The sequence below is a fragment of the Bubalus kerabau genome, unplaced genomic scaffold (genome assembly GCF_029407905.1).
Source record: "Bubalus kerabau isolate K-KA32 ecotype Philippines breed swamp buffalo unplaced genomic scaffold, PCC_UOA_SB_1v2 scaffold_51, whole genome shotgun sequence".
In the NCBI taxonomy this organism is placed as follows: Eukaryota; Metazoa; Chordata; class Mammalia; order Artiodactyla; family Bovidae; genus Bubalus; species Bubalus kerabau.
Window position 1 is genome coordinate 540,191 of NW_026577905.1, and position 72,089 is coordinate 612,279.

Below are 72,089 nucleotides of genomic sequence, written 5' to 3' on the forward strand. Positions count from 1 at the left end.
GCATCGTCCGGAAAAACCCGCAGGTTCCACATACAGCTCAACAAGTGGCTTGTCACCCCTGAAGAACTCGAGAGGCAAGTGGGGTTTCATTCCTCTACACAAGACGAGGCCTGACTCTCCTGTCCCAACTCTGCAGGGACTTTGCGATGCGAATCAGACCAGCGCCAGTGAAGTCACGAGAAGAACGCTGAGGTTCCTGCCTCCACTCGAGATTAGGACCTCTTCCATTGCACGAAAACCAGTGGAGTCCCGAGAGACGCGTCCCAGCTCCACAGTATCCCTGACTTCTCAGAGGCACCCTGAGAAGCTCCCTGAGGTCACCAGCACAATTCGAGTGAACCCAGGGTTTACTGCCGCCACCATAGAAAGAACTCAAGAGTCTTTCTTCAACGCATTTTGAGGCCTGATTCCCCTACCATGACTCGAGGGCAATGACGCGCTCCCTCTGCTACACTCATGAAGCCCTGACTTCCCTGGCGCCACACGAGAGGCTCCCTGAGCTCCCCGTCATACCTCGTGAGAAACCCCACACTGGCGCCGCAGATAGAGAAAACCCACGAGACGCCCCCGTTTTCGCGACATGACGGCCTTCTTTTCTAGCATGGCCTGGAGATCAATCCCGAGTCCTCTCTCCAAACTCCACAGTAGGCTTGACTCCCTTTTGGTCACTCAGTGGACTCCAAGACATACCCGTCGCGAGTCGAGAGGAGAGTGGAGTCTTTTCCTTCCCCACAAGGCGAGGCCTGACTCCTCGGGTGAGTCTGATATGCGAACCGGAGATCCCTGTCGCGCCTGGAGAGAAACATTAGGTCCTGGACACAAGCCTAGATGAGGTCTCTTTTTTCCTGCAGTGACTCGAGAGCAATCCCCAACTCTCCCTTGCAACTCAAATGGAAGACTGGACTTCCCTGGGCCAACAGAAGAGGAAGCCTGAATTTCCTGTTGTAACTCAAGAATCCCGCCACAACTCGAGAAAAACCACATCGTTCCCTATTCATCGCAAGATGCGGCCATTGCCGCTACAGCGTCTCAAAAGAAGTCTTACGTTCCATCTTGAAGTGCGATACGGTACTTGGCACCTTTGATGCGACCCCAAAAGTTCCCCAACACACTGGTCTCACTGGAGGGGAACACCGAGGTTCCCGGCATCACCTCATCTGTGCCCCTTCTCCCCTCCTGATCGAGACAGGAGGGTCGATTCCCCTGCTTTGTCTGCAAGGGGTTCCGACCTTCCCAGCGCACCTCAGGATGAGGCCGGTCTCACGAGGAAATTCGAGACGAACCACGTGGGTGGTGCCACATGCCGAACGCCCCCGATGCCCCGGTCCGCTCTTGAGAAGGCCCTGAGGCCCGGACCCCTCTTCGAAGGCAACCCTGTGGGTGAAGGCACAACACGAAGGGGTTCTGACGTCCCCATGCATAGTATGGAAAAACACGCACATTCCAAACACAGATTGACAAGTGTCCTGTCATTCCTTGAAGAACTAGAGAGGCATGCGGAGTTCCGTTCCTCCACACAAGAGAAGGCCTGACTCTCCTTTCCCAACTCTGCAGGGACCGTGCGATCGGAGTCAGAAATGTAGATGAAACCTGACGTTCCTGCATCAACTCGAAATGAGGCACTGTTCCATTGTGCCATACCCAGTGGAGTTCCGAGAGGCCCCTCCCAAATCCACAGTATCCCTGATTCTCAGAGGCACCCTCAGAAGTTCTCTGCGGTCACTGGCACAAGTCGAGTGAACCCAGGGTTTCCTGCTGCATTCTGAGCAAGACCTCGAGAGACCTTCTTTACCGCATCTTGAGGCCCGATACCCTACCATGACTGGAGAGCAATGACGCATTCCCCTCGCCACACCCATTGAAACCTAACTTCCCTGGCGCCACACGAGAGGCTCCCTGCGCTCCCCGTCCTACCTCATGAAAACCCCACACTGGCACCGCCGCTCGAGAAAACTCACGAGACGCCCCCATCATCGTAAGATGAGGGCCTTCTTTTCATACATGACCTAGAGAGCAATCCCGAGTCCACTCTCCAAACTCCACTGGAGGCCTGACTCCCTTTAGGCCACTCAGTAGCCTCCAAGAGATACACGTCGCTACTCTAGAGGAGAGCGGAGTCCGTTGCTTCCCCTCGAGCAGAGGCCTGACTACTTGGGTGAGTCTGGAATGGGATCCCGAGATCCGTGTCGCCCCTGTAGAGGAAAACTCGGTCCTGGACACAAGCCTAAATGAGGTCTTTTTTGTCCTGCATTGACTCAAGTGCAATCCCCAGCTCTCCCTCCCAACTCGAATGGATGATTGGACTTCCCTGGGCCAACACAAGAGGAAGCCTGTATTCCCCGTTTTAATTCGAGAATCCCGCGGCAACTGGAGAAAAACAACGTGGCTCCTCCGTCATCAAAATATGAGGCCCCTGTCAGCTATAGCGTCTCCAGGGAAGTCCCATGTTCCGTCTTGAAGTGTGAAACGGTAGTTGGCACCCTTGATGCGACCCCCAAATTTCCCTGACACCCCGGTCTCACTCGAGGAGAACATGGAGGTTCCCAGCACCGCTTCAGCTGAGCCTCTTCTCCCCTCCTGATGGCGACAGGAGGGTCGATTCCCCTGCTTTGTCTGGAAGGGGTTCCCAGACTTCCCGGCGAACCTCAGGATGAGGCCAGTATCACGAGGGAAGTCGAGACGTAGCCTCGTGGGTTGTGCCACTTGCCGAAAGACCCCGATTTCCTGGTCCGCTATTGATAAGATCCCGATGCCTGGTCACCTCTTCGAAGGTAACCCTGTGGATGAAGGCACAACACGAAGGGGCACTGACACCCCTCTGCATCGTCCCCCAAAACCTCAGGTTCCACATACAACTCGACAGGTGGCCTGTCATCCCATGAACAACTCGAGAGGCAAGCAGAGTTCCATTACTCCACACAAGACGAGGTCTGACTCTCCTGTCCCAACTCTGCAGGGACCCTGCTATCCGAGTCAGAAATGGAGAGGAACCCTGACGTTACTGCCTCAATCCGAGATTAGGTCCTCTTCAATTGCACCAGTCCCTGTGAAGTCCCGAGAAGCCCCTCTCAACTCCACAGTATCCCTGACTTCTCAGAGGAACCCCGCTAAGCTCCCTGAGGTCATGGGCACAAGTCGAGGGAACCCAGGGTTTCCTGCCACACCCCGAGAAAGACCTCGAGAGTTCTTCTTCGAAGCGTCTTGAGGCTTGATTCCCCTACCATGACTCGAGAGCAATGAGGCGCTCCCCCACGCCACGTCCATGGAGACCTGACTTCCGTGGCACCACAGGAGTCTCCCTGAGCTCCCCGTCCTATCTCGTGAGAAACCCCAACCAGGCACTGCACCTTGAGAAAACCCACGAGACGCCCCCGTCATCGCGAGATGAGGGCCTTCTTTTCCTGCATGGCCTAGAGAGCAATCCCGAGTCCTCTCTCCAAACTCCACAGGAGGCTTAACTCCATTTAGGTCACTCTTGGGCTCCAAGGGATACCCGTCGCGACTCGAGAGGAGAGCGGAGTCCATTCATTCCCTTCGAGACGAGGCCTGACTCCCCGGGTGAGTCTGGAATGCAACCCCGAGATCCCTGTCGCCCCTGGAGAGAAAAACTCGGTCCTGGACACAAACCTAGATGAGCTCTATTTTGCCCTTCAGTGACTCGAGAGCAATCTCCAGCTCTCACTTGCAACTCGAATGGAAGATTGGACTTCCCTGGGCCAACACAAGAAGAAACCTGTATTCCCCATCGTAACTCAAGAATCCTGCCGCAACTCGAGAAAAAACACGTGGGTCCCCCGTCAGCGCTAGATGAGGCCCTTGCCCACTACAGCGTCTAAAGAGAAGTCCCAGGTTCCATCTTGAAGTGCGAAACGGTACTTGGCACCCTTGATGCAACTCGAAAAGTTACCCGTCTTTCACTCAAGGAGAGCACCGAGGTTCCCGGCACTACTTCATCTGAGCCCTTTCTCTCCTCCTGATCCCGAAAGGAGGGTCGATTCCCCTGCTTTGTTTGGAAAGGGTTCCCGGACTTTCCTGCGCGCCTCAGGATGAGGCCGGTCTCACGAGGAAATTCGAGACGTAGCCTCGTGGGTGGTGCAACATGCTGAAAGAACCCAATTTCCCGGTCCGCACTTGAGGAGAACCCGATGCCCGGACACCTCTTCGAAGGCAACCCTGTGGATGAAGGCACAACAGGAAGGAGCACTGACGCCCCCGTGCATCTCCGAAAAACCCGCAGGTTCCACACACATCACGAAAAGTGGTGTCATCCTTGAACAACTTGAGATGTAAGCGGAGTTCCATTCCTCCGCAGAACACGAGACCTGACACTCCTGAGCAAACTCAACAGGGACCCTGCGATCTGAGTCAGATCCGGCCTCCAGGAAGTCAGGAGCAGAACCCTGAGGTTCCTGCCTCAACTCGAGATGAGGCCCACTTCCATTGCACCAAACCCAGAGGAGTCCCGAGAGGCCTCTCCCAAATCCACAGTATCCCTGACTTCTCAGAGGCACCCTGAGACGCTCCCTGAGGTCACCGGCACAAGTCAAGGGAACCCAGGGTTTCCTGCCGCAACCCTAGAAAGACATCGAGAGTTCTTTTTCTACCCGTCATGAGGCCCGATTCCCCTACCCTGACTTGAGAGCAATGACGCGCTCCCCCTTGCCCCGCCAATGGAGACCTGACTTCCCTGTTGCCACACGAGAGGCTACCTGAACTCCCCGTCGTACCTCGTGAGAAACCCCACACTGGCGCCGCAGCTCTAGAAAACACACGAGACGCCCCCGTCATCTCGAGATGTGGGCCTTCTTTTCCTGCATGGCCTGGAGAGCAATCCCGAGTCCTCTCTCCAAACTGAAGAGGAGGGTTGACTCCCTTTAGACCACTCAGTGGGCTCCAAGAGATACGCGTCGCTACTCGAGAGGAGAGCCGAGTCCTTTGCTTCCCCTCGAGACGAGGCCTCACTCCCTGGGTGAGTCTGTAATGCAAACCCGAGATCCCTGTCGCCCTTGGAGAGGATCATTGGGTCCTGAACACAAGGCTAGATGAGGTCGCTTTTGCCCTGCAGTAACTCGAGAGCACTCCCCAGCTTTCCCTTGCAACCCGAATGGAATATTGGACCTCCCTGGGCCAACACAAGAGGAAGCCTGAATTCCCAGTAGTAATTCGAGAATTCCACCTCAACTTGAGAAAAACCACGTGGTTTCCCCTTCATTGCAAGATGAGGCCCTTGCCCGCTCCAGCGTCTCAAGAGTAGTCCCACGTTCTGTCTTCAAGTGCAAAATGATATTTGGCACCCTTAATGCTACCCCAAAAGTTCCCCGACATATGGGTCGCACTCGAGGGGAACACCGAGGTTCCTGGCACCACTTCATCTGAGCCCCTTCTCCCCTCCTGATCGCGAAAGGAGGGTCGATTCCCCTGCTTTGTCTGCAAGGGGTTCCTGACCTTCTCCATGCACCTCAGATGAGGCTGTCTCACGAGGAAACTCGAGACGTAGCCTCGATGGTGGTGCCACATGCCGAAAGACCGCGATTTCCCGATCCGCTCTTGATAAGAACGCGATGCCCAGACACCTATTCGAAGATAGTGTGGATGAAGGCACAACACGAAGGGGCACTGACACCCCCGTGCATCGTCCGGAAAAGACCGCAGGTTACTCATACAGCTCAACAAGTTCCTGTCACCCAGTGAACAACTCGAGAGGCAAGCGGAGGTCCATTCCTGCACACAAGACAAGGCCTGACTCACCTCTCCCAAATATGCAGGGGGCTGCGATCGGAATCAGAAATGGAGAGGAACCCTGAGGTTCCTGCCTCCCCTCGAGATGAGGCCCCCTTCCATTTCACCAAACCCAGTGGAGTCCCGAGAGGTCTTTCCCAACTCCACAGTATCCCTGACTTCTCAGAGGCACCCGGAGAATCTCCCTGAGGTCACCGGCACAAGTCGAGGGAACTCAGGTATTCTTGCCAAGACCCGAGAGAGATCTTGAGAGTCCTTCTTCAACGCGTCTAGAGGCCTGATTCCCCTACCATGACTCGAGAGCAATGACGCGCTCCCCCTTGCCACACGCATCGAGACCTAACTTCCCTGGCGCCACACAAGAGGCTCCCTGAGCTCCCCGTCGTACCTCCTGAGAAACCAACACAGGCGCTGCAGCTCGGTAAAACCACTGAGACCCCCCCCCCCCGTCATCGTGAGATGAGGGCCTTCTTTTCCTGCATGTCCTGGAGTGCAATCCCGAGTCCTCTCTCCAAACTCCAGAGGAGGCTTGACTCCCTTTAGTCCACTCAGTGGGCTCCAAGAAATACCCGTCGCGACTCGAGAAGAGAGATAAGTCCTTTGTTTCCCCTCGAGACGACGCCTGACTCCTGGGTGAGTCTGGAATGCAACCCCAAGATCCCAGTCACCCCTTGAGAGGAACATTAGGTCCTAGACACAAGCCTGGATGAGGTTTCTTTTGCCCTGCAGTGACTCGAGCGCAACCCCCAGCTCTCCCTCGCAACTCGAATGGAAGATTGGGCTTCCCCGGGCCAACACAAGAGGAAGCCAGAAATCCCCTTCGTAACTCGAGAATCCCGCCGAAACTCGAGAAAAACCACGTGTTTCCAACGTCATCCCAAGATGAGGCCCTTGCTGCTATGGCCTCTCAAGAAAAGAACCACGTTCCGTCTTGAAGTGCGAAACGGTACTTTGCACCCTTGATGCGACACCAAATGTTCCTGGACACGCCGGTCTCACTCGACAGGAACACCGAGGTTCCCGCACCACTTCATCTGAGCACCTTCTCCCCTCCTGTTCGAGACAGGAGGGTCTATTCCCCTGCTTTGTTTGGAAGGGGTTCCCCACATTCCCAGTGCAGCTCAGGATGAGGCCGGTCTCACGAGGAAATTCGAGACATAGCATCGGGGGTGGTGTCACATGCCGAAATACCCCGATTTCCCGGCCCACTCTTGAGAAGAACCCGATGCCCGGACACCTCTTCGAAGGCAACCCTGTGGACGAAGGCACAAAACGAAGGGTCACTGACACTCCCGTGCATCATTCGGTAAAAGCCTCAGGTTCCACACACAGCTCGACAAGAGGCCTGTCATCCCATGAACAACTCGAGAGGCAAGCAGAGTTCCATTCCTCCACTCAAGACGAGGCCTGACTCTCCGGTCCCAACTCTGAAGGGACCCTGCGATCAGAGTCCGAAATGGAGAGGAACCCTGAGGTTCCTGACTCCACTCGAGATGAGGCCCTCTTCCATTACACCAAAAACAGTGGAGGCCCGAGAGGCCCCTCCCAAATCCACAGTATCGCGACTTCTCAGAGGCACCCTTAGAAGCTCCCTGAGGTCACCGGCACAAGTCGAGGGAACACAGGGTTTCCTGACGCAACCCGAGAAAGACCTCAAAAATCCTCCTTCACGCGTCTTGAATCCCGATTCCCCTACCATGACTCGAGAGCAATGACGCGTTCCCCCTCGAAACTCGCATGGAGACTTGACTTCCCTGGCGCCACACGAGAGGCTCACTGAGCTCCCCGTCATACCTCGTGAGAAATCCCACACTGGCTCCCCAGCTCGAGAAAGCCCACGAGACGCCTCCGTCATCGCGAGATGAAGGCCTTCTTTTCCTGCATGGCCTGGAGAGCAATCTCGAGGCCTCTCTTCAAACTCCACAGGAGGCCTGACTCCCTTTAGGCCACTCTGTGGGCTCTAAGAGATACCCATTGGGACTCGAGAGGAGAGCGGAATTCTTTGCTTCCCCTATATACCAGGCCTGACTCCTCAGGTGAGTCTGGAATGCAACCCCGAGATCCCTGTCGCCCCTGGAGAGGAACATTAGGTCCTAGACACAAGCATAGATGAGGTCTCATTTGCCCTGAAGTGACTCGAGAGCAATCCCCTGATGTCCCTCGCACCTCGAATGGAAGAATGGACTTCCCTGGGACAACACAAGAGGAAACCTGAATTCCCCATCGTAATTCGAAAATCCCGCCGCAACTCGAGGAAAACCACGTGGTTCCCCCGTCATCGCAAGATGAGGCCCTTGCCAGCTACAGCGTCTCAGGAGAAGCCCCACGTTCCATCTTGAAGTTTAAAACGATAATTGGCAACCTTGATGTTACCACAAAAGTTCCCCGACACCCTGGTCTCACTCGAGGGGAACACCAAGGTTCGGTGCACCGCTTGTTCTGAGCCCCTTATCCCCTCCTGATCGCGATGGGAGGGTCGATTACCCTGCTTTGTCTGGAAGGGGTTCCGGACCTTCCCGGCGCACCTCAGGATGAGGCCGGTCTCACGAGGAAATTCGAGACGTAGCCTTGTGGTTGGTGCCACACACCGAAAGACCCCGATTTCCCTGTCTGCTCTTGATAAGAACCCAATGCTAGGACACCTCTTCGAAGGCAATCCTGTGGACGAAGGCACAAAACGAAGGGGTCTGACACCCTCCTGCATCGTTGGAAAAGCCCGCAAGTTCCACATACAGATCGACAAGTGGCCTGTCACCCCGTGAACAACTCGAGAGGCAAGAGGAGTTAAATTCCTCCACACAAGACAAGGCCTGACTCTCCTGTCCCAACTCTGCATGGACACTGAGATCCGATTCAGAAATGGAGAGGAACCATGAGGTTCCTGCCTCAACTCGAGATAAGGCCCTCTTCTACTGCACCAAACCCAGTGGAGTTCGGAGCGGCCCCTCCCAACTGCACAGTATCCCTGACTTCTCAGAGGCACCCTGAGAAGCTCCCTGAGGTCACGGGCATAAGTCGAGGGAACCCAGGGTTTCCTGCCGTAACCTGAGAAAAATCTCGAGAGTCCTTCTTCACGCGTCTTGAGGCCCGATTCCCCTACCATGACTGGAGAAAAATGACGCGCTCCCCCTCGCCACGCGCATGAAGATCTGACTTCCCCGGCACCACATGAGAGTCTCCCTGAGCTCCCCATCGTACCTTGTGAGAAACCCCACACTGGCGCCGCAGCTCGAGAAAACCCACGAGACGCCCCTGTCATGGTGAAATGAGGGCCTTCTTTCCTGCATGACCTGAAGAGCAATCCCGAATCCTCTCTCCAAACTCCAAAGGAGGCTTGACTCCCTTTAGGTCACTCAGTGGGCTCCAAGAGATACGCGTCGATACTCAGGAGGAGAGCGGTGTCCTTTGCTTCCCCTCGAGATGAGGCCTGACTACGAGGGTGAGTCTGGAATGCAACCCTGGATCCCTGTCGCCCCTGGAGAGGAACCTTAGGTCCTGGACAAAAGCCTAGAGGAGGTCTCTTTGGCCCTGCAGTGACTCACGCACAACCCCTAGCTTTCCCTTGCAACTCGAATGGAAGATTGGCCTTTCTGAGCCAACAAAAGAGGAAGCCTGAATTTCCAGTTGTAATTTGAGAAACCCGCCGCAACTCGAGAAAAATCACGTGGTTCCCTGTATTGCAAGATGAGGCCCTTGCCCCCTACAGCGTCTCAAGAGAAGTCTCACATTCCGTCTTGAAGTGCAAAACAGTACTTGGCACCCTTGATGCGACCCCAAAAGTTCCCCTATATACCGATCTCACTAGAGGGGACACTGAAGTTCCCGGCACCACTTCATCTGAGGCCTTTCTCCTCTCATGATCACGATAGGAGGGTCGATTCCACTGCTTTGTCTCGAAGGGGTTCCCGACCTTCCCAGCGCACCTCAGGATGAGGCCGGTCTCACGAGGAAATTCGAGACGTAGCCTCGAGGGCCATACTACATGCCGAAAGACCCCGATTCCATGGTCCACTTTTGATCAAAACCAGACTCCTGGACACCTCTTCGAAGGCAAGCCTGTGGATGAAGGCACAACACGTAGGGGCACTGACACCCCGTGCATCTTCCGGAAAAACCCGCAGGTTCTCACACAGCTCCACAAGTGGTCTGTCACCTCGTGAACAACTCGAGAAGCAAGCGGAGTTCCATTCCTCCACACAAGACGATGCCTGACTCTCCTGTCACAACTCTAGGGACCTTGCGCACCGAGTCAGAAATGGAGAGGAAGCCTGAGGTTCCTGCCTCCACTCAAGACGAGGCCTTTTCCATTGCCGCAAAACCAGAGGAGTCCCGAGAGGCCCGTCCCAAATCCACAGTATGCCTGACTTCTCAGAGGCACCCTGAGAAGCTCCCTAAGGTCACCGGCAGAAGTCGACGGAACCCATGGTTTCCTGCCCCAACCTGAGAAAGACCTTGAGAGTCCTGCTTTAACGTATCTTGAGGCCCGATTCCCGTACCATATCTCGAGAGCAATGACGCGCTCCCCCTTGCCATGCGCATGGAGACCTGACTTCCCTGGCGCCACACGAAAGGCTCTCTGAGCTTCCCGTCGCACCTCGTCAGAAACCGCACACTGGCACCACAGCTCGAGAAAACCAACAAGACGCCCCTGTCATCGCGAGATGAGGATCTTCTTTTCCTGCATGGCCTGGAGAGCAATCCCGAGTCCTCTCTCCAAACTCCACAGGGGGCTTGACTCCCTTTAGGCCACTCAGTGGGCTCCAAGAGACACCTGTGGCGACTCGAGAGGAGAGCGGGGTCCTTTGCTTCCCCTCGAGTCGAGCTCTGACTCCCAGGATGCGTCTGGAATGCAAACCCGAGATCGCTGTCGGCCCTGGAGAGGAATATTAGGTCCTGGACACAAGCCTAGATGAGGTCTCTTTTGCCCTGCAGTGACTCAAGAGCAAACCCCAGCTCTCCCTCGAAACTCGAATGGAAGATTGGACTTCCCTGGGCCAACACAAGAGGAAGCCTGAATTCCCCGTCGTAACTCGAGAATCCCGCCGCACCTTGAGAAAAACCACGTGATTCCCCCGTCATCCCAAGATGAGGCCCTTGCCCTCTACAGCGTGTCAAGTGAAGCCCCAAGTCCGTATTGAAGTTCAAAACGGTACTTGGCACCCTTGAAGCGACCCCAAAAGTTTCCCGACACACCGGTTCCACTCGAGGGGAACACCGAGGTTCCCGGCACGACTTCAACTGAGCCCTTTCACTCCTCCTGATCGCGACAAGATGGTCGATTCCCCTGCTTTGTCTGGAAGGGGTTCCCGATCTTCATGGCGCACCTCAGGATGACACCAGTCTAACGAAGAAATTCGAGACGTAGCCTCATGGATGGTGCCACGTTCTGAAAGACCCCGATTTCCTGCTCCGCTATTGATAAGAACCCGATGTCCAGACACCTCTTTGAAGGCAACCCTGTGGATGAAGGCACAACACGAAGGGGCACTGACCCCCTCATGCATCTTACGGAAAAAACCGAAGGTTCCACTCACAGCTCAACAAATGGTCTGTTATCCTGTGAACAACTCGAGAGGCAAGTGGAGTTCCATTCGTCCACACAAGACGAGGCCTGACTCTCCTGTCCCAATTCTTCAGGGACCCTGTGGTCGGAGTTTAAAATGGAGAGGAACCCTTAGGTTCCTGCCTCAACTCGAGATGAGAACCTTTGCCATTGCACCAAACCCAGTGGAGTTCCGAGAGCCCCTCCCAAGTCCACAGTATGCCTGACTTCTCAGAGGCACCCTGAGAAGCTCCCTAGGTCACCGGTACAAGTCGAGGGAACCCAGGGTTTCCTGCCACAACCTGAGAAAGACCTTGAGACTCCTTCTTCAACGCGTCTTGAGTCCCGATTTCCCTACCATGACTCGAGAGCATTTATGGGCTCCCCCTCATCACACGCATAGACACCTGACTTTCCTGGCGCCACATGAGAGGCTCCCTGAGATCCCTGTTGTACCTCGTGAGAAAATTCATACTTGCGCCCCAACTCGAGAAAACCCACAAGACGCCCCCGTCATTGCGAGCTGAGGGCCTTCTCTTCCTGTATGGCCTGGAGAGCAATCCCGAGTCCTCTCTCCAACTCCACAGGAGGCTTGACTCCCTGGAGGCCACTCAGTGGGCTCCAAGAGATACCTATCGTGACCCAGGAGGATATCAGAATTATTTGCTTCCCCTCGAGCCGAGGCCTGACTCACTGGGTGAGTCTGGAATGCATCCCCGTGATCCCTATCGCCCCTGGAGAGGAACATTAGGTCCTGGACACAAGCCTAGATGAGGTCTATTTTGACCTGCCGTGACTTGAGAGCAATTCCCACCCAGCTCTCTCTGGCAACTCGAATGGAAGAATGGACTTCCCTGGGCCAACAGAAGAGGAAGCCTGAATTCCCCGTCGTAAGTCAACAATCCCATCGCAACTCGAAAAAAACCACGTGGTTTCCCCTTCATCACAAGATGAGGCCCTTGCCCACCACAGCGTCTCAAGAGAAGTCCCACGTTTCGTCTTGAAGTTTGAAACAGTATTTGGCAAGCTTTGTGAGACCCCAAAAGTTCCCTGACATACCAGTCTCACTCAAGGGGAACACCGAGGTTCCCGGCACCACTTCATCTGAGCCCCTTCACCCCTCCTGATCGCGACACTAGGGTCGATTAACCTGCTTTGTCTGGAAGGCTTTCCCGACCTTCCAGGGGCACCTCAGCATGAGGCCTGTCTCACGAGGAAATTCGAGATGTAGCCTCGTGTGTGGTGCCGCATTCCAAAAGACCCCGATTTCCTGGTCCGCTCTTGATAAGAACCCGATGCCCGCACACCACTTCGAAGGCAACCCTGTGGATGAAAGCACATCACGAAGGGGCACTGACACCGCCGTGCATTGTCTGGAAAAAACCGCAGGTTCCACACACAGCTCGACAAGTGGCCTGTCACTCCTTGAACAACTTGAGAGGTAAGCGGAGTTCCATTCCTCCACACAAGACGAGGCCTGACTCTCCTGTCCCAACTCTGCAAGGACCCTGCGATCTGAGTCCGAAATGGAGAGGAACCCTGAGGTTCCTTCCTGATCTCAAGATTAGGCCCTCTTCCATTGCAGCAAACCCAGTGGAGTCCCGAGAGGCCTCTCCCAGCTCCATAGTATCCCTGACTTCTCAGAGGCACCCTGAGAAGCTACCTGAGGTCACAGGCACAAGTCGAGGGAACCCAGGGTTTCCTGCCGCAACCCGAGAAAGACCTCGAGCGTCCTTTTTCATTGTGTTGAGCCCTGATTCCTCTACCATGACTCGAGAGCAATGACGTGCGCCCCCTCGCCACTCGTATGGAGACTTGACTTCCCTGACACCACACGAGAGGCTCCCTGAGCTCCCGGTCGTACCTTGTGAGAAACCCCACACTGGCACCGCAGCTCCAGAAAAACCACGAGACTCCCCCGACATCGCGAGATGAGGGCCTTCTTTTCCTGCATGGCCTGGAGAGCAATCCCGCGTGCTCTCTCCAAACTCCACAAGAGAGGAGCCAAGATTGCTGAGGAGTAGGACGGGGAGAACTCTTTTCCCCCCCAAACAATTTCATCAAAAGAGCATTTAAACGTCGAGTAAATTCCACAATACAACTTATGAATGCTGCCAGAGGACATCAGGCACCCAGAAAAGCAACCCAACTCTTGGAAAGTAGGTAGGAAAAAGTATAAAAGACAAAAAAAGAGACAAAAGAGGGAGGGAGGGATTTCTGTCCCGGGAAGATAGTCTTAAAAAGAGAAAAGTTTCCAAACACCAGGAAAGCTTTTCACTGCCAAATCTTTGCCAAGCTTTGGAAGCACAAAGGGCAACATAAGGGGGATAGAAATAAATAAACAATTAAAACTCGCAGATTGCAAGCCCTACGGTAACTCCCCCAGCCGCGAAGCAGTGCAGACGCCTGCTCACACCATTAGCAAGCAGGGGCTGGGCAGGGAGGCGCGGCGCGGGCTGCATCGCTTAGAGTAAGAATCTGGCCTGAATACCATAGGCGCTATCTGAACGAAATAACTTGGGCTAGCAAACCAGACTCTGGGATATCTACCACGCAAAAAGCCAGCCCTAACCTAAGACACCGCCAGGCCCGCGCACGGTACAAAGGACTGAACAGAGATAGCCGGCTGCAGACCTTCCCCCTCCGGTGACAGGCAGCCAGAGCCGGAAGGGGGCAATTGCAGCCCCAGAGAGACATTATCTATAAAACTGTAAGCAGGCTTCTTTGCTAACTAAAACTTCTTGGGGATCTGGACGGTCAACATCTGCCTGAGAAAGTGCGCCTGTTTTACACCCAGATAACCGAGTGGCGGGGAGGCGATAAGTCACAACATTGGCGCTCGCCAAACACCTCATCACCTGAGCTGCTCGGACCTGGGAAGAGCACAAAACGCAGGCCGAACTGAGTCTGTGCCTCTGAGGACTACCCGAGTACCTGAACCTGAGCGGCTTGGACCTGGGAGGTGCATGCAGCCCAGGGCCAGCCTCGGATTGTTCCCGGTGGAACAACCTAGAGCCCGAGCAGTGTGGGCAGGAAGGCTACACGCGCTGTGAGCGGGGGCAGACCCAGTGTGGCTGAGGCACTGCGAACGCACGCCAGTGTTATTTGTTTGCAGCATCACTCCCTCCCTCCCTCCCCACAGCGCAACTGAACAAGTGAGCCTAAAAAAAAAAAGTGTCCTCCACCGTCCCCTTTGTGTCAGGGCGTAAACCAGACACTGAAGAGACCAGCAAACAAAAGAAGCTATAACAGAGGGAAACACCTTGGAAGCTACAGGCAATAGATTAAAACCCTGTGGTTATTAGGACTACATAGGAAGGCGCCTATAGATCTTGAGAAATATAAGTCGGACCAAGGAACTAGCCAAAAATGAACCGAACCCACGATACTCACCACAAAACCAGAGAAAGTCCTATATATATTTTTATGATCATTCTTTCTTTTTTTTAATTTTTTTAATTTTAAGTCCTCTATTGTTCATTTAATTTTCACTTTTATAACCTATTACTTTCCAAAAAAAAGACCCTATTTTTTTCTTCTTCAGCAAACTTCATATATATATATTTATATATATATATAATAATTTTTTGACCTTGTTTTTTTGTTTTGTTTTTTTTTCTTCTTTTCTTTAACATTGTATTTTTGAAATTCCAAACTGTACTCTAGATTTTTAATTTATGCTTTTTGATATTTGATATCAATTTTGTACCTGTAGTTTCTTTATAATTTTTGCGACATTGCTTGTTTTTGTTTGTTTGTTTTCTCTTTAGTTTTCTTCTTCCTTTTTTTTAACATTGTATTTTTGAAATTCCAAACTCTACTCTAGATTTTTAATTTTTGCTTTTTGGTATTAGTTATCAATTTTGTACCTGTATTTTCTTGATAATTTTTGCGACCATGTTTGTTTTTCTTTGTTCGTTTTTTCTCTCTTTCTTTTCCTTCTTCTTTTCTTTAACATCGTATTTTTGAAATTCCAAACTCTACTCTAGATTTTTAATTTTTGCTTTTATGTATTTGTTACCAATTTTGTACCTTTAAGAACCCAATCTTCAGTACCCATTTTTCACTAGGGAGCGAGATTACTGGCTTGACTGCTCTCTCTCCCTTTGGACTCTCCTTTTTCTCCACCAGGTCGCCTGTGTCTCCTCCCTAACCCCTCTCTACTCTACCCAACTCTGTGAATTTCTGTGTATTCCAGACGGTGGAGAACACTTAGGGAACTGATTACTGGCTGGATCTGTCTCCCTCCTTTTCATTCCCCCCTTTTATCCTTCTGGCCACCTCTGTCTCCTTCCTCCTTCTTCTCATCTCTGTATAACTCTGTGAACATCTCTGAGCGGTCCAGTTGTGGAGTGCACATAAGGAAGTGACGACTGGCCAGCCCACTCTCTCCACTATTGATTCCACCTGATCTCATTTGGGTCACCTCTAACTCCCTCCTCCCTCTTCTCTTCTCCATGTAACGCTGTGAACCTTTCTGAGTGACCCTCACAGTAGAGAAACTTTTCTTCTTTAACGTAGATGTTTTATCAATGGTGCTGTATAGAAGGAGAAGTTTTGAAACTACTGTAAAAGTAAGACAGTTAACTGGAAGCAGGAGGCTTAAGTCCAAACCCTGCCTCCAGGGAACTCCTGACTCCAAGGAACATTAATTGACAGGAGCTCATCAAATGCCTCCATACCTACACTGAAATCAAGCACCACACAAGGGCCAACAAGTTCCAGGGCAAGACATACCAAGCAAATTCTGCAGCAACAAAGGAACGCAGCCCTGAGCTTCAAGATACAGGCTGCCCAAAGTCACCCCAAAACCACAAACATCTCATAACTCATTACTGGACACTTCATTGCACTCCAGAGAGAAGAAATACAGCTCCACCCACCAGAACATGGACACAAGCTTCCCTAACCAGGAAACCTTGACAAGAAACCTGTACAAACCCACACACAACGAGGAAATGCCAGAGTAAAGAACTCCACAAACTGCCAGAATACAGAAAGGACACCCCAAACTCAGCAATTTAAACAAGATGAGACAGAGGAATACCCAGCAGATAAAGGAACAGGATAAATGCCCACCAAACCAAACAAAAGAGGAAGAGATAGGGAATCTACTTGATAAAGAATTCCGAGTAAGGATAGTGAAATGGATCTAAAATCTTGAAATTAAAATGGAATCACAGATAAATAGCCTGGAGACAAGGATTGAGAAGATGCAAGAATGGTTTAACAAGGACCTAGAAGAAATAAAAAAAGAGTCAATATATAATGAATAATGAAATAAATGAAACTAAAAACACTCTGGAGGCAACAAATAGTAGAATAACAGAGGCAGAAGATAGGATTAGTGAATTCGAAGATAGAATGGTAGAAATAAATGAATCAGAGAGGATAAATGAAAAACGAATTAAAAGAAATGAGCACAATCTCAGAGACCTCCAGGACAATATTAAACGCTACAACATTCGAATCATAGGGGTCCCAGAAGAAGAAGACAAAAAGAAAGACCGTGAGAAAATACTTGAGGAGATAATAGTTGAAAACTTCCCTAAAATGGGGAAGGAAATAATCACTCAAGTCCAAGAAACCCAGACAGTCCCAAACAGGATAAAGCCAAGGCGAAACCCCCCAAGACACATATTAATCACATTAATAAAAATCAAACACAAAGAACAAATATGAAAAGCAGCAAGGGAAAAACAACAAATAACACACAAGGGAATTGCCATAAGGATAACAGCTGATCTTTCAATAGAAACTCTTCAAGCAAGGAGGGAATGGCAAGACACACTTAAAATGATGAAAGAAAATAACCTACAGCCCAGATTATTGTACCCAGCAAGGATCTCATTCAAGTATGAAGGAGAAATCAAAAGCTTTTCAGACAAGCAAAAGCTGAGAGAATTCTGCACCACCAAACCAGCTCTCTAACAAATACTAAACAGGAAACACAAAAACGGTGTATAAATTCGAACCCCAAACAATAAAGTAAATGGCAATGGGATCATACTTATCAGTAATTACCTTAAACGTAAATGGGTTGAATGCTCCAACCAAAAGACAAAGACTGGCTGAATGGATACAAAAACAAGACCCCTACATATGTTGTCTACAAGAGACCCACCTCAAAACAGGGGATACATACAGACTGAAAGTGAAGGGCTGGAAAAAGATTTTCCATGCAAATAGGGACCAAAAGAAAGCAGGAGTAGCGATACTCATGTCAGATAAAATAGACTTTAAAACAAAGGCTGTGAAAAGAGACAAAGAAGGTCACTACATAATGATCAAAGGATCAATCCAAGAAGAAGACATAACAATTATAAATATATATGCACCCAACATGGGAGCACCACAGTATGTAAGACAAATGCTAACAAGTATGAAAGGAGAAATTAACACTAACACAATAATAGTTGGAGATTTTAATACCCCACTCACACCTATGGATAGATCAACTAAACAGAAATTTAACAAGGAAACACAAACTTTAAATGATACAATAGACCAGTTAGACCTAATTGATATCTATAGGACAATTCATCCCAAAACAATGAATTTCAACTTTTTCTAAAGTGCACATGGAACCTTCTCCAGGATAGATCACATCCTGGGCCATAAAGCTAGCATTGGTAAATTCAAAAAAATAGAAATCATTCCAAGCATCTTTTCTGACCACAATGCAGTAAGATTAGATCTCAATTACAGGAGAAAAACTATTAAAAATTCCAACATATGGAGGCTGAACAACACGCTGCTGAATAACCAACAAATCACAGAAGAAATCAAAAAAGAAATCAAAATTTGCATAGAAACGGATGAAAATGAAAACACAACAACCCAAAACTTGTGGGACACGGTAAAAGCAGTCCTAAGGGGAAAGTTCATAGCAATACAGGCACACCTCAAGAAACAAGAAAAAGGTCAAATAAATAAACTAACTCTACACCTAAAGCAACTAGAAAAGGAAGAAATGAAGAACCCCAGGGTTAGTAGAAGGAAAGAAATCTTAAAAATTAGAGCAGAAATAAATGCAAAAGAAACAAAAGAGACCATAGCAAAAATCAACAAAACCAAAAGCTGGTTCTTTGAAACGATAAATAAAATTGACAAACCATTAGCCAGACTCATCAAGAAACAAAGGGAGAAAAATCAAATCAATAAAATTAGAAATGAAAATGGAGAGATCACAACAGAAAACACAGAAATACAAAGGATCATAAGAGACTACTATCAACAATTATATGCCAATAAAATGGACAACGTGGAAGAAATGGACAAATTCTTAGAAAAGTACAACTTTCCAAAACTGGACCAGGGAAGAAATAGAAAATCTTAACAGACCCATCACAAGCACGGAAATTGAAACTGTAACCAAAAATCTTCCAGCCAACAAAAGCCCAGGTCCAGACGGCTTCACAGCTGAATTCTACGAAAAATTTAGAGAAGAGCTAACACCTATCCTGCTCAAATTCTTCCAGAAAATTGCAGAGGAAGGTAAACTTCCAAACTCATTCTATGAGGCCACCATCAGCCTAATACCAAAACCTGACAAAGATCCCACAAAAAAAGAAAACTACAGGCCAATATCACTGATGACATAGATGCAAAAATCCTTAACAAAATTCTAGCAATCAGAATCCAACAACACATTAAAAAGATCATACACCATGACCAAGTGGGCTTTATCCCAGGGATGCAAGGATTCTTCAATATCCGCAAATCAATCAATGTAATACACCACCTTAACAAATTGAAAAATAAAAACCATATGATTTTCTCAATAGATGCAGAGAAAGCCTTTGACAAAATTCAACATCCATTTATGATAAAAAAATCTCCAGAAAGCAGGAATAGAAGGAATATACCTCAACATAATAAAAGCTATATATGACAAACCCACAGCAAACATTATCCTCAATGGTGAAAAATTGAAAGCATTTCCTCTAAAGTCAGGAACAAGACAAGGGTGCCCACTTTCACCATTACTATTCAACATAGCTTTGGAAGTTTTGGCCACAGCAATCAGAGCAGAAAAAGAAACAAAAGGAATCCAAATTGGAAAAGAAGAAGTAAAACTCTCACTGTTTGCAGATGACATGATCCTCTACATAGAAAACCCTAAAGACTCCAGCAGAAAATTACTAGAACTAGCCAATGACTATAGTAAAGTTGCAGGATATAAAATCAACACACAGAAATCCCTTGAATTCCTATACACTAATAATGAGAAAACAGAAAGAGAAATTAAGGAAACAATTTCATTCACCATTGCAACGGAAAGAATAAAATACTTAGGAATATACCTACCTAAAGAAACTAAAGACCTATATATAGAAAACTATAAAACACTGGTGAAAGAAATCAAAGAGGACACTAATAGGTGGAGAAATATACCATGTTCATGGATTGGAAGAATCAATATAGTGAAAATGAGTATACTACCCAAGGCAATTTATAGATTCAATGCAATCCCTATCAAGCTACCAACAGTATTCTTCACAGAGCTAGAACAAATAATTTCACAATTTGTATGGAAATACAAAAAACCTCGAATAGCCAAAGCGATCTTGAGAAAGAAGAATGGAACTGGAGGAATCAACCTACCTGATTTCAGGCTCCGCTACAAAGCCACAGTTATCAAGACAGTATGGTACTGGCACAAAGACAGAAATATAGATTAGTGGAACAAAATAGAAAGCCCAGAGATAAATCCACACACATATGGACACCTTATCTTTGACAAAGGAGGCAAAAATATACAATGGATTAAAGACAATCTCTTTAACAAGTGGTGCTGGGAAATCTGGTCAACCACTTGTAAAAGAATGAAACTAGAACACTTTCTAACACAATACACAAAAATAAACTCAAAATGGATTAAAGATCTAAACGTAAGACCAGAAACTATAAAACTCCTAGAGGAGAACATAGGCAAAACACTCTCTGAAATACATCACAGCAGGATCCTCTATGACCCACCTCCCAGAATATTGGAAATAAAAACAAAAATAAACAAATGGGGCCTAATTAACCTTAAAAGCTTCAGCACATCAAAGCAAACTATTAGCAAGGTGAAAAGACAGCCTTCGGACTGGGAGAAAATAATAGGAAATGAAGCAACTGACAAACAACTAATCTCAAAAATATACAAGCAACACCTACAGCTCAACTCCAGAAAAATAAATGACCCAATCAAAAAATGGGCCAAAGAACTAAATAGACATTTCTCCAAAGAAGACATACAGATGGCTAACAAACACATGAAAAGATGCTCAAAATCACTCATTATCATAGAAATGCAAATCAAAACCACTATGAGGTACCATTTCACGCCAGTCAGAATGGCTGCAATCCAAAAGTCTACAAATAATAAATGCTGGAGAGGGTGTGGAGAAAAGGGAACCCTCTTACACTGTTGGTGGGAATGCAAACTAGTACAGCCACTATGGAGAACAGTGTGGAGATTCCTTAAACAACTGGAAATAGAACTGCCTTATGATCCAGCAATCCCACTGCTGGGCATGCACACTGAGGAAACCAGAAGGGAAAGAGACACGTGTACCCCAATGTTCATCGCAGCACTGTTTCTAATAGCCAGGACATGGAAGCAACCTAGATGTCCATCAGCAGATGAATGGATAAGAAAGCTGTGGTACATATACACAATGGAGTATTACTCCGCCATTAAAAAGAATAGAATGAATCAGTTCTAATGAGGTGGATGAAACTGCAGCCTATTATACAGAGTGAAGTAAGCCAGAAAGAAAAACACCAATACAGTATACTAACGCATATATATGGAACTTTGAAAGACGGTAACAATAACCCTGAGTACGAGACAGCAAAAGAGACACTGATGTATAGAAGAGTCTTATGGACTCTGTGGGAGAGGGAGAAGGTGGGAAGATTTGGGAGAATGGCATTGAAATATGTAAAATATCATGTATGAAAAGAGTTGCCAGTCCAGGTTTGATGCATGACACTGGATGCTTGGGGCTAGTGCACTGGGACGACCCAGAGGGATGCTATGGGGGGGAGGAGGGAGGAGGGTTCAGGATGGGGAGCACATGTATACCTGAGGCGGATTCATTTTGATATTTGGAAAAGCTAATACAATTATGTAAAGTTTAAAAATAAAATAAAATTAAAAAAAAAATCCACAGGAGGCTTGACTCCCTTTAGGCCACTCAGTGGTCTCCAAGAAATACCCGTCGGGACTCGAGAGCAGAGCAGAGTCCTTTCCTTCCTCTCGAGATGAGGCCTGACTCCTCGGGTGCGTCTAAAATGCAACCCCGAGATCTCTGTCGCCCCTGGAGAGGAACATTAGGTCCCGGACACAAGCTTAGATGAGGTCTCTTTTGCCTTGAAGTGACTCGAGAGCAATCCCTAGCTCTCTCTCGCAACTCTAATGGAAGATTGGACTTCCCTGGGCCAACACAAGAGGAAGCCTGAATTACCCATCATAACTCGAGAATCCCGCCGAAACTCGAGAAAAACCACATGGTTACCCCGTCATCGCAAGATGAGGCCCTTGCCCGCTACAGCGTCTAAAGAGAAGTCCCAGGTTTCTTCTTGAAGTGTTTTCACACTTCAAGTGTGAAAACTTGGCACCCTTGATGCGATTCCAAAAGTTCCCCAACACCCTGGTCTCTCTCGAGGGGAACACCGAGGTTCCCGGTACGACTTCATCTGAGCCACTTCTCCCCTCCTGATTGCGACTGGAGGGTCGACTCCCGTGCTTTGTCTGGAAGGGGTTCCCAACCTTCCCGGCGCACCTCAGGATGAGGCCGGTCTAACGAGAATATTTGAGACGTAGCTTCATGGGTGGTAACACATGCTGAAAGACCCCGATTCCCCGGTCCGCTCTTGATAAGAACCCGATGCCCGGACACCTCTTCAAAGGCAACCCTGTGGAAGAAGGCACAACACGAAGGGGCACTGACACCCTCGTGCATCGTCCGGAAAAACCCGCAGATTCCAAACACAGTTCGACAAGTTGCCTGTCACCCCATGAATAACTCGAGAGGCAAGCGGAGTTCCATTCCTCCTTACAAGACGAGGCATGACTCTCCTGTCCTAACTCTGCAGGGACCCTGCGATCAGAGTCAGAAATGGAGATGAACCTTGAGGTTCCTGCCTCCACTCGAGATGAGGCCCTCTTCTATTGCACCAAACCCAGTGGAGTCCCGAGAGGGCCCTCCCAAATCCAGGGTATCCCTGACTTCTCAGAGGCACACTGAGAAGCTCCCTGAGGCCACCGGCACTAGTCGAGGGAACCCAGGGTTTACAGCCGTGACCCAAGAAACACCTTGAAAGTCCTTCTTTAACGGTTCTTGAGGCCCAATACACCTTCCATGACTCTAGAGCAATGACGCGCTCCCCCTCGCAATGCGCATGGAGACCTGACTTCCCAAGCGCCACATGAGAGGCTCCCTGAGCTCCCCGTAGTACCTCATGAGAAACCCCACACTGGCGCTGCAGCTCGAGAAAACCCACGAGACGCCCCCTTCATCGCGAGATGATGGCCTTCTTTTCCTGCATGGCCTGGAGAGCAATCCCGAGTCCTCTCTCCAAACTCCACAGGAGGCTTGACTCCCTTTAGGCCACTCAGTGGGCTCCAAGAGATACCCGTCGCAACTCGAGAGGAGAGCGGAGTCCTTCGCTTCCCCTCGAGACAAGGACTGACTCCCCGGGTGCATCAGGAAAGCAACCCCGAGATCCCTATCCCCCCTGGAGACGAACATTATGTCCTGGACACAAGCCTAGATAAGGTCTCTTTTGCCCTGCAGTAACTCAAGCGCAATCCCTAGCTCTCCCTCGCAACTCGAATGGAAGACTGGACTTCCCTGGGCCAACACAAGAGGAAGCCTGAATTTCCTGACCTAACTCGAGAATCCCGCCACAACTCGAGAAAAACGACGTGGTTAACCCGTCACCACAAGATGAGGCCCTTGCCAGCTACAGCGTCTCAAGAGAAGTCTCACGTTCCGTCTTGAAGTTTGAAACGGTACTTAGAACCTTTGATGTGACTCCAAAAGTTCCCCGACATCCCAGTTTTACTCGAGGGGAACATCGAGGTTCCCGGCACCACTTCATCTGAGCCCCTTCTCCCCTCCTGATCGGGACAAGAGGGTCGATTCACTTGCTTTGTCTGAAAGGGTTACCGACCTTCCTGGTGCACCTCAGGTTGAGGTCCGTCTCAAGAAGAAATTCGAGACGTAGGCTTGTGGGTGGTGCCACATGCCAAAAGACCCTGATTTCCTGGTCTGCTCTTGATAAGAACCTGAAGGCTGGATACCTCTTCGAAGACAACCCTGTGTATGAAGGCAAAAAACAAAGGGGAACTGACACCCCCATGCATCGTCCGGATAAAACCGCAGGTTCCACACACAGCTCGACAAGTGGCCTGTTATCTGGTGAACAACTCGAGAGTCCAGTGGAGTTCCATTCCTCCACACAAGACGAGGCCTGACTCTCCTGTCCTAACTCTGTAGGGACTCTGTGTTCAGAGTCAGAAATGGAGAGCAACCCTGAGGTTCCTGCTTCAAATCGAGATGAGGCCCTCTTCTGACAAGGTCCAGCCTCGGCTGGTCCAGGGTTTTCGAAGGGGAGACAGAGTAGGCGACCTATTGATTTATTTATCAAAGATATAAAGAGTAATAGAATGAGGATAGCTCAGTAGGAAAATTTAGTGGAGAAAAGAAGCTGAGTAGCTTGGTTTATGCGGAAAATCAGTATAACCCGTGACACCAGGTTAGCTCTTACCACGGAGGCCGCAGTCTCCCTCTCGAATAGCGAAAAGTGCCCCACCTTAGACACCTTCTCAAGTGGTCTTCGAAGCCCAGGCAAATAAATGGTCGCAGAGGATATCCGCGCTCCAGATGGACACTCATCTGAAAATTGAGGGGAAGAATGACATTAGGAGACTAAGCGTTGGCAATCAAGGCCCGTAGCTTTAGTTTCAACAGGGGTTTTTATACCCTAAGTTACACATAGAGGATAATGGGGATGCAAAGTCAGCAGCCTTTGATCCTTATCAAAAACCAGGGTTTCTTTCCTGCAAATGTATCATATACAAATGGTTTAGGTGATTTACATCATCTTCTAGCCAGAAGACCTATTAACATTTTATGACTCTTGACAAAGACTTATCAACCGTAAGACTTATTTTCTCTAAGAGTAATTATTTTAAGGTTTGGCCCCATCTTTCGAAGATAAAATTGCATTCCTATAGGGCAGATATGTAATGGGTTTACAACAAAGGAAAGAATTTATTACCTTAAGGGTCTAAAGTTAGTAACACCAAGGCCACTACTTATTTCTTCTACATACCAACTATATTAATTAATACACATTCAATTATACAATTCAGGGGATGTGGAAACTTGGCAACAAGCATTGGTTCATCAATGAAATCTTTTACTAGTTTTATTCTGACAGTTTCTAACTCTCTGAGAGGCTCTAAGCTATTTGAATATCTTAAACTTCCCATGCCTCTCGAGGCTCGGAGACTGTAAACAATTGTATGCATTGCTGTAGGAGACCGGGTAAACTTGTCAGGCGAGTTAGAGAGCCATCTGACGTGTTTGGATTTAAACACTCCTAATTGCCCAGGAACTTTATTAATTGGAGCTGTAAGTTAGCTCTTTGACAGAAAGAGTGAGATGGTGGTGGGGGACAGCCCCCAGTAAAGTCAGAGGTGAGAGCACAAAGCAATAAAGTAGGCAGACACTGGTTTTGGGGGGTAGATGCTCAAGAATATCCGGGAGGACTCCCGAGGCTCGATCCCGCCTTTGTGTATGCCCAGCCTCCTTCCTCATGACCTTTGTCACGAGTGGAATGTCTCTCGCCGGCTCCCGGCATGTCCCCGTTTTTTATTTCTTAAAACAGCCAGATGTAGCTCAGTCGCGAGCCTCTGAATACTCTGCCGAAGAATCCTGACAATACAAGGAAGAATGATTATGAGAAGCAGAATTAAAGCAGCCACCGCAGCATAGCTAAAGACATTAGACAGAATATTCTTTCCTGAGATGTAGTTAGGGAAAGTATGGAAGAAATCATTTGCTGTTCCAGCAGCAGTAAAATCTAATCAGGAGTGCTCCATGGTTGCTATTTGATAGTGAAGTTTCCCTACGTCTCAACCAATGTCAGAGCTGTTCCAGATACCTGAAATATGGTTTTTAATCTTTTCCCATTCAAAATCTGTCTCATTTACTTTCAGGGGTGTTCCACATATCCACCGATAGTCAGCATGACAAGACAATGCCATTTTCACCTTTAAAGCCTGCAATTCAGTCCCAATATGTATTACTGCTTCCTCTAGGGCGTCTACCCTCATTTCTAATTTTCTCTCTATAGCTTCCTGTGTTGCCAATGTTAAAGAAACATTTTTGGACATAGAATCAACATATTGAGCAGTATGTACTTGTTGAGTCAATGATATTGCTGCCACAGTAACAGAAGTGATTGCACTTATCAAAGCTGCTGTTCCCAAGATAATTAAGCCCACAAACCGTCGTGTTTGCATTAAATCCTGTAGTTGTTGTAATACAGCAAGACCATAATTCAATAAGTGGTTACATCATAAGATAAGGTGGATGTTGTAGCATTACAAAGGAGCAAACATTATATTGAGGGTTTAAACAAGATGAACCAGGGAGCAGCTGTAGGCGTCAGCCCGGGGGAGCAGTGTCCCCAGCATCAGGAGGCAGAATGCGAGCGGCAGGCTGTGGGCCAAGGCGCCTATGGTGGGCGGAGGGGCAGGGTTCGTGGTTTAGGGCTAGCCGCCACCGCTTGGGCTCAGGGCGGTCCCCTCTCGCCGGTGGGGCCACGCTGGTCTGGACAGCACTCCGCGGGTGCGCTTTCCTCTCTGGCCCTCACTCGCTGCACAGACTTCTTTGCTCTAGGTCACGGGGTGCAGTGAGGTGGGTGCGAGGCGCTGCTGGTGGCACGGAGGCGAGAGCTGGCTGGGGGAGGGGGAGCGAGCGAGTGCGCGCGCCGCAAACCTGGTCTTTGGGGAATGTGACATGACGAATTTGTCTGAGATCCAAACCGGAGAATCTGCATTCTGTAGAAATATACAAGCATACCCTCTCCCACAAGTTACCAACACATCTGGCCTTTTTCACTCTCCCGTAAGGAGGCCTTTTTACTTGACCAGGGGCCGAGTCGTAGCCTGTAATTCAGGCATCTAGTGTCTCATCATTGTAGTCTGCCCCTGTGTGTTTACGTTTAAGTGATTAATTACAATTGGAAGATAACTTCACTATTTGTCTAGCTGTTTCCCTATGGATATGTTAATTTAGGTCTAATGTTTAGTTTAGGTCTCTGTATAAATTTAAGTAATAAATGTATAACCTCCTTATCTCATTTTGGTATACAGGTATACAGATATACCTAAATGCAAAATGCATTTATATATGTATTTATATATGGCAACAAGTATAAAGTTATTGACATATAATATATATAAATCAATATACTTGAATTAATCTTTATAATTAATATATTAATTAATATATATTACAACAATACAACACATACACAGCTAATACCAACCAACACAAACCAATATACTGTAATAATACATGTCACACATTTATAATTATACAGTATATAGAACATTTATCATCACAGCACATCAATCCATACCAATTAATATCAGCCACACACACATTATATTCTGCCATATATATTTAATTATACAGTATATATATATGTTTGTGTATATAGTATACATATTAATTTATATACAAATTAATTAAGTATAGATCTATAAATAGAATTAGGTATACCTTTATTATATTTTATTTATACCCATACCTAATTAGGCAAACTGTAATTAGGCAAATACATTTATATTATGTATTTATAACAATATATAAAGTATTGTTAAATGTACCACCTGTACAGCATCTCCACCCCACATACCACTTTCTCTAATCCCACCAACTCATTTTCAGTATTATGTGTTGGCCAGGAGCTGGGCCAGTCTTTCCCAGCAATGTTAAGAGACGTCTGTTCCTGTGTCTAATAGCCCTGGCATTTTATTCTCTTGAATTAAAAGATCTTTTAAAGGCCTTGGAACTGTAATTTCCTGCACCCAAAAGGCTAGATCACTAGATCCAAATGTTTTGTGGCTCTTAGCTTGAGAAGTCAAGTTTTTCCTTGTCTGATAGTAAGGTAAAAGTAAAAGCTGTGTTACTCTTTGACCTTTATTAATTTGTACAGTTTTGATAGGCAGTGAGATCAAGACTTTAATTTCTCAATATCATCAGAATCTACTACACCATGCACCAGCGAAATTTCTTTTCTTTCTTTTTTTTTTATTTAATTTTTTTTTAAAAGAAAGCAAGCTACGCCCCAGGACAAATCTTACAATGTCCTCAGATAGGGGGCCAGCCACTCCGGTTGGAATTGGAATAAGCGGCACATCAGGGGTTAATATTGTTATTAAATCTCCTTGCCTTTTCGCTTTTCTCCTAGCCTGGGTGAGACCCCCCTGAGGGAGTTTTCTCCAAGGAGCACGCTCTGAATATTGTGTACTAAAAGCTCCTTTGTTTAAAAAACTTTTTATCTTCCTCAGTCTTAGGCAACACTTTGGGAGGCTTTGGGGGCAAAGTGGGGAACTCCTGGGTCCTGGGAGGCACAATCGAAGGCGGTGGTGGTCTCCTTAAATCAGAAAGTGGTGGATAAGTTTTTTAAAGGTTTGTGCAGAGGGGGAGGGAGCTCGCCAGGGCTCTCGGCCGCAGCGTCCTGTAAGCCCTCTCCTTACTCGGGAGGTATACCACTTTCTCCCTCCTTTTTTTTTTTTTTTCAATGGCAGAAAATATGATCTGTGCAGTAAATGGAGACTCACCACCATCCACCTCTATAGCCTCCCCCATAGGCTATTTAACAGCCTCGTGACGGAGGTCCAGGACATTTATAATCATATTCCACAGTCAATAAATATTTGTCTATTCTTAGATGCAGAGAAATCCATTTTTAATTTTTTTTTTAATTTTAGAGAATATTTTTATTTATTTTGTAACCTCTTTACCCTGGCTAAACTGCAGAGGGGACTAGAAAAGAAGCCTCAAGGTGAGGATCGAGTTCATCCTTGGGACTAGAGAAAATCCTTCTCCGGGAAACTCCTAGCGGTGGCCCTTTACCCCGACATGGAGGAGGAGGCATAGGGGGATGGGAGCGTCCGGAAGTTTTCCTCTTCTGTTCCGGAGATCCTTTAACTGTTTGGTAACTAAATCTTACGAACTGTCTGATCGGGGATGTTTCCCTCAACCTCCTAGGAGCGGATGGTCTGATTAGGGATGTTTTCTTAAACTTTTAGGAGCATCTTTAGCTAAAAAAAAAAAAAAAAAAAAAAAAAAAAACAATCCTCATCAGAATGGCATCGAGCTGCTGTTTCCTCTAAACCTTTTTCAAATTGAGGGGAGAGCTGATCTTTCTTTTCATCCCTATCTTTTACATGCTCATTGGCAGTCATAGCGGCTAGCCATTCATTTAGCTGTCGATAGCTAGGTATAGCCTCTTCATTTTCACTTTTCTTTATAACAGGTACCTTTTCAGATTTGCTTTTTTGTTTAACAGGTACTTTTCCAACTTTACTTTCCTCTTTAACAGGTACCTTTTCAAATTCATGAGCTGGATCTAAAACATCTCTAGTCATATTCCACAGAGGAAAGGTGTAAGTAGGGATTTTTTCCAAACCTTGCTGAGCACAATAAGCTCTTAGCTGTTTTCCTAGTTTTTTCAAGATATCTAGGTTAACAGTGCCTTGTTGTAGAAACCAAGGGCAGTGGTCTTGTACAAATGTAAAAAATGATTGAATGGAAGATGTTTTAACCTTGATTCTTCTTTTACTTAATAACTGTAAAATTACTCCTATAAAGAGCTGTCTTTCATTTGATTCAGTGTTGCCCATGTCATAAAATTAAGGATAGTAAAAGATTTTGCTTTTAGCTATCTAAAGATTAGGCCCTTTTTGTCAGCCTTTTTAGAAACCGTTTTTTCTCTCTAACTCTTCAACACTTCCCACTCCTCTCGCCCTGTCTATTCTACAGGGGGATCTGCAGCCCCCTAAGTGGGATCCTATCTGTCCTGAAAACTGAACACTGGGGGAATGGGGTTGGGGATTTACCTTCGAAATGCCTGTCTCGGGCGCCACCTGCAGAGGTCCAGCCCCAGCTGATCCAGGGTATTTGAAGGGAAGATGGAGTAGGCGACCTATTTATATATTTATTTATTCATCAAAGATATACAGAGTAATAGAATGAGGATAGCTCAGTAGGAAAATTCAGTGGAAAAAAGCAGCTGAGTAGCTTGGTTTATGCGGAAAATCAATATAACCCGTGACACCAGGTTAGCTCTGACCACGGAGGCTGCAAGTGCCCTATAGAAAAGAGGAAGTTGCCCCACCTTAGACACCTTATCGAGTAGGTCTTCGAAGCCCAGGCAAATAAATGGTCGCAGAGGATATCCGCGCTCCAGATGGACACTCATCTGAAAATTGAGGGGAATAATGACATGGGGAGACCAAGCGTTGGCGAGCAAGGCCCGTAACTTTATTTTCAAGACAGGTTTTAATACCCTAAGTTACACATAGAGGATAATAGGGGATGCAAAGTCAGCAGTCTTTAATCCTTATCAAAAACCAGGGTTTCTTTTCTGCAGATTTATCGTATAAAAATGGTTTAGATGATTTACATCATCTTCTGGCCAGAAGACCTATTAACATTTTATGACTCTTGACAAAGACTTATCAACCATAAGAGTTATTTTCTCTAAGAGTAATTGTTTAAGGTTTGGCGCCATCTTTCGAAGATAAAATTGCATTCCTATAGGGAGGATGTGTAATGGGTTTACAACAAAGAAAAGAATTTATTACCTTAAGGGTCTAAAGTTACTAACATCAAGGCCAGTACTTATTTTTTCTACATACCAACTATATTAATTAACACACATTCAAGGATACAATTCAGGGGATGTGGAAACTTGGCAAAAAGGATTGGTTCATCAATGAAATCTTTTACTAGTTTTATTCTGACAGTTTCTAACTCTCTGAGAGGCTCTAAGCTATTTGAATATCTTAAACTTCCCGTGCATCTCGAGGCTGGGAGACTGTACACAATCGTATGCATAGCTGTAGGAGACCGGGTAAACTTGTCAGGCGAGTTAGAAAACCATCTGAGGGGTTTGGATTTAAACACTACTAATTGCCCAGGAACATTATTAGTTGGAGCTGTAAGTTAGCTCTTTGACAGAGAGAGTGAGATGGTGGTAGGGGACATCCCCAGTAATGTCAGAGGTGAGAGAACAAAGCCATAAAAAAGGCAGACTTTGGTTTTTGGGGGTAGATGCTCAAGAATATACGGGGGAACTCCCGGAGGCTCGATCCCGCCTTTGCGTATGCCGAGACTCTTTCCTCATGACATTTGTCACGAGTGGAATGTCTCTCGCTGGCTCCCGGCAATCTTCCATTGCACCAAACGCAGTGGAGTCCCGAGAGGCCCCTCCCAACACCACAGTATCAGTGTCTTCTCAGAGGCACCCTGAGCAACTCCCTGAGGTCACCGGCACAAGTCGAGGGAACACAGGGTCTCCTGCCGCAACCCGAGAAAGACCTCAAGAGTCCGTCTTCAACGCATCTTGAGGCCGGATTCCCCTACCATGACTCGAGAGCAATGACACGCTCCCCCTCGCCATGCGCATGGACACCTGACTTCACTGGCGCCACATGAGAGGCTCCCTGAGCTCCCCGTCATACCTCGTGAGAAACCCCACACTGGCGCCGCAGCTCAGGAAAACCCACGAGACGCCACCGTCATCGCGAGATTGGGGACTTCTTTTCCTGCCTGACCTGGAGAGCAATCCCTGGTCCTTTCTCCAAACTTCACAGGAGGCTTTACTCCCTTTAGGCCACTCAATGGGCTCCAAGAGATACCTGTCGCGACTTGAGAGGAGAGCAGAGTACTTTGTTTCCCCTCGAGATGAGGCCTTACCTCGGGTGAGTCTGGAATGCAACCCCGAGATCCCTGTTGCCCCTGGAGAGGAACATTATGTCCTGGACAAAAGCCTAGATGAGGTCTATTTTGCCCTACAGTGACTCGAGAGCAACACCCATCTCTCCCTCGCAATTCGAATGGAAGATTGGTCTTCACTGGGCCAACACAAGAGGAAGTCTGAATTTCCCGTTGTAACTCGAGAATCCCGCCGCAACTCTTAAAAACCACGTGGTTCCCCATTCATCGCAATATGAGGCCTTTGCCCGCTACAGAGTCTCAAGAGAAGTCCCATGTTTCGTCATAAAGTTCGAAATGCTACTTGGCACCCTTGATGCGACCCCAAAAGTTCCTCAATATACCGGTCTCACTCCAAGGGAACACCGAAGTTCCTGGCACCACTTCATTTGAGCCCCTTCTCCACTCCTGATCACGGCAGGAAGGTTGATCCCCCTGCTTTGTCTAGAAGGCGTTCCCGACCTTCATGGCGCACCTCAGGATGAGGCCAGTCTCACGAAGAAATTCGAGACGTAGCCTCGTGTTGGTGCCACGTGCCGAAAGACCCCGATTTCTCGGTCTTGCTCTTGATAAGAACCCGATGCCCGGACACCTCTTCTAAGGCAACCCTGTGGATGAAGGCACTACACGAGGGGGCACTGGCAACCCTGTTCATCGTCCAGAAAATCCCACAGGATCCACATACAGCTCCACAACTGGCCTGTCACCCCTTAAACAACGAGAGAGGCAAGCGGAGTTCCCTTCCTCAGACAAGACGAGGCCTGAGTATCCAATCCCAACTCTGCAGGCACGCTTCGATCTGAGTCAGAAATGGAGAGGAAACCTGAGGTTCCTGCCTCAACCCGAGATGAGGCCCTCTTCTATTAAAACAAACCCAGTGGAGTCCCAAGAGGCCACTCCCATCTCCACAGTATCCCTGACTTCTCATAGGCATTCTGAGAAGCTCCTTGAGGCCACCGGCAAACGTCGAGGGAAATAAGGGTTTCCTGCCACAACCGAAGAAAGACCTCGAGAGTCCTTCTTCAACGCGTCTTGAGGTCAGATTCCCCTACCATGGCTCGAGAGCAATAATGCGCTCCCCCTCGCCACGCACATGGAGACCTGACTTCCCTGGCGCCACATGAGAGGCTCCCTGAGCTCCCTGTCGTACCTCGTGTGAAACCCCACACTGGCGCCGCAGCTCGAGAAAACCCACAAGACCCCTCCGTCATCGCGAGATGAGGGCCATCTTTTCCTGCATGGCCTGGAGAGCAGTCCCAAGTCCTCTCTCCAAACTTCACAGGAGGCTTGACTCCCTTTAGGCCACAAAGTGGGCTCCAAGAGGTGCCCGTCGCAACTCGAAAGGAGAGCAGAGTCCTTTGCTTCCCTTCGACACGAGGCCTGACTCCCTGGGTGAGTCTGGAATGCAAACCTGAGATCCCTGTGGCCCTTGGAGAGGAACATTAGGTCCTGGACACAAGCCTAGATGAGGTCTCCTTTGCCCTGCAGTGACTCGAGCGCAACCCCCAGCTCTCGCTCGCAACTCGAATGGATGATTGGACTTCCCTGGCCCAACACAAGAGGAAGCCTGAAATCCCCGTCGTAACTCGAGAATCCCGCCGCAACTCGAGAAAAACCACGTGGCTCCCCCGTCATCGCAAGATGAGGCCCTTGGCCGCTACAGCGTATCAAGAGAAGTCCCACGTTCCATCCTGAAGTACAAAACGGTACTTGGCACCCTTGATGCGACCCCCAAAGTTCCCTGACATACCGGTCTCACTCGAGGGAAACACCAAAGTTCACGGCACCACTTCCTGTGAGCCCCTTCACCCCCCCGATCGCAACAGGAGGGTCGACTCCCATGCTTTGTCTGCAAGGGGTTCCCGACGTTCCCCGCGAACCTCTGGATGAGTCCGGTCTCATGAGGAAATTCGAAAAGTAGCCTCATGGTTGGTGCCACATGCTGAAAGATCCCGAATTCCCGGTCCACTCTAGATAAGAACCTGACGCCCGGACATCTCTTCGAAGGCAACCCTGTGGATGAAGGCACAACACGAAGGGACACGGACATCCCCATGCATCGTCTGGAAAAACCCGCCGATTCCACTCACAGCTCCAAATGTGGACTGTCACCCCGTGAACAACTCGAGAGGCAAGTGAAGTTGCATTCCTTCACACAAGACGAGGCCTTACCCTCCTGGCCTAACTCTTCAGGGACCCTGCGATCGGAGTCAGAAATGGAGAGGAACCCTGAGGTTCCTGCCTCAACTAGAGAAGAGGCCCTCTTCCATTGAACCAAACTCAGTGGTGTCCCGAGAGGCCCCTCCCAACACCACAGTATCCCTGAATTCTCAGAGGCTCCCTGAGAAGCTACCTGAGGTCACTGGCACAAGTCGAGGGAACCCAGAGTTTCCTGAGTAACCCGAGAAAGACTTGGAGAGTCCTTTTTCAACGTCTCTTGATGCCCGATTCCCCTACCATGACTCCAGAGCAAGGACGCGCTCCCCTTGCCACAAGCAGGAAAACTGACTTCCCTAGTACCACACAAGAGGCTCCCTGAGTACCCCATCGTACCTCGTGAGAAAACACACAGTGGCGCCACAGTTCGAGAAAAACCACAAGATGCCCCCGTCAAGGAGAGATGGGGGCCTTCTTTTCCTGCCTGACCTGGAGAGCAATTCCTGGTCCTCTCTCCAAACTTCACAGGAGGATTGACTCCCTTTAGGCCACTCAGTTGGGTCCAAGAAATACCCGGTGTGACTCGAGAGGAGAGCAGAGTCCTTTGCTTCCCTGGAGACGAGGCCTGACTCCCCGGGTGAGTTTGGAATGCAACCCCGAGATCCCTGTCGCCCCTGGAGTGGAACATTATGTCCTAGACACAAGCCTAGATGAGGTCTATTTTGCCCTACAGTGACTCGAGAGCAACCTCCATCTCTCCCTCACAATTTGAATGGAAGATTGGTCTTCCCACGGTCAACACAAGAGGAAGTCTGAATTTCCCATCGTAATTCGAGAATTCAGCCTCAAGTCTTAAAAACCATGTGGTTCCCCCTTCATTGCAATATGAGGCCCTTGCCAGCTAGAGTCTCAAGAGAAGTCCCACGTTCCATCTTAAAGTTCGAAATGCTACTTGGCACCCTTGATGAGACCCCAAAGTTCCCCAACATACCGGTCTCACTCCAGGGGAAGACCGAAATTCCCGGCGTCTCCATGGAAGTCCCATGTTCCGTCCTTAAGTGTGAAACGGTACTTGACACCCTTGATGAGACCGCAAAAGTTCGCCGACACGCTGGGTGCCTCGAGGGGAACACCGAGGGTCCCGGCACCACTTCATCTGAGCCCCTTCTCCCCTCCTGATCGCGACAGGAGAGTCGATTCCCCTGCTTTCTCTGGAAGGGGTTCCCGGCCTTCCTGGTGCACCTCAGGATGAGGCCAGTCTCAGGAGGAAATTCGAGACTAGCCATGTGTGAGGTGCCACGTGCCGAACGACCCCGATTTTCCGGTCCGCTCTTGATAAGAACCCGATGCCCGGACACCTCTTCGAAGGCAACCCTGTGAGTGAAGGCACAACACGAAGGGGCACTGACACCCCCGTGCATCATCCGGAAAAACCCGCAGGGTCTACACACAGCTCGACAAGGGGCCTGAGACTCCCGGAACAACTCGAGAGGCAACCAGAATTCCATTCCTCAGACAAGACGAGGCATGACTCTCCTGTCCCAACACTGCAGGGACCGTGCAGTCGGAGTCAGAATCGGAGAGGAAGCCTGAGGTTCCTGCCTCCCCTCGAGATGAGGCCCTCTTTCATTGCGCCGAACCCAGCAGAGTCCCGAGAGGCCCTGCCAACTCCACAGCATCCCTCACCTCTCAGAGTCACCATGGGAAGTTCCCTATAGTCCCCTACAGAAGTCGAGGGAAACGAGGGTTTCCCGCCGCCACCCGAGAAAGAACTCGAGAGTCCTTCTTCAACGCGTCTTGAGGCCCTAGTCACTTCCCATGACTCGAGAGTGATGACCAGCTCCCCCTCGGCATGCGCATGGAGACATGAGTTCCCTGGCACCGCACGAGAGGCTCCCTGAGGTCCTCGTCATGCCTCGTGAGAAAACACCCATGGGCGCCGCAGCCTGAGGAAACCCATGAGACGCCCCCGTCATCGCTAGATGAGGGCCTTCTTTTCCTGCCTGGCCTGGAGAGCAATCCCGAGTCCTCTCTCCAAACTGAAGAGGAGGCTCGACACCCTTGAGTCCACTCATTGGGCTCCAAGAGATCCGTGTCGCGACTTGAGAGGAAAGCGGAGTCCTCTGCTTCCCCTCGAGGCGAGGCCTGACTCCCTGGGGGAGTCTGGAATGGAAACCCGAGATCCCTGTCTTCCCTTGAGAGGAATATTAGGTCCTGGACACACGCCTCGATGAGGTCTCTTTGGCCCTGTAGTGACTCGAGCAGAACCCCCAGCTTTCCCTCGCAACTCCAGGGGAAGATTGGGCTTCCCAGGGCCAACCCAAGAGGAAGCCTGAAATCCCCTTCGTTTTCGAGAATCCAGACTCAACTCGAGAAAAACGACGTGGTTCCAACGTCTTCACAGAATGAGGCCCTTGCCCGCTACAGCGTCTCCAGGGAAGTCCCATGTTCCGTCCTGAAGTGGGAAACGGTACTTGGCTCCCTTGTTGCGACCCCTAAAGTTCCCTGAAATGCCGGGTTCCCTCGAGTGGAACACATAGAGTTCCGGCCCCACTTCATGTGAGCCCCATCTCCCCACCTGATCACCACAGGAGAGTCGATTCCCCTTCTTTGTGTGGAAGGTGTTCCCGGCCTTCCCGGCGCACCTCAGGATGATGCTGGTCTCACGAGGAAATTCGAGATGAGCCACGTGGGTGCTGCCACATGCCGAACGACCCCGATTTCCTGGTCCGCTCTTGAAATGAACCCAATGCCCGGACACCTCTTTGAAGGAAACCCTGTGGGGGAAGGCACCAAACGAAGGGGCAATGACACCCCTGTGCATCTTCTGGAAACACCCGCAGGTTCCACACACAGCTCGACAAAGGGCCTGAGACCCACTGAACGACTCAAGAGGCAAGCAGAGTTCCATTACTCAGACAAGACGAGGCCTGACTCTCCTGTCCCAACCCTGCAGGGACCCTGCGGTCGGAGTCAGAAATGGAGAGGAAGCCTGAGGTTCCTGCCTCCAATCGAGATGAGGCCCTCTTTCATTTCGTCAAACCTAGTGGAGTCCCGAGAGGCCCCTCTAACTCCTCAGTATCCCTCACCTCTCAGAGGCACCTGGGAAGTTCCCTAAGGTCCCCGGTAGAGGTTGAGGGAAATAAGTGTTTCCCGCCCCTACCCAAGAAAGACCTCGAGAGTCCTTCTTAAATGCGTCTTGAGGCCCTAGTCCCTCCCATGACTCCAGAGCAATGACGCGATCTGCCTGGCCACACGCATGGAGGCCTGACTTCTCTGGCGCCACACGAGAGGCTCCCTGAGCTCCCCATCATATCTCGTGAGAAACCCCACACTGACGCCGCAGCTCGAGAAAACCCATGAGATGCTCCCGTCATCAAGAGAGGAGGGCCATCTTTAACTGAATGGTATGCAGATCAAGCGTGAACCTTCTGTCCAAGCTACACAGGACGCTTGACTCCCTTTAGGCCACTCATTGGGCTCCAAGAGTTACACGTCGTGACTCGAGAGGATAGTGGAGTCCTTTGCTTCCCCTCGTGATGAGGCCTGATTCCCCGGGTGAGTCTGGTATGCGACCCCCAGATCCCTGTCGCCCCTAGGGACGAACATTAAGTCCTGGACACAAGCCTAGATGAGGTCTATTTTGCCCTGCAGTGACTCGTGGACAATCCCCAGCTCTCCCTTGAAACTCGAATGGAAGATAGGACTTTCCTGGGCCAACACATGATGAGGACTGTATTCCCCGTCAAAACTCGAGAATCCCGCCACAACTCGAGAAACGCCACGTGGTTCCCCCGTCATCGCAAGATGAGGCCCTTGCCCCCTACAGCGTCTCAAGAGAAGTCCCACGTTCCGTCTTGAAGTGCAAAACGGTATTGGCACCCTTGATGCGACCTCAAAAGTTCCTCGACACACCGGTCTGACTCGAGGAGAACACCGAGGTTCCCGGCACCACTACATCTGGGCCCCTTCTCCCCTCCTGATCGTGACAGGAGGGTTGATTCCCCTGTTTTGTCTTGAAGGGGTTCCCGCCTTTCCCGGTGCATCTCAGGATGAGGCCGGTCTCACGAGGATATTCGAGACATAGCCTCGTGGATGGTGACACATGCCGAAAGACCCCGATTTCCCGGTTCACTCTTGATAAGATCCCAATGCCCGGACACCTCTTTGAAGATAACCCTTTTGATGAAGGCACAACACGAAGGGGCACTGACACCCCCAGGTATCATCCAGAGAAACCCGCAGGTACCACACACAGCTCGAGAAGTGACCTGTCACCCCGTGAACAACTGGAGAGGCAAGCAGAGTTCCATTCCTCCACACAAGACGAGGCCTGACTCTCCTGTTCGAACTCTGCAGCGAAACTGCGATCCAAGTCAGATCTGGCCCAGGGGAGGTCAGGAGAGGAAACATGAGTTTATTGCCTCCACTCGAGATGAGGCCCTCTTCCATTGCACCGAACCCAGTGGAGTCCCGAGAGGCCCCTCCCAACTGCACAGTATCCCTGACTTCTCAGAGGCACCCTTAGACCTTCCTGAGATCACCGGCACAAGTCGAGGGAACCAAGGGTTTCCTGCCCCAACCCGTAAAAGACCTCGAGAGTCCTTCTTCAACGCGTCTTGAGGTGCGATTCCCCTGCCATGACTCGAGAGCAATGACGCGCTCCCCCTAGCCACGTGCATAGAAACCTGACTTCCCTGGCACCACAGGAGAGGCTCCCTGAGCTCCCCATTATACCTCGTGAGCAACACCACACTGGAGCCGCAGCTCGAGAATACACACGAGACGCCCCAGTCCTCACGAGATGAGGGCCTTCTTTTGCTGTATGGCCTGGAGAGCAATCCTGAGTCCTCTCTCCAAACTCCACAGGAGGCTTGACTCATTTTAGGCCACACAGTGAGCTCCAAGATATACCCGTCGCGACTCGAGAGGAGAGCGGTGTCCTTGGCTTCCCCTCGAGACGAGGCCTGATTCCCAGGGTGAGTCGAGAATGCAATGCCGAGATTGCTGTCGCCCCAGCAGAGGAACATTAGGTCCTGGACACAAGCCTAGATGAGGTCTATTTGGCCCTGCAGTGTCTCGAGAGCAATCCCCAGTTCTAACTCGCAATTCGAATGAAAACTGGACTTCCCTGGGCCAGTTGAAGAGGAAGCCTGAATTCCCCGTCGTAACTCGAGAATCCCGCCACAACTCAAGAAAAACCACGTGGTTCCCCCGTCATTGAAAGATGAGGCCCTTGCCCGCTACAGCGTCTCAAGAGAAGTCCCTCGTTCCGTATTGAAGAGCGAAAAGTTACTTGGAACCCTTGATGCGACCCCAAAAGTTCCCCAACATACCAGTCTCACTTGAGGAGAACACCGAGGTTCCCGGCACCACTTCATCTGAGACTCTTCTCCCCTCTTGATCGCGACAGGAGGTTCGATTCCCCTGCTTTGTCTGGAAGGCGTTCCCGACCTTCCTGGCGCACATCAAGATGAGGCCAGTCTCACGAGGAAATTCGAGACATAGCCTCATGGGTGGTGCGACATGCCAAAAGACCCCGATTCCCTGGTCCGCTCTTGATAAGAACCCGATGGCAGAACCCAACTCGAAGGCAATCCTGTGGATCAAGGCACAACACGAAGGGGCAGTGACACCCCGGTGCATCGTCCAGAAAAACCCGCAAGTTCCACATACAAATCGACAAGTGGCCTGTCACCCCATGAACAACGCGAGAGTCAAGCGGAGTTCCATTCCTCCACACAAGACGAGGCCTGACTCTCCTGTCCCAACTCTGCAGGGACTCTGGGATCCGAGTCAGATCCGGCGCATTCGAAGCCAGGAGAGGAACCCTGAGTTTCCTGCCTCAACTTGTCATGAGGCCCTCTTCCATTGCACCAAACCCAGTGGAGTTCCGAGAGGCCCCTCCCAACTCCACAGTGACCCTGACTTCTCAGAGGCACGCTGAGAAGCTTCCTGAGGTCACTGGCACAAGTCGATGGAACCCAGGGTTTCCTGCTGCAACCCAAGAAAGACCTTGAGAGTCCTTCTTTAACACATCTTCAGGCCCAATTCCCTTACCATGACTCGAGAACAATGACGGGCTCCCTCTCACCACGTGCATAGAGACCTGACTGCCCTGGCACCACGTGAGAGGCTCACTGAGCTCCCAGTCTTACTTCGTGAGAAACCCCACACTAGCGCCACAGCTCGAGAAAACCTACGAGACGCCCCAGTCATTCGGAGATGAGGGCCTTCATTTCATGCATTGCCTGGAGAGCAATCCCGTGTCCTCCCTCCAAACACCAGAGGAGGTTTGACTCCCTTTAAGCCACTCAGTGGGCTCCAAGACATACCCGTCCGACTCGAGAGGAGAGCAGAGTCCTTTGCTTCCCCTCGAGACGAGGCCTGACTCCAAGGTGAGTCTGGAATGCAACCCCGAGATTTCTGTCGAGTCTTGAGATGAACATTAGGTCCTGCACACAAGCCTTGGTGGGGTCTCTTTTGCCTTCAGTGACTAGAGCGCACCTCCAGCTCTTCCTCGAATCTCGAATGGAAGATAAGACTTTTGTGGGCCAACACAAGAGGAAGCATGAATTCCCTGTGGTAACTCAAATATCCCACCGCAACTCGAGAAAAACCAAGTGGTTCCGCAGTCATTCCAAGATGAGGCCCTTGCCCGCTGGAGCACCCCAAGAGAAGTCCAACGTTCCATTTTGAAGAGTGAAATGGTACTTGGAACGCTTTATGCAACCCCAAAAGTTACCCGACATACCGGTCTCACTTGAGGGAAACACCGAGGTTCCCAGCAGCACTTCATCTGAGCCACTTCTCCCCTCCTGATCGCCACAGGAGGGTCGATTCCTCTGCTTTGTCTGGAAGAGTTTCATGACCTTCGCGGCAAACCTCAGGATGAGGCCGGTTTCATGAGGAAATTCGAGACAACCCACGTGGGTGCTGCCAAATGCTGAACGACCCCGATTTCCCAGTCCGCTCTTCATAAGAACCCGATGCCCGGACACCTCTTCGAAGGCAACCCTGTGGATGAAGGCACAAATCGAAGGATCACTGACACCCCCGTGCATCGTCTGGAAAAACCTGCAGATTCCACACACAGTTTGACAAGGGGCCTGAAACCCGATGAACAACTCGAGAGGCAAGCGTAGTTCCATTCCTCAGAAAAGACGTAGCCTGACTCTCCTGTCCCAACTCTGCAGGGACCCTGCGGTCTGAGTCCGAAACAGAGAGGAAGTCTGAGGTTCCTGCCTCCCCTCGAGATGAGGCCCTCTTCCATTGCGACAAACCCAGCGGAGTCCCGAGAGGCCCCGCCAACTCCACAGTATCCATCAACTCTCAGAGACACCCTGGGAAGTTCCCTAAGGTCCCCGGCAGAAGTCGAGGGAAATGACTTTTCCCGATACAACCCAAGAAAGACCTCGATAGTCCCTCTTCAACGCGTCTCGAGGCCCTAGTCCCCTCCCGTGACTCGAGAGCCATGACGCGCTCCCCCTCGCCACGCGCATGGAGACCTGACTTCCCTGGCGCCGCACGAGAGGCTCCCTGAGATCCTCATCGTGCCTCGCGAGAAAACCCCCAAGGGCGCCGCAGCTCGAGGAAACCCCTGAGATGCCCCCGTCCTCACGAGGTGAAGGGCCTTCTTTTCCTACATGGCCTGGAGAACAATCCCGAGCCCTCTCTGCAAAATGAAGAGGAGGCTTGACTCCACTGAGGCCACTAGGGGGCTACAAGAGATCCGCGTCGCGACTCGGGAGTACAGCGGAGTCCTTGGCTTCCCCTCGAGACGAGGCCTGGCACCCCGGGGGATCCTGGAATGCAACCCCGAGATCCCTGCCTTCCCTGGATAGGAACATTAGGTCCTGGACACACGCCTAGATGAGGTCTCCTTGGCCCTGCAGTGACTCAAGGCAGCCCCCAGCTTTCCCTCGCCACTCGAATGGAAGACGGGGCTTCCCAGGGCCAACAGAGGAGGAAGCCTGTAATCCCCGTCGTCACTCGAGAATCCCACCGCAAATCGAGAAAAAACACGTGGTTCCAACGTCTTCGCAAGATGAGGCCCTTGCCCACTACGGCGTCTCAAGGGAAGTCCCATGATCCGCCCTGAAGTGCGAAACGGTACCTGACACCCTTCGTACGACACCCAAAAGTTCCCCGACACGCCGGGTTCCCTCGAGGGGAACACCGAGAGTCCCGGCACAGCTTCATCTGAGCCCCTTCTCCCCTCCTGATCGCGACAGGAGAGGCGATTCCCCTGCATGGTCCAGAAGGGGTTCCCGGCCTTCCCGGCGCACCTCAGGATGAGGCCGGTCTCACGGGGAAATTCGAGACGAGCCACGTGGGTGGTGCCACATGCCGAAAGCCCCCGATTCCCTACTCCGCTCTTGAGAAGGACCCGAGGCCCGGACCCCTCTTCGAAGGCAACCCTGTGGGTGAAGGTACCACTCGAAGGGGCACTGACACCGCCGTGAGTCGTCCGGAAAAACCCGCGGTTTCCACACACAGCTCGACGAGGTGCGTGAGACACCCTGAGCAATTCGAGAGGCAAGCGGAGTTCCCTTCCTCAGACAAGACGAGGCCTGACTCTCCTGTCCCAACTCTGCAGGGACCCTGTGGTTGGAGTCCGAAAAGGAGAGGAAGCCTAAGTTTCCTGTCTCCCCTCGAGATGAGGCCCTCTTCCATTGCGCCAAGCCCAGCGGAATCCCGAGAGGCCCCGCCAACTCCACAGCATCCCTCACCTATCAGAGGCACCATGGGAAGTTCCCTCAGGTACCTGGCAGAAGGCGAGGGAAATGAGGCTTTCCCGCCGCAACCCCAGAAAGACCTCGAGTGTCCTTCTTCAATGCGTCTGGAGGCCCTAGTCCTCTCCCATGACTCGAGAGCCATGACGCGCTCCCCCTCGCCACCCGCACAGAGACCTGACTTCCCTGGCACCACACGAGAGGCTCCCTGAGATCCTCGTCTTGCCTCGTGAAAAACCCCCACGGGCGCCGCAGCTCGAGGAAACCCCTGAGATGCCCCAATCATCGCGAGGTGAGGGCCTTCTTTTCCTGCCTGACCCAGACCGCAATCCTGAGTCCTCTCTCCAAACTGAAGGGAAGGCCTGACTCCCTTGAGGCCACTCAGTGGGCTCCAAGAGATCTGCGTCGCGACTTGAGAGGAGAGCGGCATCCTTTGCTTGCCCTCGAGGCTAGGCCTGACTCCCCGGGGGAGTCTGGAACGCCACCCTGAGATCCCTGTCTTCCCTTGAGAGGAACGTTAAGTCCCGGACACAGGCCTAGATGAGGTCTCTTTGGCCCTGCAGTGACTCGAGTGCAACCCCAAGCTTTCCCTCACAACTCGAATGGAAGATTAGGCTTCCCGGGGCCAACACAAGAGGAAGCCTGAAATCCCCGTCGTAACTCTAGAATCCCGCCGCAACTCGAGAAAATCCACATGGTTCCAACGTCTTCGCAAGATGAGGCCCTTGCCCGCTACGGCGTCTCAAGGGAAGTCCCAGGTTCTGTCCTGAAGTGCGAAATGGTACCTGACTCCTTTCATGCAACCCCCAAAAGTCCCCCACACGCCGGTTTCCCTCGAGGGTAACACCGAGGGTTCCGGACCCACTTCATCTGAGCCCCTTCTCCCCTCCTGATGGTGACAGGAGAGTCGATCCCCCTGCGTTGTCTGGAAGGGTCCCCGGCCTTCCCGGCACACGTCAGGATGAAGCCGGCCTCACTAGGAAATTTGAGACTAGCCCCGTGGGTGATCCCACATGCCGAAAGACCCCGATTTCCCGGTCCGCTCTTAAAAAGAACCCGAGGCCCAGACACCTCTTCGAAGGCAACCCAGTGGGTGAAGGCACAACACGAAGGGGCACTGTCACCATCGTGCATTTCCGGAAATACCCGCAGGTTCCACACACAGCTCAACAAGGGGCCTGAGACCCCCTGAGCACCTCGAGAGGCAAGCGGAGTTCCCTTCCTCAGACAAGACGATTCCTGACTCTCCTGTCCCAACTCTGCAGGTACCCTGCGGTCGGAGTCCGAAACGGAGAGGAAGCCTGAGGTTCCTGCCTTCCCTGGAGATGAGGCCCTCTTCCATTGCGCCAAACCCAGCAGAGTCCTGAGAGGCCCCGGCAACTCCACAGCATCCCTCATCTGTCAGAAGCACACTGGGAAGTTCCCTAAGTTCACCGGTAAACTTTTATTGCACAAGGGCCCATGAAAAGGCCCACGCAGCAGGACAGCCACAGATTCTGTCTGCCATTAAAGGGCAGTAAGGTGCCCTCCCCTCTTCTTTGCTGCCTCGGCGGCCACCAGGGTGAAATTCGCATACCCTTCCCTTTCCCATCCTAGCAGGTGCTCCAGGGCCCGCTGGCCTACAAAGTGCCAGAAGCAGGGCTGGGCCAGCCAGCCAGAATTCAGGGTTCTGTCCCTTGGACTTCCAGCGGACACTAGGCTGCTTGGGAAAACCGCGCAGACTCTGAGGATTTTCAGCAGAGGGGTGGAGCGGTAAAGGCCTTGACCCCAAAGACGAGGCCTTCCTGCGACCGCCAGGTTGGGGAGCTCTGAGACTGTGCCAACACAGGGCGGAATACATGGTTCCCTGCTCCACGCAGTCCCCGTTCCCTTACCTGTGTTCCGCACCCCTCCACTGTGGCCAATGGATGCCGATCCTTGGGGATCCAGGAGTTCACGAAATGGGCATTCCCAGCCGCAATGGCGACCCCCAACAGCACATCTGGAAAGCCCTCCCCCACCCCTGCCAGGAGCCGACCCCCGCTGCGAACGGACCCCCACCCCGCCCCGCGCCGCCAGGTTTCGTCCCGGCCCTGCCGGGCTCCCGGCAGGTTCCCAGCCACATTGGCGACCCCCGGGAGCACAACAGGGACCGACCCCCCACCCACAGCGAGCGGAATCTCGACCTGTGCAGCCCAGGTTTACCCCACCCTGGCTGCGCTCCCGGCGTGTTTCCAGCCGCAGTGGCCATCTCCGAGAGCACAACTGGGAAGCCCTCCCCTACCCCCGCCAGGAGCCGACACCCGCCCTGCGCCGCCCGGGGCGCCCCACCCCTGCCGCGCTCCAGGGGCGCTGCCCACCTTCACCAGCGGCTCTCGGTGAGCCCCGTCCCCACGCCCGGTTCCAGGAGAGGCTCTCGGACCTCGCTGCTGCCGCCAGGTCAAACATGAGGACAATACATACACCCCACAGAGACAATCCAAGCTGTCTATGATTTAGGGATAAAACGAGGACTACAGAAAGGCAAGATGACCTGACCTAGGAGGGCCATGATATTCTATAGAACCAGACAAAGTTGGTTACCAAGGAAACTTTTTTCCTTGGAACCCGGAAAGCTGGTTCTTTGCATATGCAATGACCAACAATTAGCTTGTTACCCAAGCCTGCCTTACTGCCACCTCCATCCCCCCACTCCCCAGAAGACTGGCTCAAAGAAATATTTTAAATCTCAGGCGGAAACCTGGAAGATGTCTTGTCTGTCTGTTTGGATTAAGGTATGTGTCAGTGTGAGCCTTGTGTTTTTTGATAATATTGCTCAAGTTCTGAGTTCTGATTTCAATGGTCTCAAGACAAGGCAGCCCTTCCAAATCAAACTGCTGGAAATACAAGAAAACATTGACCTAAATGAATGTCAGAGTCCCGTGAACTGGGAACTAGTCAATATTAAATATCTAGTATTTTTGGTTTTGCTCCTCCATTATAGACATGTCTAAGAGTCAACAACATTAAGCACAACATGTTCATAGTGCCTAGGTTTTTTTTGAGGTAAAAATTGCTCTATTGTTATATCTGTCACAAGCTTGTCAGCAAGAAACTACCTGGAACCGACAACAACAAAAGTAAAAAATGTAAATGTGATATGAGCTTTTAGACAAACTCTTTACAATAATTATACTCTAAAATATCTGCCTCTCATAGTCTTGATTGAAGGCAGAGGAGAAGGGGATGACAAGGGTACGATGGTTGGATGGCATCACTGCCTCGATGGACATGAGTTTGAGCAAGCCCCTGGAGCTGGTGACAGACACGGAAGCCTGGCGTCCTTCAGGCCACGGGGTCCCAAAGAGTCAGACACGACTGAGCAACTGAACTGAACTGAACTAACAAACGTTTCTCTAGGTGTTTTGGTTACCCGAGTTTCTATCCTTGTGACGACAGTGTATTGAATAGCTAGGTCATTTCCAAATAAATGAAAGTTCTGAAACATTCACGACTTGAAAGGACCTCCCTTTTACACAGAAACAAAAGAGATTTTTGACTCTCCATGAATAGTGTCCGGAACCATACTGACATGTTAAATGTAAGAAAGCAATTGTTTTGTTTTGTTTTGTTCTGTTCTTGGGGGTGGGGGGAGGGGGGCGGGCTATAGCCAATGCCAATATAAAAGTCAGTTCTTGGTTGCTGAAGGGAAATGTATGACTTGTTATATCAAGAAAGTATGTGGAATGCAATGGCACTTGAGGAAGGAAAACGAAGTAGTTCTGTCTTACAGGTGGCAGTTTCAGGATGGGAGAAGCAAAGGAATGGGTACAGAATGGGATAAGGAGGTTGTAGGGAAAGTGGACCCCCAGAAAAGAGTTCTGTGCCTAGCACAAGTTTTCTTGAGATGTCGAACTGCCTTTGCTAATGGAGTTTAAGTTTCTTTACCTCTTAAGTGATCTCTTCTAGGTTGACCTAGAACAGAAATCTTTTGTTAGCTTTGGCTAAGTGGAGAAGTAGTGTTTCACGGTGACATATGTGATCCTTCCTGACTGTTTGCAGCCCTTTTGATATCGATGCCTTGCTTCTGCTGCTGCTGCCGCCGCCGCTGCTGCTAAGTCGTTTCAGTCGTGTCCGACTCTGTGCGACCCCATAGACGGCAGCCCACCAGGCCCCGCAGTCCCTGGGGTTCTCTAGGCAAGAACACTGGAGTGGGTTGCCATATCCTCCTCCCATGCATGAAAGTGAAAAGTGAACGTGAAGTTGCTCAGTGGTGTCCGACTCTTAACCACCCCATGGACTGCAGCCTACCAGGCTCCTCCATCCATGGGATTTTCCACGCAAGAGTACTGGAGTGGGGTGCCATTGCCTTCTCCCATATCTATGCACAAGCCTGCCTAAATAATTGACTTCTAGCTAGCTTTGGGATGCCAATGACCATCCACGCTTACCAGGCAACAGAGAAGAGAAAAACACTTACCACAGGAGGTCCTGGTAAGGAACAAGGAACTAACAAGCTCCCACCTACCAGGATTCTGCAGAGGTCAACAAGAGGTCAGCAAGAGATGAGAGACTGCAGTCCAGAGGTCCTAGCTACTTCCATCTAGCAACAAACACCCAGCATAGTCAAAACGATTTCAATGTTAAAGAATAAATAAATAAATAAATAAATAAAAGGACAGAAGTTCTTTGAACACATGTCTGAATTTAGGGGTGAGGCATTACATATGTGTCCCAGGATAATCTTAAAGTGTCAGAAAGTAAAGAAATTAAAGACAACTATCAAGCTGTCCAAACTGATAAAAATGAATGATTACACAGTTTTATCTGTATACATTAGCAGACTATAATCTGAAAAGGAATTTTAAAAAATTCCCTTTCAATAATATCAACATGAATAAAACACTTTGCCATGGATGTAACGAGGATGACAAGACTGGCACACTGGAAATTATACACCCTGGCTGAAAACTATCCTGAATACATGGACAGATATTCCATAACGATGGAAAGACTTAAGATGGCAATACCATGGAATGCATCTTCAATCTGAAATGAAGATTTGATATGATTTGATCGCTCAGAGCTTTTGTGTCATCAAGTGTTATTAAAGTATTAAAGAGATAGAGAAAGCTGCTGACTTAGACTCGAGGCGGGGTGGGGGGGGGTAGTAAGAGTACCCCCTGCTGGTCTTTAGCCAGATATTCTACAGGCACTAGCAGTCAGCTAAGGAAAGAAAGGAACTGTTTCAGGGAATGGCACCAGGCCCCTCCCCCACGACATGCATTGAGATAATATTGGCAGCAGGTGAGTCATCCCGGGCCAAAACTTGATTGACATGAATCTTGAAGAAAGGCAGTATTGCAGGCAAATATATCATTTCCTTAACATAGATAAGGAGAACAAGCTAGGAGGAAAACATGCTGTTTTGTTCAAATCGCTTCTGAGCCTTTTGGGGGAACCGACCTGAAGCCAGAGTCTAGCGGAAATACATAGGATATTTACATCGCTTAAGACAAACATTTTCTTAGGAAAAAATGCATTGCTTAGCTCAAGGTTTGTCTGCGAAATTCTTACACATCAGGAGATGGCTCCGAGCTGGGTTTCCACACACAAGAACATCCATGCAAAGGACAAGCCTGCACAGCCCATCTGCCCCCCTCCCCCACAGCCAGCAGCATTTCCAAGTGACCTCCTAAGGCCTTCCCCAAAATACAGGGGCACCTCTGGGTTTCCCGTTTCCCTCACTTCGAACACTTTTCTTAAAAAAAAAAATCCTGCACACTTCTTGATAGAATGCCACAGTGCAAGGAATACAGTCCTTCAATATTTAAACCTCCATTTGCAAAACACTTGGAGCTTGGTTTTGTTTTGTTTTGTTTTTTAATTACACCACCACATAATTTAAAACTTTTACACGTTCTAATTATTCAGTTCCAAAACACCAAACTTTTATTGCACAGGGTCCTCATGAAAAGGCCCACGCAGCTGGACAACCACAGATTCTGCCATGAAAGGGCAGCAAGGTGCGCTCCCCACTTCTTTGCTGCCTGGGCGGCCACCAGGGTTTGAAATCCATGCACCCTACTAAGTTTCTAGGGTGCAATCCATGGACCCTTCCCTTTCCCATCCCAGCAGGTGCTCAAGGGCCCGCTGGCTTACAAAGTGCCAGAAAAGGGCTGGGCCAGCCGGCCAGAGTTCAGTGTTCTGTCCCTTGGACTTCCAGCGGACACTAGGCTGCTTGGAAAAACCGCGCAGACTCTGAGATTTTTCAGCAGAGGGGTGGAGCGGTAAAGGCCTTGACCCCAAAGGCAAGGCCTTTCTGCGACCGCCAGGTTGGGGAGCTCCAAGAATGTGCCAACAGACGGCGGAATACTTGGTTCCCTGCTCCACGCAGTCCCAGTTCCCTTACCTGTGGTCCGCAGCCCTCCGCTGCACCCACGGGATGGCGACCTTGGGGACCCAGGAGCGGACGAAATGGGCGTTCCCAGCCGCAGTTGCAACCCCCGAGAGCGCAACTGGGAACCCCTCCCCATCCCCCCCGTGATCCGACCCCGCCCCGCTCCGCCAGGGTTAGCCCCGCCCCTGCCGCGCTCCCTGCGCGTTCCCAGCCGCAGTGGGGTCCCCGGGAGCACAACTGGGACCGACCCCCACCCAAAGCCATCTGAATCTCGACCCCCGCAGCCCGGGTTTACCCAGTCCCGGGTGCGCTCCCGGCGCGTTTTCAGCCTCAGTGTCCACCTCTGAGAGCACAACTGGGAAGCCGGCCCCCACCCCCGCCAGAAGCCGACCCCCGCCCCACGCCGCCCGCGTTCGCCCCGCCCCTGCACGGTCCAGGTACCTTCCCAGCTTCTAGCGTTCACGCCCGGGTAGGATCAGGATGCAGGAGTATGGGAGATGTGTCTGGAGCCTGACAGCCTCAGCTCCGCTCTGGCCTGCCCTTTGGACCTAGGAGCCAGGCCAACTTGCAGAGGGCTTAGGGCCCCATTGTATGCAAACTACCAAGGCCTACCGCAAGGAGAGCTCTGTCCGAGGGAAGGGAAGTGCCCCAGGCTGCGTTCCCAAGCTGTTGCTTGGCAATGCAGACTCAGCGGTAAACGGAGGGAATCAGGCTCTCTGTAGCCGCAGCTTCACACACAGGTGTGTCTCCGTAGGAATCAAGAAAGATCCTGACAGGGTGAGGTTCATTAGAGCTATACTAAAGAGCAAAGGCTTGTCCATGTGGTCTTGCCTTCCCCTGTGCCTTTGGGCCTCCAGGCTCGGCCCCAGCTCCGTGGAAACAACCCCTGAGAAAATATCTTCAAGATCCACTTTTCCCAGTGTCTGGGAACCGGGGTTCGTAGGAGGAGAGAAAAGCAAGCCTCCATCGGGAACAAAAATGCAGCCCACCTGCCTGTGTTTTGAAGCCTCTATTTGGAAGGAATGGGTTAGCTTCTCCTAAAGGAGACCTCCAGATCTGCTCAGAAGTTGGTAATTCCAGAGGCAGGGTACTGGTTCCTGACTGCCCTTTGCTAGCCTTGCAAGGACATTCCAAGATTCTAGAGTTATATTCCATGAAGGAGCAGGCTTCGGGAATGTGTCAGAGGGGACTGGCTCCTTATTGGCCTCAGCTCAGCTATTGCCTTTCCATTCAAACTAGGACAAGGGCCTAGTTTATGAAGTGTAAGGGTCTTCTTCTTTGAAACTGCCAAGGGCTACAGCAATGAGACTTCTGTCAAGGCGAGGGAAGCCTAAGAGGACGGATTCTCAAGCAGGTGCTTTGCTACAAAGCATCAGCACCCCACGGAGAGAACCAAGATCCCTGTTCCCCAATGTTGGGAGTGTAGCTTCACACACAGAGTTGTCTCTATAGGAGCCAAGAATGTTCCTGAGAGATTAGGTTCACTAAACCTCTCCTACAGAGCATAGACCTGTCCATGTGGTTTTTCCTTCCCCTGTGAGTTGGGTCCCCGAAGTCCGCCACACCTCCGGGGAAACTGTCCCTGAGAAAAGATCTCCAGGAACGGCTTCGCTGAGGCTGGGAAACGCTGTTCACAGGAAGTAAGGCAAGCGAATCTCCTGCAGAGAAAAAGAGGCCTTACTGTCCCTGGAGGAGCAGGCTGTCAGAGTGTGTGAAACCTGACTGTTGCCTTGCTGGCCTCAGTTCCACCATTGCCTGTTCCTCCGAACTAGGACCCAGGCCTATTTGGAGAAGCGTTTGGGTGCGGATTTCTACAAAGTGCCAAGGGCTACAGCAGTGAGAATTCTCTCAGCCGTCAGGGAGAGCATTTTATGGATTCTCAAGCTGTTTTCTGAACGACAGGGTCAAAATGAACTGAGAAAATCAGGCTCTCTGTGCCCCTATGTTAGGTACGCAGCTTCACACACAGAAGTGTCTCTATAGGAGCCAAGAATGTTCCTGAGAGATGAGGTTCACTAGAAGTCTGCTACAGAGCATAGACCTGTCCATATGGTTTTGCCTTGCCCTGTGAGTTGGGTCCCTGAAGTCCGCCCCAGCTCAGGGGAAGGAGCCCCTGAGAAAAGATCTCCAGGGACCGCTATTCCCCCAGGCTGGCAAACGCAGTTCACAGGAGGTAACACAAGCGAGCCTTCTGCAAGGCACAACAGGCCTTAGTGTCCCTGGACGATCAGGCTGCAAGAGTGTGTGAGACCTGACTGGTGCCTTACTGGCCTCAGCTCCGCCATTGCATGTTCCTCTGAACTAGGACCCAGGCCTACTAGGAGAAGGGTTTGGGTATGGATTTCTAAATACTGCCAAGGGGTATAGCAATGAGAACTGTGTCACGGGTAAGGAAGAGCATTGTATGGATTTTCAAGCTGTTGTTTGAACGACAGCTTCAAAGCTGCACAGAGAGAATCAGACTCTGTGTCTCCATGTTCGGTACACAGCTTCACAGACAGGGGTGTCTCCATAGGAAACAAGAACGTTCCTGACAGAGTGAGGTTCACTAGAGCTCTCCTAGAGAGCAAAGACTTGTCCATGTGGTTTTTCTTCCCCTGTGCGTTTGGGGCTCCAGGCTCGGCCCCAGCTCCGTGGAAACAACCCCTGAGAAAAGATCTTCAAGATCCGCTTTTCCCAGAGGCTGGGATGTGGGGTTCATAGGAGGCGGGAAAAGCAGGCCTCCTTCAGAGAGCAAGAGGCAGCCAAGCGGCCTGCGTTTGGAAGCCTCTATTTGGAAGAATGGGTTAGCTTCCCCTAAGGGAGACCTCCAGATCTGTTCAGAAGTCGGTAATTCCAGAGGCAGTGTGCAGGGTCCTGACTGCCCTTTGCCAGCCTTGCAAAGACATTCCTAGATTCTACAGTTATCTTCCTGAAGAAGCAGGCTTTGGGAATATGTCAGACTTGACTGGCGCCTTATTGGCCTCAGCTCAGCTATTGCCTTTCCATTCAAAGTAGGACAAGGCCCTACTTTATGAAGGGTAAGGGTCTTCTTCTTTCCAAACTGCCGAGGGCTACAGCAATGAGACCTCCGTAAATGCGAGGGAAGCATAAGCGGATGGATTATCAGGAAGGTTCTTTGCCACCAAGCATCAGCACCCCACGGAGAGAATCAGGCTCCCTTTGCCCCTATGTGGGGTGTGTAGATTCATACACAGTGGTGTCTCTACAGGAGCCAAGAATGTTCCTGAGAGATGAGGCTCACAAGAGCTCTCCTACAGAGTGCTCACCTGTACATGTGGTTTCACCTTCCCCTGTGAGTTGGGTGCCCGAGGTCCACCCCAGCTCCGAGAAAACAGCCTCTGCGAAAAGATCTCCAGGAACCACTTTTCGCCCAGGCTGGGAAAAGCTGTTCACAGGAAGTAAGGCAAGTGAGCCTCCTGCAGAGAAAAAGAAGCCTTACTGTCCCTGGAGGAGCAGGCTGCCAGAGTGTGTGAAAACTGACTGGTGCCATACTGGTCTTAGCTCTGCCATTGCTTGTTCCTCTGAACTGGGACTCAGGCCTACTTGGAGAAGGGTTTAGGTGCAAATTTCTACAAACTGCCAAGGGCTACTGCAATGAGAACTCTCTCAGAGGTAAGGGCGAGAATTGTATGGATTCTCAAGCTGTTTTCTGAACGACAGCATTAAACCTGCACAGAGAGAATCAGGCTCTTTGCCACCATGTTGGGTACGCAGTTTCACACACAGAGGTGTCCGCATAGGAGCCAAGAACGTTCGTCAAAGACTGAAGTTCACTAGAGCTCTCTTAGAGAGCAAAGACTTGTTCATGTGGTTTTGCCTTCCCCTGTATGTGTGGGTCTCTGGGCACAACCCCAGCTCCGTGGAAACAACCCCTGAGCAAAAATCTCCAAGATCTGCTTTTCCCCCATGCTGGGAACCAGGGATCATAGGAGGCAGGAAAAGCAAGCCTCCTTCAGGCAAGAAGAGGCAGCCAACTAGCCTGTGTTTGGAAGCCTCTATTTGCAAGGAATGGGTTAGCTTCTCCAGAAGGAGACCTCCAGATCTGCTCAGAAGATAGATATTCCAGAGGCAGGGTCGAGGTTCCTGACTGCCCTTTGCCAGCCTTGCAAAGACATTCTTAGATTCTAGCAATATTTTCCATGAAGGAGCAGGCATCGGGAATATGTCAGAGTTGACGGGTGCCTTACTGGCCTCAGCTCAGCTATTGCCTTTCCTTTCAAACTAGGATCAGGGCCTACTTGGTGAAGGGTAAGGGTCTACTTCTTTCCCAACTGCCAAGAGACACAGCAATGAGACCTCTGTCAAGGCGAGGGAAGCGTAAGAGGATGGATTCTCAAACAGGTGCTTTGCCACAAAGCATCAGCACCCCACGGAGAGAATCAGGCTCCCTGTGCCCCTATGTTCGGTGTGTAGCTTTACACACAGAGGTGTCTCTGTACGAGCCAAGAATGTTCCTAAGAGATGAGACACACTAACGTCTCCTACAGAGCATAGACCTGTCCATGTGGTTTTCCCTTCCCCTGTGAGATGGGTCCCCGAGGTCCACCCCAGCTCTGGGGATAGAGCCCCTGAGAAAAGATCTCCAGGAACCGTTTTTTACCCAGGCTGGGAAACGCAGTTCACAGGAGGCAAGGCAAGCGAGCCTCCTGCAGGGAAAAATAGGCCTTACTGTCCCTGGAGGTGCAGGCTGCCAGAGTGTGTGACACCTGACTGGTGCCTTACTGACCTCAGCTCCGCCATTGCATGGCCATCCAAACCAGGACCCAGGCCTACTTGGAGAAGGGTTTGGGTGCGGATTTGTAAAAACTGCCAAAGGCTACAGCAATGAGAAGTCTCTCAGAGTTAAGGGAGAGCATTGTATGGATTCTCAAGCTGTTGTTTGAACGACAGCTTCAAAGCTGCAAAGAGAGAATCAGGCCCTGTGTGCCCCCTTGTTGGGTACACAGCTTCACACACAGGGGTGTCTCCATAGGAGTCAAGAACGTTCCTGACACAGTAAGTTTCACTTAGAGGTCTCCTGGAGAGCAAAGAGTTGTCCATGTGGTTTTCCTTCCCCTGTGCGATTGGGTCTCTGGTCTCGGCCCCAGCTCCATGGAAACAACCCCTGAGAAAATATCTTCAAGATCCGCTTTTCCCAGAGGCTGGGAACAGGGCTTCATAGGATGCGAGAAAAGCAGGCCTCCTTCGGGCGCGAAAAGGCAGCCAACTGGCCTGTTTGGAAGCCTCTATTTGGAAAGAATGGGTTAGCTTCTCCTAAAGGAGACCTCCAGATCTGCTCAGAAGTCGGTAATTCCAGAGGCAGGGTGCTGGTTCCTGACTGCCCTTTGCCAGCCTTGCAAAGACATTCCCAGATTCTAGAGTTATTTTCCATGAAGGTGAAGGCTACGGGAGTATGTCAGACTTGGCAGGCACCTTATTGGCCTCAGCTCAGCTATTACCTTTCCATTCAAACTAGGACAAAGGCCTACTTTATGAAGGGTAAGGGTCTTCTTCTTTCCAAACTGCCAAGGGCTACAGAAATGGGACCTCTGTCAAGGCGAGGGAAGCCTAAGTGGATGGATCATCAAGCAGGTGCTTTGCCACAAAGCATCAGCACCCCACGGGGAGAATCAGGCTCCATTTGCCCCTATGTTGGGTGTGTAGCTTCACATACAGAGGTGTCTCTATAGGAGGCCAGAATGTTCCTGAGAGATGAGGTTCACTAGAGCTCTCCTACAGAGCATAGACCTGTCCATGTGCTTTTGCCTTCCCCTGTGAGTTGGGTCCTCGAGGTCCTCCCCAGCTCCGGGGAAGGAGCCCCTGAGAAAAGATTTCCAGGGACCTCTTTTCCCCCAGGCTGGGAAATGTAGCTCACAGGAGGGAAGTCAAGTGAGCCTCCTGCAGGGAAAAAGAGGGCTTACTGTCCCTGGACGATCAGGCTGCAGAGTGTGTGAGACCTGACTGGTGCCTTACTGGCCTCAGCTCCGCCATTGCATGTTCCTCTGAACTAGGACCCAGGACTACTTGGAGAAGGGTTTGGGTGCGGATTTCTAAAAACTGCCAAGGGCTTCAGCAATGAGAACTCTGTCACGGGTAAGGAAGAGCATTGTATGGATTTTCAAGGTGTTTTTTGAACGACATCTTTAAAGCTACACAGAGAGAATCAGGCTCTCTGTGCCCCCATGTTGGGTACGCAGCTTCGCACACAGGGGTGTCTCCATATGAATCAAGAATGTTCGTGACAGAGTGAAGTTCACTAGAGCTCTCCTAGAGAGCAAAGACTTGTACATGTGGTTTTTCTTCCCCTGTTAGTTTGGGTCTCCAGGCTTAGCCCCAGCTCCGTGGAAACAACCCCTGAGAAAAGATCTTCAAGATCCGCTTTTCCCAGAGCCTGGGAATCTGGGTTCATAGGAGGCAGGAAAAGCAAGCCTCCTTCGGGCACGAAGAGGCAGCCGACCGGCCTGTTTTTGGAAGTCTCAATATGGAAGGAATGAGTTAGATTCTCCTAAAGGAGACCTCCAGATCTGCTCAGAAATCGGTAATTCCAGAGGCAGGGTACTGGTTCCTGACTGCCCTTTGCCAGCCTTGCAGAGACATTCCTAGATTCCAGCGTTATTTTCCATGAAGGAGCAGGCTTCGGGAATATGTCAGACTTGACTGGCGCCTTATTGGCCTCAGCTCAGCTCTTGCCTTTCCTTTCAAACTAGGACAAGGGCCCACTTTATGAAAGGTAAGGGTCCTCTTCTTTCCAAACTGCCAAGGGCTACAGCAATGAGACCTCTGTCAAGGCGAGGGAAGCGTAAGCTGATGGATTCTCAAGCAGGTGCTTTGCCACAAAGCATCAGCACCCCACGGAAAGAATCTGGCTCCCTTTGCCCCTACGTTGCGTGTGTAGCTACACACAGAGGTGTCTCGATAGGAGCCAAGAATGTTCCTGAGAGAGGAGGTTCACTGTTGGGGGCCAGAGTGAGGCACTCCGCCCATGGCAAAGGTCATGAGGAAGGAGGCTCGACATACGCAAAGGCGGGATCGAGCCTCAGGAGTCCCCCTGGAAATCCTCGAGCATCTACCCCCATCACCAGAGCCTGCCTACCTTACTATTTTGTGCTCTCACCTACACCTCTGACTTTACGGGGGGCTGTCCCCCACCACCTCTTTCGGAGAAGGAGTTAACCTAGAGCTCCAGTTGATAAAAACCCCTGGGTGTGACAAGAGTGTTTTAACCTACAAACTCCTCTGAAGGTTCTCTAGCCTGCCTGACAGGCTTGTCCGGCCACATGTGATTGCTCACAGCCTCCCAACCATGAGAGGCACGAGATGCTTTAAACCTTCTAAAAACAGGTTCCTTAGAAAAGTTAGAAAATTATTAGTATAAGTATAATGGGCTGATTAGAAATCATATTGGTGAAGGGTTTTTCATTTGTTGAGCTGATGTTTACTGCTAAGTCTCCACATCCCCTGCCCTTATACACATTAATAAATATATAGAAGAAATAAGTATTAACCTTTGATATAAATCACGTTAGACCTTAGGCTAAGTAAATTCTTTCCTTAACTAAAACCCACTACACCCTCACCCTATAGGAATGTAACTTTATTTGGGTGGCGTCTGTTTTAAGAATAATCACCCCTGGAGAAATAAGTGTCCTGGTTGACTGACCGCTGTCACAAGGAGAGGGTCGTAAATTGTCAGCAGGCCCCCCGGCTAGAAGATGATGTAACACCCCTAAGACCTCTGTATACTTTTGTATGAAGCACCTGACTTTGATAAAAGTCAGGACTGCTGACCCCACGTGACTTTTGCATAACATCTCAGTGTATAAAAGTAGACCATGGAAAATAAAGAATTGGGATCAGTTTCTCGAAATACTGGTCTCCCCATGTCTCTCTCTCTCTCTCACTCTGGTTGAGTCTCCATCTGGAGCGCGGAACCCACCAAGCTTACTAATTTTGCCTGGGCTTCTAAGATCCGACCGGGGAATCCTCAGTGTCTCCTCTCCTTCGGGAGAATGGAAGGACGCCTGAGGCCTACGTAAGTGGTGCAAGCTTCTTGTCTTGAAGTTTTATTGGTCCCCCGCGTAAACCAAGCTACTCAGCCTCTTTTCTCCACTGAATTTTCCTACTGAGCTATCCTCATTTTATTACTCTTTATATCCTTAATTAACGTTTAATTAAGCAGTTGTTCCCTGACCCTCGCCTACGCCGTCTCTGCTTCGAATACCCTGGATCAGCTGGGGCTGGACCCCGGCAGTTCACTAGAGATCTCCTACAGAGCATAGACCTGTCCATTTGGTTTTGCCTTCCCCTGTGAGTTGGGTCCCCGAGGTCCGCCCCAACTCTGGGGAAACAGCCCCTGAGAAAAGATCTCCAGGAACTGCTTTCCGCCCAGGCTGGGAAACGCTGTTCACAGGAAGTAAGGCAAGCGAGCCTCCTGAAGGGAAATAGAGGCCTTACTGTCCCTGGAGGAGCAGGCTGCCAGAGTGTGTGACACCTGACTGGTGACTTACTGGCCTCAGCTCCGCTATTGCATGTTCATCTGAACTTGAACCCAGGCCTACTTGGAGAAGTGTTTGTGTGCCGATTTCCAGAAACTGCGAAGGGCTACAGCAATGATAACTCTCTCAGTGGTAAGGGAGAGCATTGTGTGGATTCTCAATTTGTTGTTTGAACGACAGCGTCAAAGCTGCACAGAGAGAATCAGGTCTCTGTGTCTCTATGTTGGCTATGCAGCTTCCCACACAGAGATGTCCCCGTTGGAGCCAAGAACATTCCGCATAGACTGAGGTTCACTAGAGCACTCCTAGAGAGCAAAGACTTATCCATGCGGTTTTCCCTTCCCCTGTGCGTGTGGGTCTCCGGGATCGGCCCCTGCTCCGTGGAAACAGCCTCTGAGAAAAGATCTCCAAGAACCTCTTATCCCCCAGGCTGGGAAGCGGAGTTCGCAGGAGGTGGGATAAGCAAGCTTCCTTCGGCAAGAAGAGACAGCCAACCGGCCTGTGTTTGGAAGCCTATATTTGCAAGGAATGGGTTAGTTTCTCCTGACCGAGACCTCCGGATGTGCTGAGAAGACAGAAATTCCAGAGGCAGGGTCGAGGTTCCTGACTGCCCTTTGCCAGCCTTGAAAAGACATTCCCAGATTCTAACGTTATTTTCCATGAAGGAGCAGGCATCGGGAATATGTCAGACTTGACTGGCGCCTTACTGGCCTCAGCTCAGCTACTGCCTTTCCATTCAAACAAGGACAAGGGCCTACTTTGTGAAGGGTAAGGGTCTGCTTCTTTCCAAACTGCCAAGGACTACAGCAATGAGACCTCTGTCAAGGTGAGGGAAGCCTATGCGGATGGATTCTTAGCAGGTGCTTTGCCACAAAGCATCAGCACCCACGGAGAGAATCAGACTCCCTTTGCCACTATGTTGGGTGTGTAGCTTCATGCACAGAGGTGTCTCTGTAGAAGCCAAGAATGTTCCTGAGAGATGAGGTTCACTAGAGCTCTCCTACAGAGCATAGACCTGTCCATGTGGTTTTGTCTTCCCCTGTGAGTTGGGCCCCCGAGGTCCGACCCAGCTCCAGGGAAACAGCCCCTGAGAAAAAATCTCCAGGAACAGCATTGCGCCCAGGCTGGGAAATGCAGTTCACAGGAGGCAAGGCAAGCGAGCCTCCTGCAGGGAAAAAGAGGCCTTACTGCTCCTGGACGATCAGGCTGCAAGAGTGTGTGAGACCTCACTTGTGCCTTACTGGCCTCAGCTCCGCCGTTGCCTGTTGTTCCGAGCTAGGACCCAGGCCTACTTGGAGAAGGGTTAGGGTGCGGATTTCTACAAACTGTCAAGGACGACAGCAATGAGAATTCTCTTAGCAGTAAGGGAGAGCATTGTATGGATTCTCAAGCTGTTGTTTGAATGACAGCTTCAAAGCTACACAGAGAGAATCAGGCTCTCTGTTCCCCTATTTTGGCTGTGCAGCTTCACACACAGAATTTGACTCTGTTGGAGCCAGAAATATTCCTGAAAGACTTAGGCTCACCAAAGCTGTCCTCCAGAGCAAAGACATTGGATGTGGTTTTGCCTTCCCTTGCCAGTATGGGTCCCCTAGCTTGGCCCCAGCTCCGGGGATACAGCCTCTGAAAAAAATCTTCCAAGAAGCGATTTTTCCTCCAGGCTGTTAAGCGGAATTCGCAGTTTGCAAGTTAAGGAAGCCTGCTTCGTGGAAGAGCAAGCAGCCAACTGGCCCTGTGTTAGGAAGCCTGTATTTGAAAGGAATGGGTTAGCTTCTACAGCGGGAGAACCTCAGATCTGCTCAGGGGGCTGAAATACTAGAGTCAGGGTCGAGGTTCTCCCTTGTCCTTTGCGCACCTTGCAAAGACATTCCTAGCTTCTAGCGTTAGTGTCCCTGTAGTAGCAGGCTGCAGGAGCGTGTGATAAATGACTGCCGCGTTCCTGTCCTCAGCTCCGCTATTGACTTTCTATTCGAACTAGAACCCAGGCCTACTTTGAGAGGGGTTAGGGTCCAGTGTTTCCAAACTGCCAAGGGCTACGGCAATGCGAGCTCTGTCAGAGGTAAGAAAAGAGCAATTGGTTGGATTCTTCAGCTGCTGCGTGGCTGCACAGCTTCCGCGCTGCATGGAGAGCATGAGGCTCCTTGTGGCCCTATTTTGGGTACGCAGCAACATGCACACAGAATGTCTGTGTTCACTTATGTACAGGCTTATGTACACTAGAGCTCTCCTACAGAGCAAAGACCACTCAGTGGGCTCCAAGAGATACCTGTCGCGGCTCGAGAAGAGAGTGGAGTCCTTTGCTTCCCCTCGAGATGAGGCCTGACTCCCCGGGTGAGTATGGAATGCAACCCCAAATCCCTGTCGCCTATGGAGAGGAACATTAAGTCCTGGATAGAAGCCTAGATGAGGTCTAGTTTGCCCTTCAGTGAATGGAGCCCAATCCACAGCTCTCCCTGGCAACTCGAATGGAAGATTAGACTTCCTGGGCCAACACAAGAGGAAGCCTGAATTCCCCGTCGTAACTCGAGAATCCCAACGAAACTCGAGAAAATCCACGTGCTTCCCTCGTCATCGCAAGATGAGGCACTTTGTCCGCTACAGCATCTCAAGAGAAGTCCCACGTTCCATCCTGAAGTGCGAAACGGTACTTAGCACCCTTGATGCGACCCCAAAAGTTCCGCGACATACCAGACTCACTCAAGGGGAACACCGAGGTTCCCGGCACCACTTCATCTGACCCCTTCTCCTCTCCTGATTGCGACAGGAGGGTCGACTCCCCTTCTCTGTCTGCAAGGGCTTCCCGACCTTCCGGGCGCACCTCAGGATGAGGCCGGTCTCATGAGGAAGTTCGAGACGTAGCCTCGTGGGTGGTGCCACATGCCGAAAGACCCCAATTTCACGGTCCACTCTTGAAAAGAACCTGATGCCAGCACACCTCTTTGAAGGAAAACCTGTGGATGAAGGCACAACACGAAGGGGCACTGACACCCGCGTGCATCGTCCAGAAAAACCCGCAGGTCCCACAGACATTTCGACAAGTGGCCTGTCACCCTGTAAACAACTCGAAAGGCAAACGAAGGTCCATTCCTCAACAGAAGACTAGGTGTGACTCTCTTGTCCCTACTCTGCAGGGACCATGGGATCCGAGTCAGAAACGGAGAGGAAGCCTGAGGTTCCTGCGTCCACTCGAGATGAGGCCCTCTTCCATTGCACCACACCCAGTGGAGTCCCGAGAGGCCCCTACCAACTCCACAGTATCCCTGAGTTCTCAGAGGCACAATGAGAAGCTCCCTGAGGTCACAGGCACAAGTCGAGGGAACCCTGGGTTTTCTGCCATGACTCGAGAAAGACCTCGAGAGTGCTTCAAAATGTGTTGAGTCGCGATTCCCCTACCATGACTCGAGAGCCATGACACGCGCCCCCTCTTCACGCGCATGGAGACCTGACTAACCTGGCACTGCACGAGAGGCTCCCTGAGATCCTCATCGTACCTCGTGAGGAAACCCACACTGCCGCGGCAGCTCGAGGAAACACATGAGACACCCCGGTCATCGCGATGTGACGGCCTTATATTCCTGCATGGCCTGGAGACCAATCATGAGTCCTCTCTCCAAACTGAAGAGCAGGCTGGACTCCGTTGAGGCCGCTCAGGGGGCTCCAACAGATCCTTGTCGCGACTCGAGAGGAAAGCGGAGTCCTTGGCTTCCCCTCGAGACGAGGTCTGACTCCCCGGGGGAGCCTGGAATGCAACCCCGAGATGCCTGCTTTCCCTGGAGAGGAATAGTAGGTCCTGGACACACGGCTAGGTGAGGTCTCTTCGGCCCTGCAGTGACTGGAGCGCAACCCCCAGATTTCCCTTGCAACTCGAGGGGAAGATTGGGCTTCCCAGGGCCAACCCAAGAGGAAGGCTGAGATCCCCATTGTAACTCGAGAATCCCGCCGCAACTCGAGAAAAACCACGTGGTTCCCACCTCTTGGCAAGATGAGGCCCTTGCCCGCGACGGCGTCTCAAGGGAAGTCCCCTCTTCCGCCCTGAAGGGCGGAAAGGATCCTGCCAGCCTTCATGCGACCCCCAAAAGTTCCCCGACACGCCGGGTTCCCTCGAGGGGAACACCGAGGGTCCCGCAACCGCTTCCTCTGAGCCCCTTCTCCCCTCCTGATCGCGACAGGAAAGTCGATTCCCCTGCGTGGTCTGGAAGGGGTTCCAGGCCTTACCGGGGCACCTAAGGATGAGGCCGGTCTCACGAGGAAATTCGAGACGAGCCACGTGGGTGGGGCCACATGCCGAACGACCCCGATTCCCCGGTCCGCTCTTGAGAAGGACCCGCGGCCCGGACCACTCTTCGAAGGCAACCCTGTGGGTGAAGGCACAACAAGAACGGGCACTGCCACCCCCGTGCATCATCCGCAAAGACCCGTGGGTTCCACACACAGCTCGACGATGGGCCTGAGACCCCCTGAGCAACTCGAGAGGCAAGCGGGGTTCCCTTCCTCAGACAAGACGAGGCCTGACTCTCCTGTCCCAACTCTGCAGGGACCCTGCGGTCGGAGTCCGAAACGCAGAGGAAGCCTGAGGTGCCTGCCTCCCCTCGAGGTGAGGCCCTCTTCCGTTGCGCCAGACCCAGCGGAGTCCCGAGGGGCCCCGCCACCTCCACAGGATCCCTCGCCTCTCAGAGGCACCCTGGGAAGTTCCCTAAGGTCCCCGGCAGAAGGTGAGGGAAACGAGGTTTTCCCGCCGCCGCCCGAGAAAGACCTCGAGAGTCCTTCTTCAACGCGTCTCGAGGCCCTAGACCCCTCCCGTGACTCGAGAGCCATGACGTGCTCCCCATCGCCACGCGCATGGAGACCTGACTTCCCTGGGGCCGCACGAGAGGCTCCTTGAAATCCTCGTCGTGCCTCGGGAGAAAATCCAAACGGGAGCCGCAGCTCGAGGAAACCCCTGAGACGCCGCCGTCCTCGCGAGCTGAGGGCCTTCTTTTCCTGCATGGCCTGGAGAGCAATCCCGGGTCCTCTCTCCAAACGGAAGAGGAGGCTGGACTCCCTTGAGGCCGCTCAGGGGGCTCCAAGCGACTCGCGTCGCGACTCGAGAGGAGAGCGGAGTCCTTGGCTTCCCCTCGAGACGAGGCCTGACTCCCCAGGGGAGACTGGAATGCAACCCCGAGATCCCTGCCTTCCCTGGAGAGGAATATTAGGTCCCGGGCACACGCCTAGGTGAGGTCTCTTAGGCCCTGCAGTGACTCGAGCGCAACCCCCAGCTTTCCCTCGCAACCCGAGGGGAAGATTGGGATTCCCAGGGCCAACCCAAGGGGAAGGCTGAGATCCCCGTCGTAACTGGAGAATCTCGCCGCAACTCGAGAAAAACCACGTGGTTCCCACCTCTTGGCAAGATGAGGCCCTTGCCCGCCACGGCGTCTCAGGGGAAGTCCCCTGTTCCGCCCTGAAGGGCGAAACGGTCCCTGACAGCCTTCCTGCGACCCCCAAAACTTCCCTGACACGCCGGGTTCCCTCGAGGGGAACACCGAGTATCCCGGCACCGCTTCATCGGAGCCTCTTCTCTCCTCCTGATCGCGACAGGAGAGTCGATTCCCCTGCGTGGTCTGGAAGGGGTTCCCGGCCTTCCCGGCGCACCTCAGGATGAGGCCGGTCTCACGAAGAAATTCGAGACGAGCCACGTGTGTGTTGCCACATGCCGAACGCCCCCGATTCCCCGGTCCGCACTTGAGAAGGACCCGAGGCCTGACCACTCTTCGAAGGCAACCCTGTGGGTGAAGGCAGAACACCAAGGGGCACTGCCACCCCCGGGCATCGTCCGCAAAGACCCGCGGGTTCCACACACAGCTCGACGAGGGGCCTGAGACCCCCTGAGCAACTCGAGAGGCCAGCGGGGTTCCCTTCCTCAGACAAGACGAGGCCTGACTCTCCTGTCCCAACTCTGCAGGGACCCTGAGGTCGGAGTCCAAAACGGAGAGGAAGCCTGAGGTTCCTGCCTCCCCTCGAGGTGAGGCCCTCTTCCGTTGCGCCAGACCCAGCGGAGTCCCGAGGGGCCCCGCCATCTCCACAGGATCCCTCGCCTCTCAGAGGCACCCTGGGAAGTTCCCTAAGGTCCCCAGCAGAAGGCGAGGGAAACGAGGGTTTCCAGCCGCCTCCCGACAAAGACCTCGAGAGTCCTTCTTCAACGCGTCTCGAGGCCCTAGTGCCCTCTCGTGACTCGAGAGCCATGACGCGCTCCCCCTCGCCACGCTAGGAGACCTGACTTCCCTGGCGCCGCACGAGAGGCTCCCTGAGATCCTCGTCGTGCCTCGGGAGAAAACCCCCACGGGCGCCGCAGCTCGAGGAAACCCCTGAGACGCCCCCGTCCTCGCGAGCTGAGGGCCTTCTTTTCCTGCATGGCCTGGAGAGCAATCCCGGGTCCTCTCTCCAAACGGAAGAGGAGGCTGGACTCCCTTGAGGCCGCTCAGGGGGCTCCAAGAGACCCGCGTCGCGACTCGAGTGGAGAGCGGAGTCCTTGGCTTCCCCTCGAGACGAGGACTGACTCCCCGGGGGAGCCTGGAATGCAACCCCGAGATCCCTGCCTTCCCTGGAGAGGAATCTTAGGTCCCGGACACACGCCTAGGTGAGGTCTCTTCGGCCCTGCAGTGACCCGAGCGCAACCCCCAGCTTTCCCTCGCAACTCGAGGGGAAGATTGGGCTTCCCAAGGCCAACCCAAGAGGAAGCCTGAGATCCCTGTCGTAACTCGAGAATCCCGCCGCAACTCGAGAAAAACCACGTGGTTCCCACCTCTTGGCAAGATGAGGCCCTTGCCCGCTACAGCTTCTCAAGAAAAGTCCCACGTTCCGTCTTGAAGTGCGAAACGATACTTGACACCCTTGATGTGACCCCAAAAGTTCCTCGAAATATCGGTCTCACTCGAGGTGAACACTGAGGTTCTCGGCACCAGTTTATCTGAGCCCCTTCTCCCCTCCTGTTCGTGATAGGAGGGTCACTTCCCCTGCTTTGTTTGTAAGGGGTTCCCGACCTTCACGGGGCACTTCAGGATGAGGCCGGTCTCATGAGGAAATTCGAGACGTAGCTCGCGGGTGGTGCCACATGCCAAAAGACTATGATTTCCCGGTACGCTCTTCATAAGAACCTCATGCCTGGACACCTCTTCGAAGGCAACCCTGTGGATGAAGGCACAACACAAAGGGGCACTGAGACCCTCGTGCATCGTCCGGAAAAACCCGCAGGTTCCACATACAGCTCAACAAGTGGCTTGTCACCCCTGAAGAACTCGAGAGGCAAGTGGGGTTTCATTCCTCTACACAAGACGAGGCCTGACCCTCCTGTCCCAACTCTGCAGGGACTTTGCAATCTGATTCAGACCAGCGACAGTGAAGTCACGAGAGGAACGCTGAGGTTCCTGCCTCCACTCGAGATTAGGACCTCTTCCATTGCATGAAACCCAGTGGAGTCCCGAGAGACGCGTCCCAGCTCCACAGTATCCCTGACTTCTCAGAGGCACCCTGAGAAGCTCCCTGAGGCCACCAGCACAATTCGAGTGAACCCAGGGTTTACTGCCGCTACCATAGAAAGAACTCAAGAGTCCTTCTTCAAAGCGTTTTGAGGCCTGATTCCCCTACCATGACTCGAGGGCAATGACGCACTCCCTCTGCTACACTCATGAAGCCCTGACTTCCCTGGCGCCACACGAGAGGCTCCCTGAGCTCCCCGTCATACCTCGTGAGAAACCCCACACTGGCGCCGCAGATAGAGAAAACCCACGAGACGCCCCCGTTTTCGCGACATGACGGCCTTCTTTTCTAGCATGGCCTGGAGAGCAATCCTAAGTCCTCTCTCCAAACTGCACAGTAGGCTTGACTCCCTTTTGGTCACTCAGTGGACTCCAAGACATACCCGTCGCGACTCGAGAGGAGAGCGGAGTCTCTTCCTTCCCCTCGAGGCGAGGCCTGACTCCTCGGGTGAGTCTGATATGGGAACCGGAGATCCCTGTCGCCCCTGGAGAGAAACATTAGATCCTGGACACAAGCCTAGATGAGGTCTCTTTTTTCCTGCAGTGACTCGAGAGTAATCCCCAACTCTCTCTCGCAACTCGAATGGAAGACTGGACTTCCCTGGGCCAACAGAAGAGGAAGCCTGAATTTCCCGTTGTAACTCAAGAATCCCGCCACAACTCGAGAAAAACCACGTCATTCCCTCTTCATCGCAAGATGCGGCCATTGCCGCTACAGCGTCTCAAAAGAAGTCTTACGTTCCATCTTGAAGTGCGATACGGTACTTGGCACCTTTGATGCGACACCAAAAGTTCCCCAACACACTGGTCTCACTGGAGGGGAACACCAAGGTTCCCGGCATCACCTCATCTGTGCCCCGTCTCCCCTCCTGATCGAGACAGGAGGGTCGATTCCCCTGCTTTGTCTGCAAGGGGTTCCGACCTTCCCGGCGCACCTCAGGTTGAGGCCGGTCTCACTAGGAAATTCGAGACGTAGCCTGGTGGGTGGTGCCACATGCGGAAAGACCCCGATTTCCCGGTCCGCTCTTGATAAGAACCCGATGCCCGCACACCACTTCGAAGGCAACCCTGTGGATGAAAGCACATCACGAAGGGGCACTGACACCGCCGTGCATTGTCTGGAAAAAACCACAGGTTCCACACACAGCTCGACAAGTGACCTGTCACTCCTTGAACAACTCGAGAGGCAAGCGGAGTTCCATTCCTCCACACAAGACGAGGCCTGACTCTCCTGTCCCAACTCTGCAGGGACCCTGCGATCTGAGTCCGAAATGGAGAGGAACCCTGAGGTTCCTTCCTGATCTCGAGATTAGGCCCTCTTCCATTGCAGCAAACCCAGTGGAGTCCCGAGAGGCCTCTCCCAGCTCCATAGTATCCCTGACTTCTCAGAGGCACCCTGAGAAGCTACCTGAGGTCACAGGCACAGGTCGAGGGAACCCAGGGTTTCCTGCCACAACCCGAGAAAGACCTCGAGCGTCCTTTTTCATTGTGTTGAGCCCTGATTCCTCTACCATGACTCGAGAGCAATGACGTGCGCCCCCTCGCCACTCGTATGGAGACTTGACTTCCCTGACACCACACGAGAGGCTCCCTGAGCTCCCGGTCGTACCTTGTGAGAAACCCCACACTGGCACCGCAGCTCCAGAAAAACCACGAGACTCCCCCGACATCGCGAGATGAGGGCCTTCTTTTCCTGCATGGCCTGGAGAGCAATCCCGCGTGCTCTCTCCAAACTCCACAAGAGAGGAGCCAAGATTGCTGAGGAGTAGGACGGGGAGAACTCTTTTCCCCCCCAAACAATTTCATCAAAAGAGCATTTAAACGTCGAGTAAATTCCACAATACAACTTATGAATGCTGCCAGAGGACATCAGGCACCCAGAAAAGCAACCCAACTCTTGGAAAGTAGGTAGGAAAAAGTATAAAAGACAAAAAAAGAGAAAAAAGAGGGAGGGAGGGATTTCCGTCCCGGGAAGATAGTCTTAAAAAGAGAAAAGTTTCCAAACACCAGGAAAGCTTTTCACTGCCAAATCTTTGCCAAGCTTTGGAAGCACAAAGGGCAACATAAGGGGGATAGAAATAAATAAACAATTAAAACTCGCAGATTGCAAGCCCTACGGTAACTCCCCCAGCCGCGAAGCAGTGCAGACGCCTGCTCACACCATTAGCAAGCAGGGGCTGGGCAGGGAGGCGCGGCGCGGGCTGCATCGCTTAGAGTAAGAATCTGGCCTGAATACCCTGAGCGCTATCTGAACGAAATAACTTGGGCTAGCAAACCAGACTCTGGGATATCTACCACGCAAAAAGCCAGCCCTAACCTAAGACACCGCCAGGCCCGCGCACAGAACAAAGGACTGAACAGAGATAGCCGGCTGCAGACCTTCCCCCTCTGGTGACAGGCAGCCAGAGCCGGAAGGGGGCAATCGCAGCCCCAGAGAGACATTATCTATAAAACTGTAAGCAGGCTTCTTTGCTAACTAAAACTTCTTGGGGATCTGGACGGTCAACATCTGCCTGAGAAGGTGCGCCTGTTTTACACCCAGATAACCGAGTGGCAGGGAGGCGATAAGTCACAACATTGGCGCTCGCCAAACGTCTCATTACCTGAGCTGCTCGGACCTGGGAAGAGCACAAAACGCAGGCCCAACCGAGCCTGTGCCTCTGAGGACTACCCGAGTGCCTGAACCTGAGTGGCTTGGACCTGGGAGGTGCATGCAGCCCAGGGCCAGCCTCGGATTGTTCCCGGTGGAACAACCTAGAGCCCGAGCAGTGTGGGCAGGGAGGCTACACGTGCCGTGAGCGGGGGCAGACCCAGTGTGGCTGAGGCACTGTGACCGCACGCCACTGTTATTTGTTTGCAGCATCACTCCCTCCCTCCCCACAGTGCAACTGAACAAGTGAGCCTAAAAAAAAAAGTGTCCTCCACCGTCCCCTTTGTGTCAGGGCGTAAACCAGACACTGAAGAGACCAGCAAACAAAAGAAGCTATAACAGAGGGAATCGCCTTGGAAGCTACAGGCAATAGATTAAAACCCTGTGGTTACTAGGACTACATAGGAAGGTGCCTATAGATCTTGAGAAATATAAGTCGGACCAAGGAACTAGCCAAAAATGAACTGAACCCACGATACTCACAACAAAACCAGAGAAAGTCCTAGATATATTTTTATGATCATTCTTTCTTTTTTTTAATTTTTTTAATTTTAAGTCCTCTATTGTTCCTTTAATTTTCACTTTTATAACCTATTACTTTGCAAAACAAAAAGACCCTATTTTTTTCTTCTTCAGCAGACTTCATATATATATATATATATATATATATATATATATATATATATATAATAATTTTTTGACCTTGTTTTTTTGTTTTGTTTTTTTTTTTCTTCTTTTAACTTTGTATTTTTGAAATTCCAAACTCTACTCTAGATTTCTAATTTATGCTTTTTGGTATTTGATATCAATTTTGTACCTGTAGTTTCTTTATAATTTTTGCGACATTGCTTGTTTTTGTTTGTTTGTTTTCTCTTTAGTTTTCTTCTTCCGTTTTTTTAACATTGTATTTTTGAAATTCCAAACTCTACTCTAGATTTTTAATTTTTGCTTTTTGATATTAGTTATCAATTTTGTACCTGTATTTTCTTGATAATTTTTGCGACCTTGTTTGTTTTTCTTTGTTCGTTTTTTCTCTCTTTCTTTTCCTTCTTCTTTTCTTTAACATCGTATTTTTGAAATTCCAAACTCTACTCTAGATTTTTAATTTTTGCTTTTATGTATTTGTTACCAATTTTGTACCTTTAAGAACCCAATCTTCAGTACCCATTTTTCACTAGGGAGCGAGATTACTGGCTTGACTGCTCTCTCTCCCTTTGGACTCTCCTTTTTCTCCACCGGGTCGCCTGTGTCTCCTCCCTAACTCCTCTCTACTCTACCCAACTCTGTGAATTTCTGTGTATTCCAGACGGTGGAGAACACTTAGGGAACTGATTACTGGCTGGATCTGTCTCCCTCCTTTTCATTCCCCCCTTTTATCCTTCTGGCCACCTCTGTCTCCTTCCTCCTTCTTCTCGTCTCTGTATAACTCTGTGAACATCTCTGAGCGGTCCAGTTGTGGAGTGCACATAAGGAAGTGACGACTGGCCAGCCCACTCTCTCCACTATTGATTCCACCTGATCTCATTTGGGTCACCTCTAACTCCCTCCTCCCTCTTCTCTTCTCCATGTAACGCTGTGAACCATTCTGAGTGGCCCTCACAGTAGAGAAACTTTTCTTCTTTAACGTAGATGTTTTATCAATGGTGCTGTATAGAAGGAGAAGTTTTGAAACTACTGTAAAAGTAAGACAGATAACTGGAAGCAGGAGGCTTATGTCCAAACCCTGACTCCAGGGAACTCCTGACTCCAAGGAACATTAATTGACAGGAGCTCATCAAATGCCTCCATACCGACACTGAAATCAAGCACCACACAAGAGCCAACAAGTTCCAGGGCAAGACATACCAAGCAAATTCTCCAGCAACAAAGGAACGCAGCCTTGAGCTTCAAGATACAGGCTGCCCAAAGTCACCCCAAAACCACAGACATCTCATAACTCATTACTGGACACTTCATTGCACTCCAGAGAGAAGAAATACAGCTCCACCCACCAGAACACGGACACAAGCTTCCCTAACCAGGAAATCTTGACAAGACACCTGTACAAACCCACACACAGCGAGGAAATGCCACAGTAAAGAACTCCACAAACTGCCAGAATACAGAAAGGACACCCCAAACTCAGCAATTTAAACAAGATGAGACAGAGAAATACCCAGCAGATAAAGGAACAGGATAAATGCCCACCAAACCAAACAAAAGAGGAAGAGATAGGGAATCTACCTGATAAAGAATTCCGAATAAGTATAGTGAAATGGATCTAAAATCTTGAAATTAAAATGGAATCACAGATAAATAGCCTGGAGACAAGGATTGAGAAGATGCAAGAAAGGTTTAACAAGGACCTAGAAGAAAAAAAAAAGAGTCAATATATAACGAATAATGCAATAAATGAAATTAAAAACACTCTGGAGGCAACAAATAGTAGAATAACAGAGGCAGAAGATAGGATTAGTGAATTCGAAGATAGAATGGTAGAAATAAATGAATCAGAGAGGATAAATGAAAAACGAATTAAAAGAAATGAGCACAATCTCAGAGACCTCCAGGACAATATTAAACGCTACAACATTCGAATCATAGGGTTCCCAGAAGAAGAAGACAAAAAGAAAGACCGTGAGAAAATACTTGAGGAGATAATAGTTGAAAACTTCCCTAAAATGGGGAAGGAAATACTCACTCAAGTCCAAGAAACCCAGAGAGTCCCAAACAGGATAAAGCCAAGGCGAAACCCCCCAAGACACATATTAATCACATTAACAAAAATCAAACACAAAGAACAAATATGAAAAGCAGCAAGGGAAAAACAACAAATAACACACAAGGGAATTGCCATAAGGATAACAGCTGATCTTTCAATAGAAACTCTTCAAGCAAGGAGGGAATGGCAAGACATACTTAAAATGATGAAAGAAAATAACCTACAGCCCAGATTATTGTACCCAGCAAGGATCTCATTCAAGTATGAATGAGAAATCAAAAGCTTTTCAGACAAGCAAAAGCTGAGAGAATTCTGCACCACCAAACCAGCTCTCCAACAAATACTAAACAGGAAACACAAAAACGGTGTATAAATTCGAACCCCAAACAATAAAGTAAATGGCAATGGGATCATACTTATCAGTAATTACCTTAAACGTAAATGGGTTGAATGCTCCAACCAAAAGACAAAGACTGGCTGAATGGATACAAAAACAAGACCCCTACATATGTTGTCTACAAGAGACCCACCTCAAAACAGGGGATACATACAGACTGAAAGTTAAGGGCTGGAAAAAGATTTTCCATGCAAATAGGGACCAAAAGAAAGCAGGAGTAGCGATACTCATATCAGATAAAATAGACTTTAAAACAAAGGCTGTGAAAAGAGACAAAGAAGGTCACTACATAATGATCAAAGGATCAATCCAAGAAGAAGATATAACAATTATAAATATATATGCACCCAACGCGGGAGCACCACAGTATGTAAGACAAATGCTAACAAGTATGAAAGAAGAAATTAACACTAACACAATAATAGTTGGAGATTTTAATACCCCACTCACACCTATGGATAGATCAACTAAACAGAAATTTAACAAGGAAACACAAACTTTAAATGATACAATAGACCAGTTAGACCTAATTGATATCTATAGGACATTTCATCCCAAAACAATGAATTTCACCTTTTTCTAAAGTGCACATGGAACCTTCTCCAGGATAGATCACATCCTGGGCCATAAAGCTAGCCTTGGTAAATTCAAAAAAATAGAAATCATTCCAAGCGTCTTTTCTGACCACAATGCAGTAAGATTAGATCTCAATTACAGGAGAAAAACTATTAAAAATTCCAACATATGGAGGCTAAACAACACGCTGCTGAATAACCAAAAAATCACAGAAGAAATCAAAAAAGAAATAAAAATTTGCATAGAAACGGATGAAAATGAAAACACAACAACCCAAAACCTGTGGGACACGGTAAAAGCAGTCCTAAGGGGAAAGTTCATAGCAATACAGGCACACCTCAAGAAACAAGAAAAAAGTCAAATAAGTAACCTAACTCTACACCTAAAGCAACTAGAAAAGGAAGAAATGAAGAACCCCAGGGTTAGTAGAAGGAAAGAAATCTTAAAAATTAGAGCAGAAATAAATGCAAAAGAAACAAAAGAGACCATAGCAAAAATCAACAAAACCAAAAGCTGGTTCTTTGAAACGATAAATAAAATTGACAAACCATTAGCCAGACTCATCAAGAAACAAAGGGAGAAAAATCAAATCAATAAAATTAGAAATGAAAATGGAGAGATCACAACAGAAAACACAGAAATACAAAGGATCATAAGAGACTACTATCAACAATTATATGCCAATAAAATGGACAACGTGGAAGAAATGGACAAATTCTTAGAAAAGTACAACTTTCCAAAACTGGACCAGGGAAGAACTAGAAAATCTTAACAGACCCATCACAAGCACGGAAATTGAAACTGTAATCAAAAATCTTCCAGCCAACAAAAGCCAAGGTCCAGACGGCTTCACAGCTGAATTCTACGAATAATTTAGAGAAGAGCTAACACCTATCCTGCTCAAACTCTTCCAGAAAATTGCAGAGGAAGGTAAAGTTCCAAACTCATTCTATGAGGCCACCATCAGCCTAATACCAAAACCTGCCAAAGATCCCACAAAAAAAGAAAACTACAGGCCAATATCACTGATGAACATAGATGCAAAAATCCTTAACAAAATTCTAGCAATCAGAATCCAACAACACATTAAAAAGATCATACACCATGACCAAGTGGGCTTTATCCCAGGGATGCAAGGATTCTTCAATATCCACAAATCAATCAATGTAATACACCACCTTAACAAATTGAAAAATAAAAACCATATGATTTTCTCAATAGATGC